At 42.5% G+C, this 71,533-nt stretch overlaps 4 protein-coding genes across 5 annotated transcripts; 2 read left to right on the top strand and 2 right to left on the bottom strand.

Moving 5' to 3' along the window:
* LOC8070790 (60S ribosomal protein L37a-1) lies at positions 6,547-8,594 on the bottom strand. 2 transcript variants are annotated; one of them, XM_002446226.2, is made up of 5 exons: positions 8,452-8,594; positions 7,460-7,499; positions 7,291-7,379; positions 6,928-7,010; positions 6,547-6,845 (listed from the first exon to the last, which is right to left on the bottom strand). In XM_002446226.2, the coding sequence occupies exons 1-5, from the start codon at positions 8,452-8,454 to the stop codon at positions 6,782-6,784; spliced, it is 279 nt and encodes a 92-aa protein (XP_002446271.1). In that variant the 5' UTR covers positions 8,455-8,594; the 3' UTR covers positions 6,547-6,781. The 2 variants fall into 2 exon arrangements, with proteins under 2 accessions (XP_002446271.1, XP_021318013.1); XM_021462338.1 differs by lacking the exon at positions 8,452-8,594 and having other exon boundaries at positions 7,460-7,526.
* LOC8070789 (small ribosomal subunit biogenesis GTPase RsgA 1, mitochondrial) lies at positions 40,336-46,193 on the top strand. Its single transcript, XM_002447623.2, has 5 exons — positions 40,336-40,983; positions 43,689-43,910; positions 44,389-44,577; positions 44,722-44,915; positions 45,723-46,193. Exons 1-5 carry the CDS (start codon positions 40,405-40,407, stop codon positions 45,898-45,900), a joined length of 1,362 nt encoding a protein of 453 aa, XP_002447668.1. The 5' UTR covers positions 40,336-40,404; the 3' UTR covers positions 45,901-46,193.
* On the bottom strand, positions 55,034-58,004 carry LOC110436441. Its single transcript, XM_021463539.1, has 3 exons — positions 56,367-58,004; positions 55,261-55,362; positions 55,034-55,147 (listed from the first exon to the last, which is right to left on the bottom strand). The coding sequence occupies exons 1-3, from the start codon at positions 58,002-58,004 to the stop codon at positions 55,034-55,036; spliced, it is 1,854 nt and encodes a 617-aa protein (XP_021319214.1).
* On the top strand, positions 65,759-67,570 carry LOC8070788 (transcription factor FER-LIKE IRON DEFICIENCY-INDUCED TRANSCRIPTION FACTOR). The gene is made up of 3 exons (XM_002447622.2): positions 65,759-66,410; positions 66,533-66,940; positions 67,098-67,570. Exons 1-3 carry the CDS (start codon positions 65,838-65,840, stop codon positions 67,215-67,217), a joined length of 1,101 nt encoding a protein of 366 aa, XP_002447667.2. The 5' UTR covers positions 65,759-65,837; the 3' UTR covers positions 67,218-67,570.

The following is a 71,533-nucleotide window of genomic DNA, read 5'->3' as shown; positions in this document are numbered from 1 at the left end:
AATCTTGTGATTTTTGTGGCTCAAAATAAGTATCCAAAAATTATGAAAAATTTACAGTAGACTTTATGATTAACTAGTAGTCTCCTGTAATTTTTCTGGAATTTATTGATGAACAGAATTGCATGTGATTTTTAATGGGCTTAGAAATGAATAAAGAAAATTATGAATGGTTGTATATATAGGTTGAATGGAATAAGTTGGGTTTGGTGTATCTTTGAAGCATCATGGAGGTTGCTGGTTGCATTTGAAAAATAATTGTAGAAGAGAATGCAATAGATGCTTAATCCAAGTGCCTGTTCTTGGATGATGTTGCATACATTGTAATGAACATGACCAAGTGTATCATCCATGCATCATGTCATGGTCCTTTGGTACTTTCTCGTACAAGCATCCACTCGGGCATCTAGCACTCCACTCATGAGCATATATGCATCATACAGGCTCGCAGGAGAACGAAGTGGGACCCGAGGAACCCGAGGAGATACAGGAGCAGGAACCTCCGGAAGCACAGGAAACCGGAGAGGAATTGCAAGAGTGTCCGGATCACCGACCCAGCACCTTTAAGAAAGGCAAGCCCCGGAGCATTCGAAGTCTCCCTATTCTCGCTAACTTATATAAAGTGTTATACCTGTTCTACTGTATTGCATATTAAGTGATAGGAGTTGCCTGATACCGTTGCTGCATATGTACTCCTTGTTATCCCTACTCGTTTATCTACCTTGTCCTATGTAGATAGGCGCGGAGTCTATGCTTAGCTTGCTTAGTCCGGTAGAAGTCGGGTGATGTCCTGTCACCTGCGAGATATAGGTGGATACCTGCTTGTTTAAGCAGTGGTTGCTTGGGGAAAGAAATAACCAAGTGTGAACTGTAATTGGAGACCGGGCAGGGTCTTATGGTGGGTTGCCCATAGAGCCCCTGCCTGTGTCGATTAAGGACCGATCGTTGACGGCCCTCTTGTCATGTTGAACGCATGCCCCACATTTAGCTGGAAGGATAAGTCGTTCCGACCGCGAAGCCTGAGCACTATCCGGGCCGGGAATCGGCCCGATGTACGCGCTGTATTGGTGATGGTTGAGGAGAACGACGAGGGCGCGGCGCGCAACCTTGGTATACCTTGGATACCTCGGTCGCCGGAACGGTCCTCGGGTACGGGCGGTGCCTGTCGAACCCGCGAATTGGTCCTAGATAGTGCAACACGGTGACCTGTAGCTCACTTGATCAGTGAGTGTGGTTTGTGTGGGGAATAAATTCGCCAGCTGGTTAGAAATCGATTCGAATCGCCATCGCTCCTGGATAGTGAGCACTTGACATGAGCCCTGTCCTCGTAGTAAGGACTATGGAACACTTGGGTTAAAATGAAACGGGTTTATGACTGCTGTGATGAGGTACTATCATAGTCTCATACTTGCTTGTAATAGCACAGGAGCAAACCTAGATAATAGACAATGATACTTTCAACTTGAGCAGATTAAAAGAAGAAAAGATTTATGTAGGTTCGGGTAATAAAACCTTGCGGTCTTTGCAAAATGGTTGTCAGCTACCCCACTAAATAGCCTTCATGATCCTTGATGAGTCTTTATTTTAAGTTTATGACGGGTAAGTCTAGCTGAGTACCTTCTCGTACTCAGGGTTCTATTCCCATGTTGTTTTGCAGATGGTCAAATGTACTATGGTTATTGCATCCTCTGTCTGTACCCAGCTATGGGTGATGACTAGACCAAGGGCGATGGTCACTCCGTCTCCTCTTTTGCTTTTGTGGGAATGACCGAACTATGGCACTGTATCAGACTTATCGTGTGTGTTGTAATTTCAAACTATGAAGCTTCCGCTACTTGAAGAACTTGGTTTGTAATAACTTTAAGCACTCCGATGTATTTTATGAATGTTGAAATCTGGATGTACTTGTGGATGGCGGCCGCTAAACTTATTACGATCTTGGCTGTTATGCGATGTGTGGTTTGAAATCCTTCGAGATTTCACGGACTACCGGGATTATATGGGCTTAAGCGTGATGGTTCGACTATGCAAATGGTCACTATTAGGCTTAATCTCTTATAATTTGGTCGGTTCTGTTACAGTTTATTTCTTGTCACACACACACTCTTTTAGGCACCCCATGGATTGCAAAATTTAGGGGGAGCTTGATCTTAATGTATGTCATCTTGATATTAATCAAGATTTGAAATTCCAAATTCAATGCATACATTAAGGGGGAGCCCAACCTGAGTTTTGGAATTCAAAAGCTCTACTTCTTTCAATCTTTTATAAGCCTAAGTTGGTTGTCATCAATTACCAAAAAGGGGGAGTTTGTAAGTGCATTCGCCCCCGATGTGGGTTTTGATAATTAATGACAATCAAATTAGGAACTAACCTGTCTATCAAGTGTAATCTACAGGTGCTAGTTCATTGATGGAATTAAACAAACACATTTGGTGAATCACAGCACCCCCAAAATTTCTTCATTTGAGCGACGTTTCAACTCAAGAAGCTACCTAGTTTTATTTCTTGTTTGAGTTATAGGAAACGCCGCACTATCAAGAGGGATGCAAATTAAGTTGGTAAGATGAGGATAAAGGTGCTCAGGTCAACTTAGGTTTTGCGCTTGAGAGACACACTTGAACGCACGAACTTCTGGGAAGTTTCTTCTCTGCCAGGGTGAGCCGGTAGTACCGGCCCTCAGGACCGGTGGTACCAGCAGTACCAGTTCTTCTCCTGAGTTTTGCGAGAAAATGAACTACCGGTAGTACCGGGCTTTGACCCGTGGTACCGGCTACTGCCGGTGGTACCGGTGAAATGCCGGTAGTACCGGCAGGCTAAAATCTCGCAGAACTGGTGTTTGCGGGAATTTGCACTGCCGGTGGTACCGGCGCTAGCCGGTGGTACCGGCTCAAGGCCGGTAGTACCGGTAGGCCTTTTTCTCGCATCTTCCACAGCCTTCTCACGTTTAGATCTGAGGACACCGGTGGTACCGGTGGTTGCACCGGTAGTACCGGCAGGTGTTCTGTACTCTAGTATAAATAGCTCTCTCCTCTTTTCTAACTGTTGGCTTGCTTATTCCAGCTACTCCACATCTGAGAAAATAGTCTTCAAGCTTTGTCTCACCCACTCTCTCTCCCTCTTGCTCCTAGACTTCATTTCTTGAGAGATTCGAGCTAGAGAAGTGAGATTAGAGAGTTGGGAGCTTTGATCTGTGACTTGAGCACTCCGTTCCTCGTCTTGCCGGTTTGGTTTGTATTTGTTACTCTTGGGTTCTTGGAACCCTAGCCGGCTAGGCGTTCTTCGTGGTTGCCCGTGTTGATTCATTTGTGAGGGCACCCCGAAGTGTTTGTTTTACCCCTTGATTCTTAGTGGAAACATCAAGCTAACCTTTATGGTTGCTTGAGAAGGAGGCCTAAGTGGAGATTGCCGAACCTCGGGAAAAACACCTTGTCTTGCTGTGGAGGTAGCTTCGACTACCCTTGTTTGTGTTCTTTGTGTTCCTCTCTCTCTTCCACTTTTCAACAGGTAAACAAAGGTCGATCTACGTTGTAGAGAAGGACTAAGCTAAGGAGACTCCAACAACATCCTCTCCTACACTTAGGAAAGTAGGGTAAAACTCAGATCTGAAATCTAAGCCCTTTACACTCTGGTTTCGTAGCTGTCTTAGGGAGTCGGTAGTACCAGCAGTTTGCGTCGGTAGTACTGGCTGTGTGACACCAGTAGTACCGGCCCAAACTGTCGGTGGTACCGACAGGCATTTGACTTCCGCAACTTGAGTTTTGAGTTTCAGGTTTTTAGATACGCCTATTCACCCCCCTCTAGGCCAATTAGATCGTTTCACTATTCCGCCGATAAAAAAACAAAATTGTGCACCAAATAAAACAGCCTTTACACAATATCATTGGATGATGTGATAGCCTTGAACAAATGCTGCGATGTCACTAGGAAATGCTCTAATTGGTGTTTTTGACTTGAAGACTTCTAATTCATCTGTTTTGAGTCATTAATCAAATCATTGTCATTTCCAGGCCATCCTTGAGGTACCTTCTATCTAAGGTAATAAATAGTAGATAGCGGTTTTGAAGCAGATTAGTGTCTGCATATATAATGGATCGCGGACAGCGGATGCTAGTGGAATATTTAATGTTTGGAACATATGCCATGCCACTAGTAATATCATATTTACTTAAATAATTAGAAGTTTTTAGTTAATTATTACATTTAATAACATAAAATTGAATAAATGCATTTAAATGAATTAAGATATAAATAAGATATGTGGACACAAATATTAATTAAGTTTTCATATCGATTGAATGATATCATTAATCATCTCATCATTCATTATGATGGTCTCTATTTAAAAATTTTATTATCATTGCAACCTCATCATTTTTACCTTCAACCTATAGTGTATTGTGAGGCTAGTCTCAATGCATGTTTCATGAGAGTGTCATGCACATTAAATAGGGTGCCACATAATTAAAATTGCTAACTTGGCAGGGTCATTAAATGAAGGAGTTTCATCAGATGAGAGAGAAGTTTCATCCTCATGAAACTCATGCGGCTCGGTTACCTAGTTTATAGTTTTAGTACCTCTGTCATGAAACTATGCATTGAGACTGGCCTGAGAAAACAACAGCAATAGCGGTTTGCAATAATGTAATTCTAAGTGTTGTAGCGGTTGCTAGTTCCAACATACTATATTTGATCCGTAGTAGTAGCGGTAGAGGACCGCTATTGTGGACGCTACTAACGCTATTTAGTATGCTTGTATCAACTTTCACAAGTGTGCACCACTCTTAACTCTCTAAGATATGTCGAGGTCAAGCAACTCATCTTAGCTCCTCTTTATAGTAGACCTTGGGGGGCACCACCATGGACTTAAGGAAGATGTCTTGGAGATAGCCTCCTCCAACTTTGGCAAGGTTTAGGGTATGGAGAAGCTCATCAACATTTCTCCTCTTCTCTCCTCCTTATTCTTCTTTCCTTATGTTCTGCACACTGGTTGTGTGTATGTGCACACGCGTGCACATATGTGTAACGTGGGGAGGAAGAGGGAGATATGCTTGTGGGTTTTGGGTGAATGTGTCAATGCATTCTGATGCACTGTTTATGGGTGGGATGCGGATTGTTTGACATGTGCGAGTTGGTCGAAGAGAGGCCTAGCATGTGGGATCGGGAAGGGTGTGCAACAGATAGCTCACTTTATGTATTTGCTAGGTGTCACCTTGTCCTAGTGGACTATCCGAGGTGACCATTGGTAAAAAGCACAATTCTAACTGGTTAATACTGATTTGGCTCAACAATTGTCAGATGATCCGTCATGAGTGTCAAACTATCTAGCAAGTTTGGGTGGTTGAGATGGGTTTTTACTAGCATGTCAAACTATCTAGCAAGGACAATGAATTGTCTATACCACAGGAAGTTGTGTTCAAACCAAGATTGTCATGTGGTGCCTAGGACAAAACTATATTTGGAGACACCTATTAGAGTATCAGTATGAGGGAGGACGAGAGAAGAGAAATGTCATACTATCGCAGTGACAGGTCAGAGGCGTCATCTGCGGTGAGGTGCGGGCAGGAGCAGTGCAATTATAAGGAGGGCTCAAGCTAGAGGTATGAGAAACAAGTTTATATAACAAGTTTAAAAATAATAGTTTCGAATTAAAAAGAAAATAGCAATTCCAACTTTTTAAGATAAACTTTGAAGTGTACAACTTTCTACGACATAGGGGCCGATGCAAAGCTCTCCCATGTAGATTAAATGGCAACAATCATTGTCGCAAAAATATAGGGAACAATCACTACTGACCTAGTGCCACATGTCAAGGTTCTCAGAAGATTTGAATATGGCAGACTATCAATACTGCCGCATTTTAGGACAACTCAAAAATCAGCTAGCAGACTATCAATACTGCCACGTGTAGACAACTAAATATTCAGCTAACCGAGGTGCTACGCGTCGTGAGCTGAACTTGAAAGGTCCCACGGTAGCAGCACATCATTGAACTTTTGAAGTTCAACAATCATAACCACACAGTACGCGCAGTGGAAGAGCATTGAAGATGAAAATTTTTTGGGTGTCACATCGGATATGTCGCAAGGATGTCGGAAGGGTTTTTAGAAACTAATAAAAAAACAAATTATATAGCTCATCTGGAAACTGCAAGACAAATCTATTAAGCATAATTAATCTGTCATTAGCACATGTGAGTTACTGTAGCACTTAAGGCTAATCATGGACTAACTAAGCTTAAAAGATTCGTCTCGTGATTCTCAACCAAACTGTGTAATTAGTTTATTTTTTATTTACATTTAATGTTCCATACATGTGTCCAAAGATTCGATGGGATAGATAAAAATTTGTTTGTGGGAAACTAAACAGGGCCTAAACAGGATATCTGCCGATTCAGTGTCGATGAGCACATAGAACGTTGAATTGGTGCGATTGCACTGGCGCATTATGAGTTCGTGACGCCGCCTAGTAAAACAACCAGGCCAGTAAAGATCTCTTTGATTATGAGAACAGGCAGCACTATAAGTAGAATTTTCAATGAAAAAGGAATTGCAAACCAATGACGCAACCAAAGGGTAGACCACAACCAAATTTGACGTCATTGATACAGGGATACAATTAGATATCACTTTGTGAAATTCACAATGGTAACCAAGTACAAATCTTAGCACCCAACTTTTAGAGATCCTAGAGCATAAACCAAAAATGGTGGAGCATTATCTCAGCCAAACGGCCAATATAGTGTGATTCAACTAGAACCCCAATATGCCGAACAAGAGCTTTATCATGCTTCAGTCTGCTCCCTCAAACGACGGATCGTGCTCCTGACAGTGACCGCACTAGCAGTGCTGCAAATACACAACAGAATTATAATCATGCTTGACAAATTATGGTTTTGGAACACAAGATGCGAGTCAGCAAAGAATTTACTTCATGGTGTAAGCACCACCAGCCTTGACCTTCCCACAGTCCTTGCATCCCCAAATACCAACTGCTTTCCTCTTCACAGCAAACTGGAAAGACAACACAGCAAATGTGGGACACTAGAGCAACTAGTACTTCTTCACATCTATCTTAGAAACAAATTACTCAATACTCATCATGCCTAAACATCTTATAAACCATTCAAATGTGAGAATAAACAGACAAATATATTTAAGAACAATTGCTTTTGTGCTCGAAATCAATCTGCAGCCTACAGTTCATAACATCCTAGTACTGTGTACTGGTGACGATACATAAAGACAGCTTGCAGTACAACAGATCAAAAAACAGAAAACTCAGGTGACATACCTTCCCACAGAACTCACAGAAGTACTTGGAGTGCTGAGATACCTCCATCTTCTTGATTTGCTTACGCAAGCTAGCACCATACCTGGTTCCTGTAATATTGTAATTTGCAAGGTTAACTTCATACTCCAGACGCACAAACTGGGAAATGCCATATTTATTAAGCATGTACCATATTTGCCAACAATTCCGGCCTTCTTGGTGCGCTTCGTCTGCATAGGCATTATAATAAAAACATAATAAATTACACAACTGCTCATTAAAATTGTTCAAGACAATATTACTGGTAACTGACTAAAGTTAGTATCAATAATTCAGAATAAAAGATTGTACCAATCAGGTGGGTTAACAGTTAACACAAGAGCAAAAATACAATTTCTTAAACATTAGGTAAGTAAACCATTAAAAACATACAGTTCAGCTAGTCGCTATTGACTCTCCAATAGCAACAAGAGAAAAATTACCCTATATACATCTGAATAAAGGAATAATAACAACTAAAATCAACACAAGTGAACCACTGATTATACATGAGGTATTCAAAGACTAAACCTAGCATTTGATACTACTTTCATGTTTCATGCTGCCTGGTGCAGCGCAGGGGCTTCAGATTACATAGCAAAGGTGTCAGGTGACCAGGTTGGATTTATGAAAAATGAGGTAGCAACTGCTCCAAACTACACTGCACCACACCATGGCAAACCTGAGGTAGCAACTGCTCCAAACTACACTGCGCAAAAGGCATTATGCAACGCTAAATTGCACAATCCAGGCTACTGACAGGCTAGCAAAATCCAACTACTCGCACGACCCTACGAACAGGCTAGTTTCACATAGGTACCCTAAAGCTATTACAGAATTCTGGTGTCCCTGTCATGCTAACAATACCACCTCATTAGTTTCACATAGGCCAATTTGGGTACCCTAAGACCTTAAATTTCCATGGAAACACGACTGATCCAAAGCAAGATTGCAGGCACGCTCCTATCCTGAAAAATAAAGTGATGCAGTCTCCGAATTCATATCGAGCTGAAGCTGCTGGACTACCAAGTCAAACAATAGGATCTCGCGCGACACATAATAACAAACGCCCAGAACTAGGAATCCACCGTGCGAACATTCTTGGTCACGGAACGAATGGGAGGAAGAGGAGAAGCGGCGTACCATCTCGGCGACGGGAGAGGAGCGGGGTGCGGGGCGGTAGCGGCGGCGGCGGCTGCGGCGGCGTGCGTGAGGGGAAGCTCGAGAAAGTGGCACGAGAGAAACTATATAGGAGGTGCTAGGGTTTCGTGGAAGTATATGGATCGGGCCTCTGTACTGATATGGATATGGGCCGGGCTAAAATGGAGTATGAGTACCTAAGAAAAAGTTCAAAAATTCCTCTGGAAAAAAAGAAAAAGTTCATAAACTACCATTCAAATTATTGATTTTGAGGACAGTTTTGTCCCGTTTTAGTTAAAAATTGTCTTTAAGCATTAAAAATTTCAAAATGATCACGAGATAGATTAGGATAGAAAAATGTAAACAAAATATTTCAATATCCTGGAAACATATTTAGAAAAATAAAAAAATAATTTTAGCTCAAGCGTAATGGAAAAAGTATTCATACAAATCTAGATTCCAAAACCATTCTAATCAATGTATAAACATTTATTACCAGAAAAAAAATTAGCTCAAGCTGATGCATTCATGCTATGCATTCTGCTGGTTGCGTGCTATATTTTTGTTGCAAAAGGTTTTCAATACATGTTTAGATATCAATTAGAATGTTTTGGAATTTTCTAGAATTTTTTTATATCTTTTGCATTTTCATGGAGCTAAATATATTTTTAAAGCAACTAGACAAATTTTCATGATCTCTAAATATTTATTTGAATTTGTCATATCCCAATCTATCCATTTTGGGATTTTTTAGAAACTTGGGGATATTTTTCTGTGGTTTACAACCATTATCAAGCATTGACTAGGTTTCTTTAAAAAAAAAGGACAAAATCGGCTTCAAAACCATTTCAAACTAGCGCAGGGAGGTACTTTATATGGTTTGAGAGTTTAGAGGATAAGATATACGGTTCTGAAGTTTGATGAGGATAATTAGACTACAACGACAGTTCAAGGAGTTAGAGTGTACTTTTTCCTAATTCAATGGCCAAAGCCTTTGTGACCTTCATAACTGTTGAATACCACCTGCTTCTCTATCTCGAAGTAACAAGCTCAAATCATATACTCACTCTTATAAAGCTAAATACCACTAGATGAATTTTCTCTTCATGCAAGGTGTCCATATCATTTCCCACTAAGTGACTCACTAAATGTTCTATCTCTTCATGCAAGGTGTCCACATCATTCTCCACTAAGCCCATGCCATCCTATATTAATTACAAAAATGACCATATCATTTATATCATGTGAAATATTTTAAATCTTTAATCTATTAACATACAAGTCATGTACATATACTATTTGTTTCATCACAAATCCTATAATGTAACCAAATATTATTTTTTCTTCTATTAGCTTAGCATTTTTTTACTAGATCAATAAAATACATGCAGGTCAAATTCGTGTATATATATATATATATATATACATATATATACATATATATATATATATACTAAACTAGGTGAATTCTCCGCGCGTTGCTGCGGAATTTTCTTAAAAATAAATCATTATATACATAGCACTACTATGTAGTATTCAATATATTATGTATATATATATATATATATATGAATTTGACTGACATGTATTTTATTGTATTAGATCTAGTAAAAATTGCTAAGCTAATAGAAGAAAAACAAATATTTGATTATATTATAGAGGAATTGGTGATGAAATAAATAGTGTATGCACATGGTTAATAGATTAAAGATTTAAAGTATTTCACATGATATAGATGACATGGTCATTTTTTGTAATTAATATGGGATGACATGGACTTAGTGGGGAATAATGTGGATACCTTGCATGAAGAGATAGAACATTTAGTGGGTCACTTAGTGGGGAATGATGTATATTATGTATACATATATATGAATTTGACTGATATGTATTTTATTGTATTAGATATAGTAAAAAATTGCTAAGCTAATAGAAGAAAAACTAATATTTGATTATATTATAGAGGAATTGGTGATGAAATAAATGGTGTATGCACATGACTTGTATATTAATAGATTAAAGATTTAAAGTATTTCACATGATATAGATGACATGGTCATTTTTTGTAATTAATATGGGATGACATAGACTTAGTGGGGAATGATGTGGACACCTTGCATGAAGAGATAGAACATTTAGTGGGTCACTTAGTGGGGAATGATGTGGACACCTTGCATGAAAAGAGAATTCATCTAGTAGGGTTTAACTTTATAAGAGTATATGATACCATATAGTAATGCTCGGTATATAATGATTTATTTTTAAGAAAATCCTACAGCAACGTGCGGGGAGTTTACCTAGTATCCTACATCTCAATGTCTAATAGCACACAAACGATACCTCTAGCTAGTTGTGATGATTATTTTAGCCTACGTAATGCAATGCCAATCAATTGGATTGTATTGATAGTTTAAGAGGTCAAATAGTCTTAAAAAATTTCTATGATATTTTTTACAAAAAGTCATCCTTTTTTTAAAAAAATTATGTAACTAAAAAACATAAACCCAATTATACTTAGAATATTTTAAAGTTTAGAGAATTTTTGTGATGCTTGGAAATAATGATAGTTCTTCGTTTCGTTTGATCTGATGGTTTAAAAATAGGAAGCACCATCTAAGAGGAACTTATAGGCCAAAAACTAGCTTTGTGATTAAATTGAAAGGGTACAATAGTACTTACATATGGATTTAGGGTTAGTTCTACGGATGTGGCAAAACGACATGGCTGGATCATGTGTCGACTTGATTTTTCTCGTGTCAATCCCTCATACCGGCCAGTGACATGTGCCTGTGTTTCTATGTGCCAGTGAATGTGCGGCAGTCGCGGGCCCAATAGGTAGTCTAGGTAGGCCTAGGACTACCCTGGATTTTGGCCCAAAAATTTTTTAGTACTCCTTTCAGCCCATAGAAACTTGGCCTTGGCCCAATACTCCTCTTTCTCCCTTCCCTTCTCCTCTATGCGTCGCGACCTGCTGGTGGGAGTTCGGAGTCGCGAACTCGCGACTCGCGAGTTGGGGCGTGGGGCCGTCCACTCCAGTCGCCCAGTGCCCAGTCGCCCACCACGGCACCACGCCGCGGCGCCGCGCGTCCACGCTCCGGCCGTCCGGCGGGATTCCGGCCGCCTCCGGCCTCCCTCAGACCCTCACCCTCCCTCACGGCCTCGCCCAGTCGCCGGCGCTCGGAGCCTGGTGCCTTCGCGTCTGCGCCTCCGCCCGACGGCCGCCAGTGCCCAGTGGGGCAGTGGGCAGTCCGCAATCCGCATCGGCGCCGACCGCGGGCCGCCGGCCAAGTCTTCCGGTGCCAGTGGCAGTGGTGAGTTGTGGCTTCCTCTTCCTGGTTTATTGATTTAGTGGTTTAGGGATTTGATTTTCTCCCAAATCTACTGTCTGTAAAGCTGTGACTATGTGAGATTGTGAGCCAATAATTGATTGAATTTGTTGATATGTTTTTAGGAAGTTGAAGCATGAAGAAATCAAATATAACAGTTCTTTTCAAGAAACATGAGGAGAAAAGAATTGCAACTCAGATTGCTCCCCCAATTCCAGTTATTGATGAAGAGTTGTCTATTCCTATTGTAGAAGATCCTCTAATTGCAAGTGTAGAAAGTGCTATTGTACCTGTGAATGAAGGGACAGAAACACCTACAGCTACAAGTACCACAACTCTACCCACAACAGATGAAGTTGAAGAAGAGATAGAAGCAGAAGTAGAACCACCTTATGTTGCAGCTGCTGATGTTGATTCTCTTGAGCATGACCCAGGCCTAAGGAGGTCTATTTCAATCTTTGATGTGAATGAACAAGATTCTATCATAAGAAGGTACATTTTAAAAGGCCCCTGTCATCTTTATGCCTATATTTATCCATTCAGAAAAATCTATGGGAAAGATCGTCGCTTTAGTTTTCTTTGGTTTCAAAAGTACCCATGGATTGAATATAGTGTAGAGAAGGATGCAGCATATTGCTTCCATTGTTATTTATTTGGTAAAGGAAGTGGAAAATTTATTACAGAAGGTTGGAATAATTGGAATGTGGGAGCTATTGCACTTGACAAACATCAGAATTCAACTTTACACAAGTTTGCTCAAGAGAAATATAGCTTATTTGTGCAAAATGGTACAAAAATTGATACTGTCATTGTGAAGGTGTCAGAAAAGGACATAGCTGATTACAAGGCTAGGTTGACTTATTCACTTAGATGTTTGAGGTTCCTTTTGAATCAGGGATTGGCTTTTCGTGGGCATGATGAAACTGAACAAAGTGTGAACAGAGGGAACTTTCTTGAACTCTTGAATTGGCTTGCAGGAAATAATGAAGAGGTGAACAAAGTGGTTCTGAAAAATGCCCCAGATAATTGCACATTGACTTCCCCTCGCATACAAAAGCAAATTATTAGATGTTGCTCTGAGGAAACCACTAGATCCATACTTGAAGAACTTGGGGATGATTACTATGCCATTCTAGCTGATGAATGTAGTGATATATCACATAAAGAACAACTAGCAGTTTGCTTGCATTATGTTGATAAACGTGGAACTGTTTGTGAAAGGTTTCTTGGAATAGTTCATGTTCCTGGCACCACTTCTTTGGAACTTAAAGCAGCTATTCAATCTTTACTCACTAGTCATCACTTGACTCTTAGTTCTTGTCGTGGGCAAGGATATGATGGGGCTAGTAACATGAAAGGAGAGGTTAAGGGGCTGAAAACACTGATAATGAAAGAGTCTCCTTCTGCTTATTATGTGCATTGTTTTGCACATCAACTTTAATTAGTGCTTGTTGCTGTTGCAAAGGGAGATGTTGGGGCTAGTACTTTTTTTGCTAATGTTTCACACTTGCTGAATATTGTTGGAGTTTCTTGCAAACGCCATGATATGCTTCGAGATGTTAGAGCATGAAAACTGAAGAAAGCACTTGAATTGGGTGAAATAGAAAGTGGAAGTGGGTTAAATCAAGAGATGGGATTGGCTAGGCTTGGTGACACTAGGTGGGGTTCTCATTATAGAACTGTTTTGCGTATCATTGACATGTATTCAACCATTCGGGAAGTACTAATAACCCTTGGAAATGATCCCACACAAAGAGATGATTGGCCAAACATACATGCTATGGTTCTGATTTTTGAGTCATTTGAGTTTGTTTTCAATGCCCACTTGATGCTTGTGATTCTTGGGTACACAAATGAGTTGTCTCAATCTTTGCAAAAGAGAGACCAAGATATTGTTAATGCAATGACACTTGTTGGTGTGGTAAAGACAAGGTTCCAACAATTGAGGTCTAATGGGTGGGAAGATTTCTTAGAAAAGGTTAAATCATTTTGCATCAAATTCTCTATTGATATTCCTGCAATGGATAGCAAATATGAGCCTCATGGAAGATCCCATCGTTTTTATCCTGTACAAACAATTGATGATCATTATAGAAGAGAAGTGTATATTGGTATTATTGATAGAATTCATCAAGAGCTTGAGAATCGGTTTGATGAAGTTAGTAGAGTTGCTTATTTGTATGGCAGCATTGAATCCTTCCAATTCATTTGCCTCATTTGATGCTAAGAAAATCCTCAAGCTTGCAACTTATTATCCCAATGATTTTTCAAGTTCGGATTTGAGGACACTTGAAATTCAACTTGGCACTTATATTGAAGATGTGAAGATGGATAACAGATTTCAAGGACTGGCCACCCTCGGTGAGCTCTCTAACAAGCTAGTTGGCACTAATAAACATGAATATTATGGTTTGGTGTACTTAGTCCTTAAATTGGTATTGATATTACCGGTGGCGACAGCAAGTGTTGAAAGAGTTTTCTCTGCCTTGTGTTTAGTGAAGAATAAGGTGAGAAATAGTATGAGTGATAGGCTATTGAACGATTGTTTGGTTACCTTTATTGAACGTGATATATTCTCTTCTGTAAGCGAGGATGACATAATTCATGCTTTCATGGCAATGAGAAAGCGCAAACTAAAGTAGACTTTTATATTTATGTAAGACCTTATATTATATGTAATCTATTTGTGTAAGTTTCAGACCAATTTATGTAAACTTTGAACATTAAATTGTATTGTCGCAATTTGCTTATTTTATAGTTATTTTACCGATTTTTTTCTTTGAATTTTGTCGTGTTGCGCATGAAAAAAAAATTTAGGACTACCTTGGTTTCAATTCCTGGGTCCGCCACTGCATAATGTGCGTGTGGTGAGGATGGCAGCAAGATGACGGTGATGTGAAGGTGCAACCTGACGGTGATAGGGGGTGGGAGTCCAGAGCGGCCTGCTCCTGCAACAGCCTGATGGTAATATGTGCAGATGTGTGCGGTGAGGGCGGCTAAGACCTTAGAGCAACTTAGCAGTAGCTCTAAAAATAGAGTTCCTATTTTTTATTTGGGTGTTTCCTCTATTTTTGGGTGTTCAAAACTTTTACTTCTACTCTAATAGCACCACCAAAATAAAGATCCCAAATCCAAATTCACAGACAATAACATATGAGACCCATTCGTCATTGGGTTAAACCTTTCTTCCTCACATCCTCCACATAGAAGCTAGGACGTAAAAGAGATGAGAGCTCTCGACGCATTGGGGCAACACCCGCGTGTGCGGGGAAAGAACTGTGCCAGAGTTGCGCACCGACGGATCCGCCCATATTCATCGGAGCAAAAGGCTGGCGTGAGGAAGGGAGGAGCAGTGTCGCTACCGTGCGGACCTCATGAAGAGGAGGCTCGACGCTCGTGACGACCATGGCTGGGGCTGCTCCCACACATCGAGGAGGGGGCGCTCTCACCGGAGGAGATGAGGATGAGGCCTAGTGGTGAAGGTCGGGGGTGGAGGGAGAGAGCGCGGTAGCAGAGATCAGCGCTAGAGGGAGGTGAGCGAGGCTGCGTCTGTGCGGTTTGAGAAGAAAAATGATCACACCATATAGGATGGGCTGGGGTATTAAGCTAATAAGAATGGGATTTGCATAGGAGATTTGGATACCCAACCTAAATTTAGAAACTTGTTCAAGTGTTATTTTTAGTCTGTATATCCATATTTAATTACAGAGATTAAATAAAGGTCATATGCTCTTAGGGCATTCACAATGCAGACTCTATCATAGAGTCTAATATTGTTTATTACCTCGAACAATGTGGACTTAGAGTCTAAATAAGACTTGGAGTCTTATTTTTCTACCTCTTTCTTCAATAAATATGCTGTCATATCAGCAAAATACCATAAATAATCTGCATTGTGAGTGCCCTTAGGGAGACGAGTGGTGGCACACCAAGGCCTTGTTTAGTTCCGAAAAAATTTCAGATTTCGGCACTGTAACATTTTTGTTTTTACTTGACAAATATTATTCAATCAGGGACTAACTAGGCTCAAAAGATTCATCTCGTGATTTACAGGCAAACTGTGCAACTAATTTTTATTTTTGTCTATGTCTAATGCTTCATGCATGTACTTCAAGATTTGATGTGACGGGAAATCTTAAAAAGTTTGAAAGGATCAAGATGCCCAAGAGGGGGGGGTGAATTGGGCTTCTCTAAAAATTTAAGCAACCTATAAGTTCCAATTCAACCCCTTGTGCCTAGTGTGACCTAGAGAGCTACCGGATAAAAGTTTTGCAACCTAGTTCCAATCCTATTCTAGCAAGGCAATTCTAAGAATGTAAAAACACAAAGTAAATGCTAGAATGTAAAAGGAGTAGTGGAAGAAAGTGCTCGGCGATGTTTTGCCGAGGTATCGGAGAGTCGCCACTCTCCACTAGTCCTTGTTGGAGCACCCGTGCAAGGGTCTTGCTCCCCCTTGGTCCGCGCAAGGACCAAGTGCTCTCTACAGGCTGATTCTTCGACACTATGTCGAGGTGAATCGCCCAAAACCGCTCACAAGCTTGACACGAGCCACCCACAAGAACTCCGGGCGGTCTTCATGCCTCCAATCACCACCGAACCGTCTAGGTGATGGCGATCACCAAGAGTAACAAGCAAAGAACTCTCACTTGACCCAAACAAGGCTCTAGAGAGTGGTGGATGCACACTTGACTCTTGGAATTCACTAGAGAAGGATTCTCTCAAGAAATCACTCAAATCTCAATCCTCTCTAGGCTCTTGCTACTCTCTTGCTCCATAACAAGTTTATCAGATGTTCAAATGGGCAAGAGACCTCTCATGGACGAGGTGGAGGAGTATAAATACTACCCATGAAGTCCAAAGTTTAGCCAACCGTTTTCCACTGAAAACGGGGTCACCGGACGCTCTTTATGTTGCACCGGACGCTCTGCACCGAGCGTCCGGTGCTCCATAACGGCTAACTGTACTTGCATCTGACAGGTCACCGGACGCTAACTCTCAGTGTCCGGTGGAACCGTCCGGTGCTCCGAGGAGTTTTACATACTCCCTGAGTATGGGACCGGACGCTACCCGGTGCGTCCGGTGCTCAGGGGAAGTTTACAACCTCCCTGGGTGTGGGACCGGACGCTGCCCGGTGAGTCCGGTGCCAGCGTCCGGTGCTTAACCCTAAGCACCACACTGTTCCAAAGGCTAAGGACCTCACCGGACGCACTCACATAGCGTCCGGTGTAGCGTCCGGTGCCCCCTTGGGCACCCTAACTTCGTCGAAACGCGATCGCTCCAAAACAAAGTTGGTTCCTCTCGATCTAAGGACTATCTCTGAGCTGCCTAGTGCTAGGTTTACCAAGTGTGCACCACACCTAAACCTAAAGCCTTGCCTCAGTCAAGCTACTAGATCAAAGCCCTTCTTAATAGTACGGTCAAAGGAAAACAAAGTCCTAAACTACTCTAAGTGCCCTTCTTCACCTTATGGCACTTAGACCTAGTCTAGTCTTGACGATGTCCATCCATCCTTTGAAAACCGAAATGATTTCCACTATTGAGTAGGCATGTACGTCCTTGTCCATCGAGTACCTATTACCATGACCTTACTTATGACTTTGCCTCTGCAAAACACACGTTAGTCATAGTAATCAACATTGTCATTATTCACCGAAATCACTAGGGGCCTAGATGTTCTTTCAATCTCCCCCTTTTTGGTGATTGATGACAATAACCTCGAGTATGAAAGAGTTGAGGTTTTCAAATGACTTGGTTTCAATAAGCATGATACAATAATAACAAAGGGATTAGACATGCTTATATCAACCAAGTCCAACATCCTGCATCCAAATATGTGAGTGGTATACAACAGGATATAAACAAATGGCTCATAAGTTCATCGGAGTAAAAACACGAAAGCAAAGGTAATATGAGCCAAACACATGACATAAAGATATCACAATTAAGCATACGTCATGTCTCACAACCATAATGTATCTCACACAAATGCAATGCATAAAGATAAACGTGATGCATGATGGAGTAGCACACAAAAGAGTATCTCACAAGAATAAAAACCCTCTCTAGCTCCCTAGCTCCCCCTAACTCTCATACTCTCAACTCTCTCCCCCTTTGGCATCAAGCGCCAAAAACCTAAGAAGACGGAGGCGGAGGTGAAGTAGTGAAGTCCCTCGGCACGGCCTCAAAACGAGCTGCATCATCTGAACCATCGGCCGTCGAGGCGGAGGAGGTGGAGTGACCCTCTAAAGCTGCACGTGCTGGCGAAGCAGTCTGGGTCTGCTCTGGAGGCGCTGAAGCTGTCACTGGCTATGCGGGCTGCTCGAGTCCAGCTGACGAAGCTGGCATGGACTCGGTCGCTGTAGCTGAAGTCTCTGGCATAGTAGAAGAAGGTGCTAGCTGCTCAGACGACGCTACTGATGACGACAGACGCTCTGTAGTGGTGACTGGCGCCGTAAAGGCTGCAGGAGCCTGCAGAGGTGGGGGCGTAGGGTCACCAGTGAAGGGTCGAGATGGCGGACTAGAGGGGGGGTGAATAGTCCTTTATAAAATTTACTACGCCGGCTAACCGAAACAAATGCGGAATTAAAACTATCGGTCTAGCCAAGACTACACCCCTCTATCTAAGTTCTCTAGCACCTTGAAAAGATCCTAAACAAGCAAGCAAGGTGCCACCTTAGCAAGAGCTCACCTAAACAATTCTAGGAGCAAGGTCACACAAACCTATGCAACTAGTACTTTACAAACCGAGGGAGCTCCTACACAAACTAGTGAGGCAAAGCGCACAAAGCCTAAGCTCACTAGCAAGCTCAATAACAAGGCAACTAATGCCAAATTAGAGAGCGCAACTTACTTAGCTACACAAACTAAGCAATGTGACTAACAAGGTTACACAAACCAAATTAGTCACGCAAGGGGAACTACTTCTAGCCACCCAAGCAAGAAGGTAACTAGCAAGCTACACAAGCTAACTAATTACAAGAGCAACTACACAAGCACAAATATATGAATGTAAATACAAGCTTGTGTTAGGGACTTGCAAACCAACGGGAAGAACAAAGTTGACACGATGATTTTCTCCCGAGGTTCACTTGGTTGCCACCAAGCTACGTCCCCGTTGAGACAAGCTCCAAGGTTGCCGCCGGTCCTCTTGCTAGTGGTGACCCGCAAGTCACACTCTCCCACGTGGAGTGCTTACCACAAGCTCTAGCACTTGACCCGGCCAGACCACTTGTCGCTCTTCACGTCTCGCTCAACTAGAGTTGCTCTTCGCGATCCCCGCGGGGTGAGCACCGTACCCCTCACAATCTCTTCTCCGGAGCACCGCACAATCTCCTTGCGTGCTTCAATGGAGTCACAAGCCACCAAGCCGTCTAGGAGGTGGCAACCTCCAAGAGTAACAAGCACCACCGGCTTGCAACACGAACACCTAGTGCCACTCGATGCAATCTCTCAATGCAACGCACTAGAATCACTCACTCGCTATTGATTCGCACTCTTGCAAGCACAAGTGAGTTAGAGGCTTTCCTAGCACTCCCCAAGCATGGACACTAAGTCCCAAGGGTGCTCAGCACCAGCCAAGGCCGGCCACCACTTCTATTTATAGCCCTAAAGGCTAAACTAGCTGTTGCCCCTTCACTGGGCAAAAGTCGTGAGCACCGGACGCTCACAGGGAGCCACCGGACGCTGGAACAGTGCGTCCTGTGCTCCAAAAACAGCCACGTGTCACTAGCCGTTTGAAATTGACCGTTGCCGCCAACGGCTAGCACACGCACGCGCGTCTGGAACAGTAGCACCGGACGCTCGCTGCTTCACATGCACCAACCAATCACCAAATGATATGATCCACTTCATATCATCACGCGACCGTATTGGTTCATCGATCTTGACCTCACTTGCTCTTCACCGTTGCCTCGGTCCATCGGCGCCAAGTCTTGCTCAAGCTTCACCGTCACACGCGGTCCCTCGCTTCAAAGCCTCCGACTTGCCCTTCACTCTTGCAACCGGTCCATCGAGCCAAGCCTCATCTTGATCTTCTCCACCTTGGTCACATGACTCCATGTCATGTCTCATATGCAATGAGCTCCTCCATCATCACATCATCACCTGTGGACTAATCTCCTGTGTATCTCACATAAACACTATTAGTCCACCTAAGTTGTCACTCAATTACCAAAACCAAACAAGGACCTTTCAATCTCCCCCTTTTTGGTAATTGATGACAACTCTACAAAGATATGGAAATTAAAGCTTTTTCAAGCTAGCACTTCACACAAGTGTAAATTGCTTAACTTGTTTTGGATTTTATGCTACTTATCCAACATTTAAGCTCTATGTCAAGATTTGGATAAGCACCATAAAACCCTACTAAGTGCTAAGGTGTATAGAATAAACCTTTGTAGCTCGATACCAAATTCGATATCATTTGAAGCATTCAATGTACACCATCCTTAGCACCATGTGTAGCTAGACAACAAAAACACTAGAAACCCCGTGAGATCAACATTAAAAGCAAGGGTCTAGTCTTTACTTGAAGAACATACGTCTAGCTACCAACCTATGCATGCTAGTTATCATATCATCAGTCAAGTTCTATAACTAGCACACACCACACAAGCATGCGTATTGTATTTAGAAACTTATGCAATGCAAGCAAGCACATGAATATGCACATATCAAATTCAAACAACCAATGTTCATGAGCTTGCTCCCCCTACTTGTGTGCTTCTCTTGTCCAAGAATTTTGATCCTTCTTGATCCATCATTTTGATCCTTCTTGATCCATCTTAATGTTGCTCCCTTGTCCATGTCCATCTTTGATCTCTCCCCCATGAAACATATCTTTGGTTGTCCATGTTGTCCAACTTACTTATCCCATGATCATATCTTTGTTCCAACTTCTCCCCCTTTGTCATCAATTTCCATAAAAGGTATGTGATACCAATTAAATCACTTGATACCAATTGTAAAAATGTGAATCTCATTGTGACAAAGGATTGCATTGGGATAGATGGTTGAGGCTTGAATCTTGCATTTTTTATGGACATCACCATGTGTTGGAAAGACATTACTTGAATTGCTCTTGAGATACCACATAGGATCTTTGACCTTGATACCATTTGGTGGGGCACTCCCCCTATGTCATAGCATGGGTCATTCACTTGTCAATCTTGTTGGTGAGGGAACTTCTCTTTGCTTGATGATCTCTTAACGTTGAGGATCACTTGTGGAACCACCTTCTTGTATGATAGATACCATATGTATAAATGTGATATTTGGAATATCTTGTCCGATATCATATGGGATTCTTCTATCAATTAAGGTCTTCTAGTATGGAACCACTTGTTTGTTTTTCTTGAACATTTGCTATCATAAGTACCAATTGTAGGATACCAATTGAGGAAACATTTGAGTTTAGATATCCATTTGCATTGTTGTCTGTTGTCTTGTTCTTGTACTCTAATCATCATGAGCTTCTAATTGTAGACTTGAACTATGTTGATTTGACTAAGCTTCCAAGTCCGGTTTGAACCAATGACAAGCTTTTTCACACCTCACATTAAGGGTTATCTTGCCAATGTTGTACTTGTCACTTGTTAACAATCCAAAATAGATCAAGTACTTGGGTTCACTAGCTCATGAACAAACTCATATACATACCACTAGATCAATTAATCATTCAAGCAATAGTGGTAGGTTATGAATTGAAAACTTTTCATTTGTTATGCATGATCCTATTAAGCATGTACTATATGCACTAACCGCATACTAGTAAGGGATGAAATGATCATGCACATTACAATGATACCTTTGCTATGTTGGAGTAGAGGATAGTCAATAAGATTCCAATTTAGCTCCAAATAGCAATGTGAAGTCCAACTATAAGCTTGGTGAAGACCAATTATAAATGCCAATTGATAGATCAAATCTTCACCCATATGAATTTAGAACCACTTTATGATCAAGTGCACTATCTTGTTGTGGTTGGCTTGCTTCTTCTTTTGACCATTGCTTGCATGAGAGATCTAATAAGAATACCACTTGAACATCATGACTAGCTCTCTTTTGGGTGTTGCTTGCTCTCTTGATCAATCCTTTTGATTGCTTCAACTAAGCATCTCAAATGTCCTTTAGATCACCACTTCCATGTTAGCCTTCCAAGCACCACACTTGGTTTACCCACTCCTCGGGCGGCACGCCCCTCACATAGGGAGAAGTGACCTCTCTCCAAAGAACCATTCTTGACACTTACTTGAATTGCATTGATTGATTGATTCAAGTGATGGACTTAATATGATGAGTAACCATGAATCCCCCTTTTTAAGTCCTTTTCTTTCTACTTGTTTAAGTCCTTTTCTTTCTACCAAATGATTTCCAATAGTCACTAGAACTTAAACTTCATCTTCATCTTGAGTTTGATCTTGATCTTCAATTTGAGTACTAAATGTGTACACCAAGTACATTCCACAATCAAATGACCTTGTACTCATTATTTGTCATGCTTCAAGATCAATTCAAAACCAAACTTAGGTGCCTCAAACACTTGTAAACATGTTTCCAACTTGAGGACCTTTCAATTGAAGTGACTCTAGATCAAACCAATAATTGTCACTTTTCTGGCAGATTCTGTACCCTTTAAAGAAATATCTATATCTCACAATTTACAGATCCAAATACCACGAAATTTGGTGGAGATGTGATTCACTAAGGCATCTAGCAGCTGTAAAAATTTGAGCTTCATTTGACTTCTAGATTGCTACCAGATTTCAATTCTTCCACCACTGCTACATGCTGAAAACTGCTGCACTATAGCTGATAAGATCTACTCCAAAACCGAAGTGTCCCTTATCCAATTCTCATGAAATTTCTACAGAATCTTCTATGATAAGTGTATAGCATGCGTACCAAATTTCAAGCCATTTCAATAAGATTTGATCACTCAAAAGCAGACTTGATCTCAGCTAGCTCAGATTTTTAATGTTGGACAGATTTCAAGCAATTGAGCTATACTTGTTCAATTTGAATCAAACTTGAAATCAACTTGATTGAATACTTTCACAAGACATATATCCATTCAATCCACTTAGTAAATGTTATCTTATGAACTTATCCAACTCAAAACAATCCAAACTTGATTACTAAGCATTTAATCCATTCAAACATCTTATAGCAAGCAATATTGCATACATATCCAATTCAATCAACTCATATGCACCCAAATAAATGTGATCAACAAATATATACCTTGGTTATCTCATGATCATCTAATTTGCAAGCTTCAACTCATGTATTTGCAAGCCATCAAATGATCCAATAAATCACCACAACTTGAATATTTGTACTTGTATGTTGTAGCACTTGGACTTCACTTATTTGACTGGGCATTGGGATGAGATAAGCACTAAGCTTCAATACTTGACTCAATCATATGATGAATAATATAAGATCAATTGAATCAAGCCTCCAATGCCGATGGTACCTACAAACAATCATCCACTTTTTGATGGTACCCAAACTAGTTTGGGTCCTCTCAAGTTAGGTGCAACATACTTAGGCATAGCCTTAGTATGAGTAGCGGGATGTTTTGCAATAGCAACCATAGAGGTACCATTACCATCCTTTCTAAGCATAGAATTATCATCAATTGAAATAGGCTTAGAACTATTACCTAGGGGACATGAATGAGCCATGTGTCCCCTTTCCCGGCATAAGTAGCAACTTCTTTTGGATTGAGCCTTTTCTTTCTTTCTCATATGTTGCTTCTCATTGCCTTGCCTCTTGAGAGTTGCTTGAGCCTTCTTCTCAAGCTTGGTAGGACACCTCGAGGCAAAGTGTCCATCATCCTTGCTCATCATCTTGGCATCTTGGATTTGCATTGGATGCCTTGCTCTTCCACCCCTTCTTGTTTTCTTCTTCTTCATCATCAAGTCACCGTGATGGTTGAACTTGACTTGAGTTTGGGGCTTCTTTTCTTGCTCAACTTGTGGCTTAGGTTGAGGCTCTTCTTGTTGCTTCACCAATTGCTTGGTTGGGCACATTGAGGTGAGATGACCCCAAGTGCGGCACTTGAAGCACTTGACATGCTTTAGCCTCTCTTCTTCTTTTATCTTCTTGAGCTTCTCTTTGTTTGGGCAACCATTAGCAAGATGACCCATTTCATGGCACCGATAGCACATGAAATGAGAGAGCTTTTCTCTCTCTTGCTTTCTTTTGCCCTTTGTCATCTTCTTCTTGAAGCCAAGGCCACACTTGTCACCATAGATTCTTTGAGTCTTCAATATATGCTCAAAGGTGACTTTTGAGTAGTAGCACCTCTCTAACTTGTTGCTCAAATTCTTCACTTCATTTTTGAGCTCATTGTTCTCCTTCAAAATGTTAGTCTCACAAGACATAGAAGTAGAACAAGCATCTAAATGTGAAGAACATGGCATAGATAATAAATCATCACAAGAGGTGGATACATGCTTCTTTCCTACATCACAAGGGTTAGTAATATCATATGATTGATCATTTGACCCAAATGATGAGCTCTCACTCGTTTTAGTTTCTTCATTAGAAAGCTTCTTAGTGAGAAAAGCATGATCTTTTATTAAGTTATCATGAGTAACACAAAGTTCCTCATGAATCAATTTTAGCTCCTCATGTGAACAAGTAGTAACATAAAGTAGATGCTTTTGTTGTTCACATGTGGTCTTTAGAAATGAGTTTTCATTTTTGAATTTACTTGTTTTAGCCATCTCATTTCTTAAAGCCTTTGTGAGTCTACATACAAGCTCAAAATTTGGATCATCACAATCAACAATCACACCTCCAATAGATACCTTGCCGTCACCGTGAGACATGGAGGTATGTGATGAAGTGGATGAGCTTGTAGAAGCATCACTCTCATAGCCATCATCTTCATCTTCACTTGACCATGAGGTGGAGCAATCCTCCACAACCACCTTGTTGTGGTCATGCTCAACATCCTCATGTATCTCCACCTTTGGTTCCTCCTTTTTGAACTTGCCATCATCCCATGTGGAGGAATCACCGAAGGTGTGTTTGATAGACTCCCACATTTCATATGCGGTTCCTTTGGAGTTTATCCTATCAAACAACTCAAAGCTCAAAGATTTCATTAGATAACAATAAGCTTCACAATCAAGTTCAAAGAGAACCTTTTGAGCTTTGGTGAGATTCTTATGGTCCAAGTTGTGTGTGAGACCATTAGTGACAATCCACCAAAATTTAGGTCCCTTTGCACGAAAATGATCAAGCATGTGATTTTTCCAAAGTGCAAAGTTTGTACCATCAAAAATGTGTGTCTCACAATCATCTATCCCACTAGACGCCATCCTCTCGGGTCGGTGAAGACCACAAATGAGAGACCTAGCTCTGATACCACTTGAAGGGTCGAGATGGCGGACTAGAGGGGGGGTGAATAGTCCTTTATAAAATTTACTACGCCGGCTAACCGAAACAAATGCGGAATTAAAACTATCGGTCTAGCCAAGACTACACCCCTCTATCTAAGTTCTCTAGCACCTTGAAAAGATCCTAAACAAGCAAGCAAGGTGCCACCTTAGCAAGAGCTCACCTAAACAATTCTAGGAGCAAGGTCACACAAACCTATGCAACTAGTACTTTACAAACCGAGGGAGCTCCTACACAAACTAGTGAGGCAAAGCGCACAAAGCCTAAGCTCACTAGCAAGCTCAATAACAAGGCAACTAATGCCAAATTAGAGAGCGCAACTTACTTAGCTACACAAACTAAGCAATGTGACTAACAAGGTTACACAAACCAAATTAGTCACGCAAGGGGAACTACTTCTAGCCACCCAAGCAAGAAGGTAACTAGCAAGCTACACAAGCTAACTAATTACAAGAGCAACTACACAAGCACAAATATATGAATGTAAATACAAGCTTGTGTTAGGGACTTGCAAACCAACGGGAAGAACAAAGTTGACACGATGATTTTCTCCCGAGGTTCACTTGGTTGCCACCAAGCTACGTCCCCGTTGAGACAAGCTCCAAGGTTGCCGTCGGTCCTCTTGCTAGTGGTGACCCGCAAGTCACACTCTCCCACGTGGAGTGCTTACCACAAGCTCTAGCACTTGACCCGGCCGGACCACTTGTCGCTCTTCACGTCTCGCTCAACTAGAGTTGCTCTTCGCGATCCCCGCGGGGTGAGCACCGTACCCCTCACAATCTCTTCTCCGGAGCACCGCACAATCTCCTTGCGTGCTTCAACGGAGTCACAAGCCACCAAGCCGTCTAGGAGGTGGCAACCTCCAAGAGTAACAAGCACCACCGGCTTGCAACACGAACACCTAGTGCCACTCGATGCAATCTCTCAATGCAACGCACTAGAATCACTCACTCGCTATTGATTCGCACTCTTGCAAGCACAAGTGAGTTAGAGGCTTTCCTAGCACTCCCCAAGCATGGACACTAAGTCCCAAGGGTGCTCAGCACCAGCCAAGGCCGGCCACCACTTCTATTTATAGCCCTAAAGGCTAAACTAGCCGTTGCCCCTTCACTGGGCAAAAGTCGTGAGCACCGGACGCTCACAGGGAGCCACCGGACGCTGGAACAGTGCGTCCTGTGCTCCAAAAACAGCCACGTGTCACTAGCCGTTTGAAATTGACCGTTGCCGCCAACGGCTAGCACACGCACGCGCGTCTGGATCAGTAGCACCGGACGCTCGCTGCTTCACACCGGACGGTCCGGTGCTCACCGGACTCACACGCAGAGAGCAACGCAAACTTGCAGCAGCACCGGACTCTCAGCGTCCTGTGCCACCGGACGCTGGAACAGTGCGTCCTGTGCCACCGGACGCTCAGCGTCCTGTGCCACCGGACGCTGGAACAGTGCGTCCTGTGCCTGCAGTTCAACTTGTTAGGTTGCTAACTTTTAGCTCCGAACTCCGAATTCGATGATCTTGGACATTTTGGAAAGCTTACTTAGAGTACTATCCAATAAAAATGAATACTCAATCCAAATCAAAATGGATCAAAGCAGTATTCAATCTAAATGCCATCCTAATGTCCGGAGAACACCGAAAGACTTCTCTCTCTTCTCCAAGTTGAACAAAATCAACTTCAACACCTTCTCCTTTGCAAATGTGCCAACACCACCAAGTGTACACCATCATGTGCAAGTGTGTTAGCATTTTCACAAACATTTTCCCAAAGGAGTTAGCCTCTCAACTTGCCACGCCACTCGATCCTAACACGTATGCAAAGTTAGATCGCTCAAGTGGCACTAGATAACCGATATGCAAACAAGTTTGCCCCTCTTGATAGTACGGCCATCTATCCTAAACCCGGTCATAAACTTCTCTACACACCTATGACCGGTGAAATGGAAAAGCCCTAGGTTATACCTTTGCCTTGCGCTTTCCATTCCATCTCCTCCAATGTTGATGCAACACATGCACCAACCAATCACCAAATGATATGATCCACTTCATATCATCACGCGACCGTATTGGTTCATCGATCTTGACCTCACTTGCTCTTCACCGTTGCCTCGGTCCATCGGCGCCAAGTCTTGCTCAAGCTTCACCGTCACACGCGGTCCCTCGCTTCAAAGCCTCCGACTTGCCCTTCACTCTTGCAACCGGTCCATCGAGCCAAGCCTCATCTTGATCTTCTCCACCTTGGTCACATGACTCCATGTCATGTCTCATATGCAATGAGCTCCTCCATCATCACATCATCACCTGTGGACTAATCTCCTGTGTATCTCACATAAACACTATTAGTCCACCTAAGTTGTCACTCAATTACCAAAACCAAACAAGGACCTTTCAACCAGTCAGAGCACTATAAGTGAAACTGAGGTGCTGGTCTGTCGACGAGTCCAACACAAGCTGTGACACTGTCGCTGACTGTGGAGTGAAACCAGAGCGGAGAGGCATGAACTGCGGTACCTGCTCAAAGCCAGAGGAGATAGCACAATGGGAGACCTGGTGCTGAGGCGTCGAAAACGGCTGACTCTGAGCGGGGAGCTGTAGAGGCTGTTGAGACTAACTCTGGGGAGCTGGAGTAGATGGCCTGACAGACGATGTGCCTGGAAGCTGAATCTGTGGAAGTTGAATCCCTAAGGCGGCCATAAGAGCGGCCATCATCGCTGTCTGCTGAGCCTGGAAAGCTAAGAACTGCCACTGAAGCTCATCCTGACGAGCCTGAATTGCTGCATTGATCACAGCCTGATCCCTGTCCCTCCTGGCCTGCTCCTCAGCTGCTCTGCGCTGGTCAGCTCTCATCCCCTCTAGTATGGCTAGCAGTGCAGGGTCCGTAGCACTCGAGGAACCTCCTGCCTCGTGGTCGTGCGCCCTAGGGGGGAGGTCTGACACTGGAGGACGATAATCATCATCCCAGCTGTCTGAAGCAAAGTCAAACTCCCCCTCAGCCTCTGCATCTGCAACAGCCCCAACGGCTATGTCCTGCTGCTCCTCGGTCTCTGGTACTGCTCCTGAACTGCGAGTGCCCCTAGGAGAAGGTGGGGGCACCGGGCCACGTGGTGCACGAGGAGGTGGTGTAGCCTGGAGGTCGTGGTGTGCTCTCAACATCTGCCTGGGGTCGTAGTGAGGGAAGACTGTGTCGGAGTCAGTCAGCTCTCTCTGTAGGTGAGCTGAAAGGGGTACTGGCCTGGCATGAAGAATAAGCAGGGTGATCCAATGTGCATATGGCAACTGACGCCGTCCCCTGAAGCTCTCTGAGATAGTGTCCTCGATCTCTGAGACTATCAGATCCCACAAGTCAAACGGTGTCTGAGAGATGAGGTGAGCTACAAGCCATTGCCGAATGCGAGTGAAGCCATCTCTATAGCCTGTCCTGGGGAGGAGTGTCTTCCTCAACACAAAGTCGAGGATCCTGGCTGGGCGAGTCATGTCTCTCACTGTCTGGCTGGAGCCCTCTCCAAAAGGCGGATGGAAACAAGGAGCCACAAAGTCAACCGGTGGTATCTCACCACCATGAGGACGTCGAGGGGGCTCGAAGTTCCCGTAGCACAGCTGGTGAATCCTGGAGGAGTAAGCTCTCAAGCCAAGTACCTCTCTGGCCCTCTGTGCTGTGACCCTGTAGTCTGAGCCTGCCAGTGCGTAGTGGATATAGCTGTGATCTGGGGAGACCCACACTGACGCGTAGAACTCTCGAACCCACTGCTCACAGTAAGTACCAGGGAGAGCTAGTAACTCTAGGAGGCCGTGGAGGTAAGTGAAGTACTGTCGGATGTCTGCCCCAACCACGTTCCCTAGAATCTCAAGGTCAATCACTCTGTGCTCCCTGAACTGAGACTCTGAACGAACCAGTGCCTCATAGATGTCCTCCTGGACCACTGTGTAGAACCTGGCACCGGCTCATGGATCCCTGGCAGCTGGAAACCAAGTGGGAAACGGAATGAACCACAGCTGCTGGATCTCCCTAGCTGACACAAGAGTGAGGTCCCTGTGTATCCTGACTGGTCCCTGACGAGGAGCTGGTGTGCCTCTAGCTGGTGTAGCACGAGCAGCGGAGGTAGACTGGCCCTGCGTACCAGTCCGAGGAGTGGCCTGAGTACGAGTGCGGGTCGACCTCCTGAGGGGCTGCTCCTGCTGCTGTCCCTCTGTAGAGCCCTCTGCCTGGGCCTCAGCCTCTGTCTCTATGTCCGGGTCCTCCTGAGCTGGATCTCTGACATTGATCCGGACCCGCTGTCCTCCTATCATAATAGTGCCTAGAGGTGATCCATGACGAGCCTCGGCCTCAAGAACTGCACGCCTCTGACGTGGCGTGAGATCGACCCCTATCCTCAGGGCACCTGACCGTCCACCTCTCTCGGCTGCCTCTGCTGCTGCTGCGACTGCCTCGGCTACCTCTGCCTCTCTGTCGCTGGCCTTGCGCTTCTTGGTGGCTTTGCCCTTGCCCTTCTCTGCCGCTGACAGGCGACGGGGAGGATCACCTCCACCATCACCTCCTGGGGAACCTCCAGAGCTGGCTGCCGGACCACTGACGTTCTCACAACGAGCCATAGCAAGAACGACTGACTGAAGGAACTGCCGACAACTAACCAACTGTCACAGGAGATCAACGCGCTGCAAGAGATAGAATAGATAGGGCATACATAAGCAAACATAATAGCTAGAGGAGAGGAAAACCTATAGAACGCAAGAAAAGATAAGGAATGAGCGCGAACGGCTTACGATCGGGTGACGAGATGCGTTCTGGATGAAGTATTACGATCGAGATCCGCTAGAGAACGCAAATCCTCTCAACAAGGTGCTGTAAGGATAGAACGAATCGAATCATCGTCAAAAACAACAATTAGATTCATTCACACATAAAAGCAAACACCTTGTGGGCAGGGATCAAGCAACTCGCCCAAAAACCCTAACTTCCTGCAGGAAGGGGATCACGAGCGAGTGGAGGGAAGAAGGGAAGCCGGGGGAAGAGATTTGGTGCGGAGAGGAGGGCCGAGGTCGCCAGAGATTTTGAAGAAGTCTCGGGCGGCGGCGGATCCTCCTGGGCGACCTAGGGCACAGGCGCAGGTGGTCTGGAGTCGCGGGGACGAAGGAAGAAACTACCCGAGCCGACCCTGGGGGCTCGGGTTATATGCGCGGTCTGCGGGGTCACCGGACGCACTTAAAGTGGCACCGGACGCGTCCGGTGACCACCGGACTCATGCGCAGAGAGGTATGCAATTCGGCACTGCACCGGACGATGGGCACCGGCGCTGGCTTTAGCGTCTGGTGCTTCAGGTCACGCCAGGTGAGCACCGGACGCACCTCACCGGACACTGCAGGGGCACTGTTCCTGCGTCCGGTGCGTGCAGTCTGGCACACTCACCGCACCGGACGCACGGAGACAGCGTCCGGTGCATCGTCCGGTGCTCCTCTGAGTCCTTTTTCAACTTAGCACTACGTCCGACTTTGACCCAACCAAGTTCCATCTTCAAAGACACACAAATATACACCAAATGGGACTGGTATGAGTGACCTCTCTCAAACCCTCAAATTTTCACAAATATTTCACCATAGGCTTAGTAGTTTTTATGAAAATAGTTCGAGAAATCACCAAGGAGCATCATATGGCCATAAAGCTAGGGGTTTGAATCACAAATGAGCTTTGAATGCTCCCCCTATCTATGGACGAACACAGCGGATGCTCAAAGAATAACCGAAAAGAAATGGTCAACTAACAAGCATGCATATGATATGAGGTGAAATGCAATACTTGAAATTAAACTAATGCTTGTCAAGTTTGATCCAAGGTTAAGCTTTTCCACACACACAAGGGGGTTATCTTAACCATGTTAGACAAGCCCTACACACAAAACTTGTTTATTTTTAGTTTTAGTATGCATGATATGCAAAGCAAAAGCTATTTACAAGTTTCAACACACAACTTTATCTTTTAGTGAAGTTAGAGAGATCAAGCACATTTAGTTCATTTCTCAACATACAAAACCTAGCTTCATCTAGGGGTTTTGTGAAGATATCCGCCAATTGATTTTCCGTTCCCACATTCTCTAGAGATATGTCTCCTTTAGCAACATGATCCCTAAGGAAGTGGTGGCGGATGTCAATATGTTTTGTGCGGGTGTGTTGAACCGGGTTGTTTGCAAGTTTTACGGCACTTTCGTTGTCACACAACAAAGGTACTTTGTCTAGTACTACTTCATAGTCTAGCAAAATTTGTTTCATGTAGAGTATTTGTGCACAACAAGCACCGGCAGCAATGTATTCCGCCTCGGCCGTTGACAAAGCAACATTATTTTGTTTCTTTAACATCCAAGAGACAAGTGATCTACCTAGGAAGTGGCACCCTCCGGATGTGCTTTTTCTATCAATCCGGCACCCGGCATAATCCGAATTAGAATAGCCTACAAGTTGGAATCTTGCACCTTTGGGATACCACAAACCTAGGCAAGGTGTGTATTTTAGATACCTAAGAATTCTCTTGACGGCAATCGAGTGAGATTTCATAGGCATTGCTTGATATCTAGCACACATACACACACTAAACATGATATCGGGCCTAGATGCAGTGAGGTAGAGTAGACTTCCTATCATGGAGCGATAGAGAGTCTTGTCAATTGGGTTACCTCCCTCATCCAAGTCGAGATGCCAATTTGATGCCATGGGAGTCTTGATTGGCTTGCAATCCATCATCTTGAATCTTTTGAGAAGATCTTGTGTGTACTTCTCTTGAGAGATAAAAACTCCTTCCTTCATTTGCTTGACTTGAAATCCTAGGAAGAAGGAAAGCTCGCCAATCATGGACATCTCAAACTCCTTGGACATCAAATCACCAAATTCCTTGCAAAAATCTTCATTAGTAGAACCAAAAATAATATCATCAACATAAACTTGGCAAATGAAGATTTCCCCATTCATTTTCTTGGTGAAGAGTGTTGTGTCAACTTTCCCAATCTTGAAGCCCTTCTCAATGAGGAAGTCCCGAAGCCTCTCATACCAAGCTCTAGGAGCTTGCTTGAGACCATAGAGAGCCTTCGACAACCGGTAGACATGCTTGGGGTACCTAGGGTCTTCAAAATCGGGGGGTTGCTCAACATAGACAAGCTCATTAATATAGCCATTCAAAAAACCACTTTTCACATCCATTTGAAATAACTTGATATCATGACTAGATGCATATGCAAGTAGGATACGGATTGCTTCAAGTCTTGCCACCGGTGCAAAAGTTTCACCGAAGTCAAGACCTTCCACTTGTGAAAAGCCTTTTGCCACAAGTCTTGCCTTGTTGCGCACCACTTTGCCTTGATCATCCTTCTTGTTCCGGAAGACCCACTTTGTTCCAATCACTCTTGCATCTTTGGGTCGCTCTTCAAGTGTCCATACTTGGTTGCGAGAGAAGTTGTTCAACTCCTCTTGCATAGCCATGATCCAATCCGCATCACGAAGAGCTTCCTCTATAGTCTTTGGTTCATCTTTAAGAGACACAAAAGCGTGATGTTCAATAAATAAAGCATGTCTAGAACGAGTAGTTACACCACGTGATGGACTCCCGATGATGAGATCTTGAGAGTGATCTTGGAGGAGATGTGATGTTCTTCTTGGCGCCACTTGAGGGGTTGGTTGGGGAGCATCAACATCTTGTGCTTGTGCCACCGCTTGCTCATGAGTGACTTTAGTGTCCTCATGAGCATCTCTCACATCCTTGTCTTCATCTTGTGGTACATGTGAGGTGGACGGTGGCTCAATAACTTGCACATCATCATCATCTTCTTTTGGCTTGATGTCTCCCATAGGCATGTTCTTCATGGCATCCCTCAATGGTTCACCACCTACATCATCAAGATTATCACTTGCTCCTTGGGAGCCATTAGTTTCATCAAATTCAAGATCAAATGTTTCTTCAACCATGTTTGTGGCATGGTTAAAGACCCTATATGCCTTGGACTTTAATGAATAGCCAACCAAGTAGCCAATGTCACATCTTCTTTGGAACTTGCCCAAGTGTTGGCGCTTCTTGTAGATGTAGCATTTGCATCCAAACACTCTAAAGAATGAGACATCGGGCTTCTTCCCATTGAGCAACTCATATGGTGTCTTCTCTAGGAACTTGTGAGGAAAGAGCCGGTTTGAAGCATAGCATGCGGTGTTGATTGCCTCGGCCCACATCTTCTCCGAAGTGTTGTACTCATCTAACATTGTTCTTGATAAGGTGATCAATGTCCGGTTCTTTCTTTCTACAACCCCATTTGGTTGTGGTGTGTATGTTGAGGAGAACTCATGTTTGATTCCCACTTCATCACAATACTCTTCAATGTTGGTGTTGTCAAACTCTTTGCCATTGTCACTTCTAATTTTCTTGATCTTGACATCAAATTGATTTTGGGCATTCTTTGCAAACTTCTTGAATATAGATGCAACTTCGGCCTTGTCTTGCAAGAAGAATGTCCAAGTGTACCGGGAGAAGTCATCAACTATGACCAAGCAATATTTGTTGCCCCCAAGACTAGCATATGTGGTTGGTCCAAATAAATCCATGTGAAGTAGCTCAAGCACTCTTGAAGTAGAGAGATAGGCCTTGGTTGGATGAGTGTTTGCAACTTGCTTGCCGGCTTGACATGCACTACAAAGCTTGTCCTTTTCAAATGTCACATCCTTCAAGCTCTAATCAATTCTTTCTTCATCAACTTCTTGAGTGTGCCCATTCCAACATGTGCTAACCTTCTATGCCACAACCACCCAAGTGAAGTCTTGGTGAATAAGCAAGTCTTGACATCAACTTCATCGGATGAGAAGTCAACTACATATAAGTTGTTGTGTCGGAAGCCTTTGAATATCACTTCATGGTCATTTTCCTTGGTCACAATCACTTCCTTCTTCTTGAATAGGCATTCAAATCCAAGATCACAAAGTTGTCCAACCGAGAGCAAGTTGAAACTCAATGATTGCACATAGAGCACATTGGTGATGGAGTTGTCATTTGATATAGCAACCTTTCCTAGTCCCTTGACCTTGCCTTTTGAATTGTCACCAAATGTGATCTTCTCTTGGTTGTCAACATCTTCATCTAGAGAGGTGAACATCCGGGGATCTCCGGTCATATGTTGAGTGCAACCACTATCAATTACCCAATGTGATCCACCGGTCTTGTAGTTCACCTACACACAAGAGATCAAGCTTGAGATTTAGGGACCCACATTTGCTTAGGGCCCTTGACCTTCTCTACTAGTTGCTTTGGCACCCAAATCTTCTTTGGCCTTTGCTTGTTGGGCGTCCCCATGAAGCTAACCTTGACCTTGCCACTCTTGTCTTTCCTTACAATGTAGTGAGCATTGAAGGCAAATGGTCTTGCATGCTTGGGCAAGGGTGGTGGTAGTGGTGCCTTACACTCATGAGCAAAGTGTCCTTCTTGACCACACTCAAAGCATCTCTTTGGCTTTGGCTTGCTTGGTTGATCATGAGTGGCTAGTGACTTGATGAGCTTTGTTTGATGAGCCTTGTAGCCAATCCCACTCTTATCCATCTTCATGACGGTGTTCATGAAAAGCTCACTTTGAAGGTCCTTCCCTTTTGTGAACTTTGCTAACCCCATGGTTAGGTGTTCCTTCTCTTTCTTGAGCTTGCTATTCTCTTGAGTTAGCTTCTTGATGATTGGGTCATTGTTGCTAGCTAACTCATCCAAGATGAATGTCTCATCTTCTTCTTGCTTGTCATAGATCAAACCAAGCTTGAGATATTGATTTTCTTCCTTGAGTAATTTGTTCTCATATGCAAGCTTCTTGTCTTGATCAAGTGACTCAATCACAATGGTCTTGTGCTTGGCTTGCTCTTGCAACTCTTTCTTGAGCATGACAATTTCATCCTTGAGTTTGATAGTGTCCTCATAGCTCTCGGCCACTACCACTTTCTTGCCCTTGCAATCAACACATTTGCTTGTGCTCTCCATAAGTAAGTCATCACAAGATGTAGCTACATCAAGCTTACCAACATGGTTAGTAGAAACATGTGTTTCATCAATTGCAAGTTCATAAGCAATCTCAAGGTTGTCATAGTTTGCTTTTAGAGTTGTTAGCTCTTCTTTCATTGCTCTATATCTAGTGATAAGCTCATCATGAACACTCTCAAGTTTATCATGTTTTTCTTTGAGCACTTTTAAAGAGAGTTTGAGCTCCTTGAGCTTAGTGGTCATGATCTCATTTTGGTCTCTAAGCTCATCACTAGACTTAAGCTTTGCTAGAAGTGTTTCATTTTTAAGTTCAAGCTTTTCATTTTCACTTCTAGATTTTCTTATGACTTTTGCGTACTTGTTAAGCAATTTCACAAGTTCATCATAAGATGGTGGTTCAAATTCACTATCACTTTCACTACTCTCATCCTCACTTTGTACCTTCCGGTCACCCTTAGCCATGAGGCATAGGTGTGAAGAGGATGTAGATGGTGGTGAAGATGATGGTGATGAAGCATCAATGGCAATGGCGGCAACCTTCTCATCATCACTCTCATTGCCGGAGGAGTCACCACTTGAGCTCTCAATGTCGGTGAGCCAATCACCAACAAGTAAGCCTTGCCATTCTTCTTCTTGTAGTGCTCCTTCTTCTTGCCACCTTTCTTCTTGTATTGCTTCTTTTCATTCTTCTCATCATCACTTGAATCATCTTGCTCTTTGTTCTTCTTCTTGTATTTGTCCTTCTTGGGCTTTGGACATTGATGAGCAAGATGGCCAAGCTCACCACAATTGTAGCAATCCATCTCGGAGATGGGCTTTCTCTTGCTACTTGTGAAGAACTTCTTCTTCTTGGAGTCAAAGTTGACTCCATTCTTGTTGAGCTTCTTCAACATCTTTGTGGTTCTTCTCACCATGAGGGTAATAGATGCATCATCATCACTTGAAGTTGATGACTCAACTTCGATCTTCTTGGTCTTGCCCTTGTGAGAAGCTTTGAGGGCCAAATCCTTCTTCTCCTTCTTGGCCGATGAGGAGCCGTCTTGGGGGTTCATGTGCATGTACATCTCATGAGCATTGATCTTCCCCAATATGGCGGTTGGTGTAGCGATGGAGAGATCGCCTTGATGAAGCACCGTTACTATGTGCCCATATTTCTCAGTGGGAAGCACACATAGTATCTTCCTTGCTACATTCACCGCACTTATTTGAGTGAGCCCAAGTCCATTAAGCTCCTCTACAATAACATTCAAGCGAGAATACATTTCATTAGCGTTTTCTTTGGGAAGCATCTCAAATGTATTAAGCTTGTTCATTACTAAGTGATAGCGTTCCTCGCGTTCACTCTTTGATCCCTCATGGAGCGCACAAAGTTCCTTCCAAAGGGCATTGGCGGTTTTGTGGCTCCGAACGCGGTTGAACACCTCTTTGCAAAGGCCTCTAAAGATGTGGTTTTTGGCCTTCGCATTCCACTTCTCGTTTTCTTGCTCTTGTGGAGTAAGAGCGGTGTCTTTTGCCGGAGGGGTAAAACCTTCGGTCGCGGCTTTTAGGCACTTTACATCGTATGCCTCAAGGTATGACTCCATCCGTATTTTTCAATACGGGAAGTCATCCCCATCGAACATGGGTGACGGTCCATCCCCGTTAGACATCTTTCTCTAGGCGGTGAAGCCTAAATAATGAGCACTAGGCTCCGATACCAATTGAAAGGATCAAGATGCCCAAGAGGGGGGGGTGAATTGGGCTTCTCTAAAAATTTAAGCAACCTATAAGCTCCAATTCAACCCCTTGTGCCTAGTGTGACCTAGAGAGCTACCGGATAAAAGTTTTGCAACCTAGTTCCAATCCTATTCTAGCAAGGCAATTCTAAGAATGTAAAAACACAAAGTAAATGCTAGAATGTAAAAGGAGTAGTGGAAGAAAGTGCTCGGCGATGTTTTGCCGAGGTATCGGAGAGTCGCCACTCTCCACTAGTCCTTGTTGGAGCACCTGCGCAAGGGTCTTGCTCCCCCTTGGTCCGTGCAAGGACCAAGTGCTCTCTATGGGCTGATTCTTCGACACTCCGTCGCGGTGAATCGCCCAAAACCGCTCACAAGCTTGACACGAGCCACCCACAAGAACTCCGGGCGGTCTTCGTGCCTCTAATCACCACCGAACCGTCTAGGTGATGGCGATCACCAAGACTAACAAGCAAAGAACTCTCACTTGACCCAAACAAGGCTCTAGAGAGTGGTGGATGCACACTTGACTCTTGGAATTCACTAGAGAAGGATTCTCTCAAGAAATCACTCAAATCTCAATCCTCTCTAGGCTCTTGCTACTCTCTTGCTCCATAACAAGTTTCTCAGATGTTCAAATGGGCAAGAGACCTCTCATGGACGAGGTGGAGGAGTATAAATACTACCCGCGAAGTCCAAAGATCAGCCAACCGTTTTCCACTAAAAAACGGGGTCACCGGATGCTCTTTATGTTGCACCGGACGCTCTGCACCGAGCGTCCGGTGCTCCATAACGGCTAACTGTACTTGCGTCTGACAGGTCACCGGACGCTAACTCTCAGCGTCCGGTGGCACCGTCCGGTGCTCCGGGGAGTTTTACATATTCCCTAAGTATGGGACCGGACGCTACCCGGTGCGTCCGGTGCTCAGGGGAAGTTTACAACCTCCCTGGGTGTGGGACCGGACGCTGCCCGGTGAGTCCGGTGCCAGCGTCCGGTGCTTAACCCTAAGCACCACACTGTTCCAATGACTAAGGACCTCACCGGACGCACTCACATAGCGTCCGGTGTAGCGTCCGGTGCCCCCTTGGGCACCCTAACTTCGTCGAAACGCGATCGCTCCAAAACGAAGTTGGTTCCTCTCGATCTAAGGACTATCTCTGAGCTGCCTAGTGCTAGGTTTACCAAGTGTGCACCACACCTAAACCTAAAGCCTTGCCTAAGTCAAGCTACTAGATCAAAGCCACTCTTAATAGTACGGTCAAAGGAAAACAAAGTCCTAAACTACTCTAACCTTATGGCACTTAGACCTAGTCTAGTCTTGACGATGTCCATCCATCCTTTGAAAACTGAAACGATTTCCACTATTAAGTAGGCATATACGTCCTTGTCCATCGAGTATCTATTACCATGACCTTACTTATGACTTTGCCTCTGCAAAACACACGTTAGTCATAGTAATCAATATTGTCATTAATCACAGAAATCACTAGAGTCCTAGATGCTCTTTAAAAGTTTTTGGTTTTCGGGGTGAAAACAAGGCCAAGTGTAGGCCGGCCGCCGGCGAAGCGGGGTGGAGACCGGCTGGCAGCAACGAGATCTCGTGACTCGAGATCGGCTTCCCGTTCCTGACGTGAGTTAGTGATTGTGTAGAATAAAAAAGAAAATACTAAACTATCCTTAAAGATAATTAATTAATTTTTTAATCATCAATTGACTGTAAATAATTTTTCAAGGAGGAACCTCCAAACACAGTAACAAATATCTTATTCTTAAATTACGGAATCCGTATTAAGATATTTACGGTAGAGCATTCCAACTGTTTGACAAATAGATTTTATATTTATATATTTATAAAAAATATAAAAAACATCTATTCAACGGTTTGACAATTAAGTTTTACAATTTTGTTAACTTAGTAAATAAAGGGTAAGGACTCGTATATATGCCAAGTCCCTCCGCGCTTGTCATTGCGTCCCTCGCGCGAAATCCGTCGTATCCGCGTGGTCGTGGGACTACTCCCTTCTCCCACCATCAGATTTTCTTTTTTGTCAAGTGATTAATGTCAAACCATTAGAGATTGTCTTTTTCACCTTTGACATATTTATTTAGAACTTGACAAACTTCCTTATTTGTCAAATGAACTCTGCGAAACGGTTGGATACTCTTAAAACAACTCCAACAGTTTAGTAAATGAGTTTGACATTCTTGTTTTTTTTTATCAAAACTTTTAAAATCTCCTATCCAATATTTTGACAATTGAGTTTCGCATTTATAGTAAGTTGATAAATACTCCTTTGTAAGCGCATATTTGCGCCCGTAGAATCGGGTTGCCATCATCCGCTCGCACGGTTTGGCCCTGACGCGCGCTACTCTTGACAGGTTTATGTTGGACTGTAGGTTGTCTGGTTCATCGTTGGGACAGAGCAGCTGGCAGACATCGAGTTTTGTCAGGGTGCCTGAACGCTGCTGTGTTTCTGACTGCTGTGTCTGATGGTGGCCGATAACTGCTGCTGTGCGTCGCCGATGGGTCCATGATAGAGAGCAGGAACTCGGCGTTAGGCCTTGTTTAGTTCTAAAAAATTTTAGAAAATCGACATTGTAGTATTTTTGTTTGTATTTGACAAATATTGTCTAATCATGAATTAACTAGGCTTAAAAGATTCGTCTCGTCAAGTCCGACCAAATTGTGCAATTAGTTTTTACTTTTATCTATATTTAATACTTTATGCATGCATCTAAAGATTTGATGTGACGGAAAATCTGAAAAATTTTGTAAATTTTTTTAGGTAAACAAGGCCTTAGCAGCAGGAAGCATGAAGTCGGCGCAGGGTCCAGGACGTCGCCGCGCGAAGAAATCCTAGCGACGCGTCAAGAAAGTCGCACTACAGGAGGCAGCACACGCGAAGTGGAAAAGTGCATGATAGATCCACAAATTTTATTTTTACCAAATCAATTTTGTCAAACACTCAAAGATTAACTTTTTTTTCTTCCTATATTATTTTGGAAGTTGACAAACAACAATATTTGACAAAGATAATTTGTGAACTGTTGCAGTTGCTCTTGGACACTCCACGTCTTTGCGGCTCCACGTAGGGATGAAAACGAATCGGATACGGACGGATATCACTTATATCATATTTGTTTTCACATTTCTGGTCGGATTCGGATTCGAATACGGATAATATCAATCATGTCGGATAAGATACAATTGGACGTCGACATCATAAATATACGATTTAAGTATTCGGATACGGATACGGTATCAGATGTTACGGACAGATATGAACCCCTCTAAACGAATTCGGTCTCAAATACGGTCGGAAAATATCCGTACCGTTTTCATTCCTAGCTCCACGGCTATAAAAAAAAAATCCTTGTATAGCCGCACGTGAAATTTCTACCCGTGCTCACATTCATCGGCTACGAAACCGACGGTTAGATTGCCATTCCTAGCCCCGTGTGCACACCGCGCAGTGCCGCGGGGGCACCAGTCTATCCACTGCGCTCCAGGCCCTCCGCCGTGGCGAAATGCCGCTCCTCCCATCCACCGCCGTGGCGCTGCCCCGCCTCCGCTTCCCACTCCCACTCCTCCACCGCCGCCCCATCCCCCTTCCCCTCCCGCTCCGCCACCACCACTCCTCGCCCCACCCGCGCCTCCTCCCCCTGGCGGCGTCCCTCCCGCCCCCACCTCCCGAGGAGCTGCTCCACACGCAGGCCACGGGTCTCGTCGCTGCCTCGCAGGCCAACTTCATGCGCGTCATCGTGGACGCCGCGGCCCCGGGGCTGGACCACCACCGCGGCTCCGACCTGCTCTGCGTCGTCCGCGCGCTGCTCAAGAAGATCCGCCGCCGCGTGCTCGTCGGTGACCGCGTCCTCGTCGGGGCGGTCGACTGGACCGACCGCCGCGGGATGATCGAGGATGTCTTCGAGCGGAGGTCCGAGGTGGCCGACCCGCCCGTCGCCAACGTCGACCGCCTCGTCGTGCTCTTCTCGCTCGACCAGCCCAAGCCCGAGCCGGCCACGCTCACCCGGTTCCTCGTCGAGGCCGAGTCCACAGGGATCCCGTTTGTGCTCGTTTTCAACAAGGTCGAGCTCGTCGGCGAACAGGTAATGTGAACACCGCCCACTCCAATAGGTTGCTCGATTGCTATTCATTTCTGTATGAGCTGTAAATCAGATTGGCTGGATTGTAGTGCATTGTAGCTGAGATAAGACTATAAGAACTGTGGTTTGTTGATAAGGATTCTCTAATTTATTCGACAATTTGCTGTGAGCTACTCATTTAAGTGGGAACTGGGAACCAGAAAAAAAAAAGGTTTTGTAGAAAACAAATATGGCAAGCCATTTTTTTCATGGAACAGGAAGGGCCAGTGCCATGGCAAACCAATTTTAGTCCCAATAATTGGGGGCATCTAAGGTATAGTTGTTTTGGTTGCTCAGGAAAAATGGTTTGCCATCAGGATTTACCTTTTATTCACACCAATATTACTATCAGTATCAATAGCCAGAATTCAGCATTCCTTTTTATATCTTAAGGAAAATATGTCTACCAACCAAGATTAATTCCTGCTCGAAGGTGCTAGTATTGGCACCTTTGTCAATCAAATAGTCAATAATGATACTAATGGTGCAAATATTGGGCTCCATATAACTCATCCTGTTGTTCTACCTATACCTGTAAATATGTTTGGGGACATGCTCCTTTAGATGCACAAAAGGTCACCTTGATTGAATGTATTAGAATATAAAAATCCTAGAATTTGTAGAGTCTAGAATGAAGAGTCTTAATAGATCAAGAGATCATTCCTCTCATTTGGTATCAAAGCAATATGGAAGTATAGGAACATGTGTCAACGGACCTCTCCTCACACCATTTGGACCAAGGCGGCCAACCTCTTCCACTCTTCCTCGACAACAAGGTGTCTCGCGCCATGACTCTTGAGGCCAAGTTTCACACCTTGTCCCAGGGTGACTTACTGGTGCTCGATTTCGCTCAGCGGCTTAAGGACCTCGCTGATGGGCTCGCTGATTTGGAGCAGCCCGTCAACGACTTCATGTTGCTGCTCGCTCTTCTCTGCGGTGCCAACGAACCACTCCACGGCATGGCCTCCATTCTGAAGACGAAGACCCCGCTGCCCTCATTCCACGAGGCCCAGTCACTGCTCGCCTTGGAGGAGTCTGAGCTCCCAGCTTCCACCTCGGCTGCCGTCTTAACGGCGCCCAGAGGCACCCCTGCGCCCCCTCGTGCTCTTGCGCTGACGGCTGCGGCTTTCGCTGCACCTCCAGCATCGCCGGCCCCTCGTCCTCCATCTCGTCCTTGGGGGTGTGGCAAGGGCAAGGGACGGGGAAACAACACATGGCGTGCTCCCCGTCTGTGGTCCAACTCGTGGAGCGGCCAATTTCAGATGTGGCCAAATATTATCTAGTGTGTTTGGATGATTCACCCATTATTTGTGGACGTTTCCGCTCAAACTGAAATCTGAAACATTCAACACCCTACGCAATTTTCATAGCTATGTGCTCACTCATTTCAGTTGCCATATATATTTTATTCAAAGCTACAATGGTCGCGAATTCAACAATAATGCAGCTCGCTTCTTTTTCCTTCAACAAGGTATTCATACTCGCCTTTCTTGCCCTCTTACATCCCAACAAAACGGCAAGGCTGAACGTGTCATTCGATCCATCAATAATATCATGTGCACCCTATTATTCCAAGCATCCATGCCACCTGCATATTGGGCTGAATTCCTTCGCACTGCCACTCATCTTTTTAATCTTCACCCCACCAAAACCCTTCAAAACTGTACCTCCCACCAAGCCCTTTTTGGCACACCACCCACATATGATCATCTCCGAGTTTTTGGCTGTCGTTGTTATCCTAACCTTTCCACCACAATGCCACATAAATTTGCCCCCTGTTCTGCTGAATGTGTCCTCCTTGGTTTCCCTGAAAACCATAAAGGCTATCGTTGCCTTCACCTCTTCACAAACCGCGTCATCATCTCCCGTCATGTGCTCTTTGACGAACAACAATTCCCATTTATGCGCAACTCACAGGCACCTTTGTGTGCCTATGAGTTTTTGAATATGAAAAGCCTAGAATTTGTAGAGTCTAGAATGAAGAGTCTTAGTAGTTCAAGAGATCATTCCTCTCACAGAATGCAGTAGTCATTCTAAATGCTGCAACTATGCATTAACTTCGATGCTGATGGGTAAAAACTTAAAAATGTAAGCACACCATCCTTTTACTTAAGTGTCAACTGTCAGAGACTTAGTACATAAGGGCACTCACAATGCAGACTCTATCATAGAGTCTAAAGTTATTTATTACCTCGAACAATGTGGACTTAGAGTCTAAATAAGACTTGGGAGTCTTATTTTTTTCTACCTCTTTCTTCAATAAATATGCTGCCACATCAGCAAAATACCATAAATAATATGTAATTAATTGTCTTGGACTCTGTGACAGAGTCTTGCATTGTGAGTGCCCTAATACATACACAGATATATGTGTATCATTTTAAAACCCAATTGCCGAGGATGGTGTCCTGTATTTGGAGCTCACCTGGGGCTGGTAAAGCAAAACAAGGGTCACCTTATTCATAAATTCATGTTTTTTGTTCTCCTTGTCCGTCTGCCCAATATTCTAATGTGTACACGTAGCATGTCTGTTTGCAATTGCTCACTCCTGCTGTTCTTCAAATTTGAATGTAAGAAGATATGTAATTATTGCATTTGTAGTATGCACTCTTTGGTGTTCTGTTTATGTTATATGGTTAAGTGATATTCTTTGCTTTTTACCACTGCAGACAATAGCATACTGGAGAGATAGATTGAAGAGTTGGGGCTATGATCCACTGTTTCTAAGTGTTGATAAGAAATCAGGGTTTACTGCTCTTGAAGAGATGTTGGAAGGACAAACAACTGTAGTTGTTGGTCCAAGCGGTGTTGGGAAATCCAGCCTGATCAATGCACTGAGGGGTAATCAGGACATATCAGAAGAAGATCCAATACATAAACTGGTTGAACAGGTGATAGTCATTTCATCATTTATTCCATTTTCCTAATTAATTTTTTTTTATCATTTCTGAAACTTCAATTTGCATTTATAATTCACTGAGAATTTATTTGTTTTGTTTTGTTAGCATTTCTATAAAAAATGCCCAGTTCATCACATAACTTAATAGTTTAGTACGTGCTTATTAGCTTAATAGTGCATGAATTAGTTCATCTGATTTGGAACCAAGGACTAACTTTAACTTGGGAATTGATTGGTACTGTACTGTATCTGCAAGTTGATCTGGTTAGTTGGACAAGACTCACCAAAGACATGCACTGTAGTCTGTTACATGTTCTTTGCTTTCTCAGGGCACCTTACAAATTGGATATCGCTTGTTTGATATCTTCTACTTCATTTTTGCAAAGCTTCACAACTTTAGTAGTAGTAAAATCTAGAATCTGTCTTGATGTAGATACTGATTTATTTTTCTTGTGCTTATGATTCACCAGAATAGTAAATGGTTTGGTGAACAACGTGTTGGAACTGTGTCCAAGAAAAGTGGTAAAGGAAAGCACACAACGCGGCATGTCTCATTGCTTCCTATAGCTGGCGGAGGCTTCCTTGCTGATACTCCTGGATTTAACCAGCCTAGTTTGATGAAAGTGACAAAAAAGAGTCTTGCAGAAACATTTCCTGAGGTTCGTTTTGACTATTTTTTTTATCGTGTCCTGTTTATTAAATTCTTACTTGTAGTGTCTGACTGCTCTCTGCGTGGTGCTGTTAAGGCTCTATTTCAGTTTATTATATCATTTTCTTACTAGTAATATTATTTGATACTCCAGATAAGAAAAGCGCTGAAAGAGAACGAGCCCACCAAATGCTTATTTAATGATTGTGTGCACCTGGGTGAGCATGGATGTGTTGTGAAAGGGGAGTGGGAAAGGTATCCATACTATCTCCAGATGCTTGATGAGATCAAAATTAGAGAGGAAATCCAGCTACGGACATTTGGAACAAAAAGAGAAGGTGATGTCAGGTATGCTACGAAGGCATAGCATATGAGCATTATCTTGTATGGTAGAGTCTAGATGGTATAATATTTTCTCCTGTAGTCGCAGTCACATAGTTAACTTTGTAGATGTTGAAATTTAGTATCCTAGAAATTTTACTTGCATAAGTAAATGTTCTGGTAACTTTGTAACAGATGTAACTTTCTTTTAATTAACAAACTGGTATAACAGTACTAGTGCACTTAATTATGGTAAACAAATAACCAGCTCTGGCACAACATATCAAGTGAATAAAACCTAGCATTAGGAAGTATTAATTTGTTCCTTCCGTGATTGATAAAGCGAACCCAGGAAAACTGGAATGTTGGTGTATGAAATCTGCCAAAGTTTTTAGGTGAGCTACTGTTTGGTAATTATAATGTGTTTACCATATGATGATGATTCTGCGCATGTGATGCCTGTCGCAACGGTGACTATTAAAATGGTTGAATTTTATGGAGGGATGTTATTTTCCCAGCATATCAGCACGATACTCTTGTTAACCAGTTGTAGAAGAGATCCTGACAAAAAGTTTGGCCCTAGTCTTTTTTTTTTTTGGCATATATATGCACATACATTCCAGAAAATGTCTTGGTCTTTAGTACTATATAATAATGCAGAGTCATAGTGACAATTCACTAACACCACATATATGAATGGTATTAGACTAAAAAAATGAAGTTTGCCATCGTTTTCTTGAGATTAGTTTCTTAAACTTAGAGCTTCTACCCTTATGGATGCTAAATCTCAGGAGTCATATGTTCCGGATAATAAAGTGCATCCATCTTATTCAGGTACAAAACAGGTGTCATGGGGCTGAAGCAAGCAGAGCCTCGTCTTGAGCTCAAGAAGCATAGGAGGGTGTCTAGAAAGAAGATTAACCAATCTATTATTGACGAAATTGAAGATGACATTGATGACCTCGATGATGACTACCAGTTCGACGTGAAGCAACGTACTAGGAAACGATAGTTGTTTCTTGTCTGATGATCTAACGACTACACGAGTCTAATCATTGGCAGGAAGGAACCTTTGGGTGCTGTACATAGTTGGTTTTGTAGTGCGACCATGCCCTTAAGCAGTTATGCTGATCGCTGATTCGCTGTAACTGTAAGGAGTGCACTGGCCGGGACCCGGGAGGCCGTGGACGCTTGCACCTAACATTTGACGTTTAACTTGCGGCAGAACAGTAAGAAGTAAGATGGAAGTTTTTAGTTAGACAAAAACAGTCTCTATCTCTCCACAATATTATTACTATCGTGCTCGTTGGAAAATTTGATTCTCAAAGTATAATAACTTTAAATGAATATTTGACACTTTAAATGATTTTAAATAAAAACCTGCCAACTAGAAAGATGTAGATCTCATCAAGCACAAGTTTGATATTGATTATGTCAACATTCAAGGTTCTTTGAAATTTTGAATTTTAAGAGCTAAGAACTTTAAACATATAATTGGGGCTCTAAAAGATTCAAATAAAAAACATTGTGTAGTACAAAGTTCTATATCATACTGAGAGCTAAAATATTGGTCTAAACTATGTCAATATTTTAAATCAATAAAAGATTTTTAAATTAAAATTTAAAACCTGATAAACTAAAGTGTATTTTTGTTACTCTAAATAGTTCTAAATTATTTTTTTTGTTAACTATAAAGTTTTAGACTGCTTTGATCTCTATGATTTTAGTGTAAAATTTATTTTCATTTGACTTAATATGAATCAATTTTGCTGCAACTATTTTAGAGCCTCTCAAGACTGACTTTGTTAATCGGTCTTTAGAGAAGACATATTTAGAATGCCTGAATCTATTACTAGCTATTTTCGAAAGCAGTAATCTTATAATGCTTCCCTCTATTAACTGATTAATAGAGGTGGGTGTCCTAATGCTAAATAGATGAGATGCGGTCTTTGCGAAAAATATTTCAGAATCTCACTGGGATCGTTGCCAAACACACAAGAAAGAGAATTGTTTCAGGGAGAATCACTTAGAACTAATTCTCGTTTTTTACTAGTCAAGGAACACTAAAATTCTGATCTCTCTTTATTTTAGTTCTAGTTTAATTTGAAAATCCAGCGGGCTGGCGAGTCTATCTCTGTTAATTAAGAACCTGTCTCCTAAAATCTTTTTTTAAGCAGTAAAAGAGTCTTGAACCCACCACGTGTAACTAATAACTCACCTCTTAGCGGCGACATTTTGATACACACACTGAGCTATGGCGCTACCACCACAGGGACGGTGATTGTCCTCAACATCATAACAACGCAGTTGCATCTTGCGGTCAGAGGTCCCTGAGGGCGTTTCCCACCATAAATTATGTAACTATTAGTTGTTCATATGGTTTTACTAGTGAAGATATTTACGGGATGAGGTAACATAATTCTAACATATAGTTAGTGTTTTGTCGTTTCACTGCATTCTTAAGCAGTTAGGCTTTGTCCAGTGTAAATAATTTCCGCGTGGAAGAACAGGCAATCTCAGAGTCTGTACCTGCCCATAGCCTATGGTGGCTGTCCATCAGTTTACCCAGGTTAAAAACGAATTGGATATGGACGGATATCACCGATATCATATTTGTTTCTATATTTCTATTTGGATTCGGATTTGAATATGAATAATGTTAACCCTGTCGGATAAGATACGATTAGATGTCAACATAAAAAATATACGATTTAAGTATACAGATACGGATATGATATCTAATATTGAATATCTAGACTTGGATACAAACAGATCTAAATTCAGTCTCGAATATAGTTAATATCTGTACCATTTTCATCGAATTTAGTCTCAAATACAGTTAATATCCATACCATTTTCATCCCTGGGTTTACTGCTCGTAGTCTTCAGAAATGTTGGCTGACTTTTTCTTTTTTACAAAATGTTGGCCGAGAGTTTTATTTTTTTGAAAAAGATGTTGGCTGACAATTGTGTTATCTGTATCGTTATGCCAGGAGCATCCGAGCATGTTATATATTGCAGAGTTTAGTTTGAACCTGCCAATTATCCTCTTAAGATTCAGGTGTACCTCCTGCTGCAAAAATTCATTGTTACCTGGGTTGTCAGTCGAATATCTTGTAAATTCATAACAATGCATGCACCTCACTTTTTTTTATTTCGCATCGTGGTGCAGCTAGGGACCAGCAGAGAGCGCATGAGGATTGGGTGCAGGCGTGGGGCCATGCGAGGATCGAGGCGCTGCGATTAATCTCTTGGTCAGGGACCACGCGAGAGCATGCAAGGACTGCCAACATGGCAAGGGGTAAACAAGTCTAAAACCACCTCTAGTTAGGCCTTGTTTCGTTCCAAATTTTTTTGGAAAATAACACTGTAGCACTTATTTGACAAATATTATTCAATCATGGACTAACTAAGCTTAAAAGATTCGTCTTATCAATTCTGACTAAACTGTGCAATTAGTTTTTATTTTCGTCTATATTTAATACTCCATGCATGTGTCTAATGATTCGATATGATAGAGAATCTAAAAAATTTTGTAATTTTTTTTGAACTAAACAAGGCCTTAGTAGAACATCAAGTTTTGTAAGAACTGTATAGGAGTCCAAAACATCAGGGTTTTTTTTTTTGTATAGAGGGAGTACCAACTAAGCCTGTCTGATCTACTACCATTTTTGAAATACAATAGGAAGGCGGCTGCCTGCCAAGTGGCTCCTCCCCTGACCGTCCATTTCAAAGAAGCAAGCCCCCGCCTGCCGCGGCTGCTCGGCGCCTGGCAGCCACCGCTGCAGACGCGCCCGGTGCGTGGTGTGCCCGTGCCCCGGGCGCCCCTCCACGAGCCTCGCTTGTGCTGGGTCAGAGACTCAGAGCACTTCATTTCATGCACCCCTTCTCCCTTACTCAGTGTAGTTTATTATGCAAAGGCCCTGTTGTTTAGAAGGTCGTAGCATCAGGTTATTTAATTAATTAATGGAGCCGCTGAGCAGAAGATAAGCAATGGGCTCCGATTTTCTTTATTGCTTTTGTTTGTAGCCTATACGTTCTTCTCCTCTCTTCTTGCATTCGTTTTTTAATACCAGCGTTTAGTTCTATACTTGTATTATATAATGTGGCTCTCATTGTCCTTGCTATTTGAAATTTGAAATGTTGGTTCGTTTCTGGTAGGTCGCCATTCAGGCAGGCTCAAGCTTCTGAGAAACATATATTATTCTTAGTCTGGTGAGGTCATGCACCAGTACACCACGTCGTGACTCGTGACTATTTTCTAACTGTTCGTTTCCCTTTTGGGTAGGAAGCTTCCTTCGACTGCAATTGCCACTTCACAACTTATTGTATATTGTGTGTGCTTCGTTCCAGAACCTTTCTTATCAAAATTTTGATGCTCGCGTCACGCATACCATCATTGTTAGCTTTGTTTCTTTGGAGCATTTGTAGTGGGTTTAGGCCCTGTTTAGTTCCCCATCTAAAAATTTTTCATCCATCCCATCGAATCTTTGGACACATGCATGGAACATTAAATGTTGATAAAAAAATAAACTAATTACACAGTTTAGTTGAGAATCACGAGATGAATCTTTTAAGCCTAGTTACTCCATGATTAGCTTTAAGTGCTACAGTAACCCACATATGCTAATGACAGATTAATTATGCTTAATAAATTTGTCTTGCAGTTTCCTGACGAGCTATGTAATTTATTTTTTTATTAGTTTCTAAAAACCTCTCCCGATATCCTTCCGGCACATCTGATGTGACAGCCAAAAAATTTCCATCCCAAATCTAAACAGGCCCTTAAGAGAAGTGTAAGGATTTGATAGGATGCTGGTCCCTAGTGCCCAGGGTTGGAGCCAGGTACATAAGAAGGGGCTGCTTATTTATGACTTGTGTTTTACTGTACGGGGTTAGGTGTTGATGCAGTTAAGATCGAATGAACTAAAAACAATGGTTGCTAAAAACCTGAGATTTTCAACCAGGCAAAGAGAGTTGCGAGCAAATGATTTGACATCAACATGTGGGCAGAATTTATCATGCGTGTCTTGGTAGGCAGAATTGTCAAGTGAAAATTGAGTATTTAACGGCGCATCTTGGTAGGGAGAAGGCAACATAACACATATCTAGTACATGGGAAACAAGTTTTAGATATTTGTTTAACTTTAAGGCAGAGGTTGAGTTCAGAATACCAGGAAGTATTATAGAGATAGATGTCTTAAATCAGGAAGATGGTGTATATTTCCATAGATTCGTTTGTTGTTTGAAGTAACCAAGCATTGATCGTTTCATGAATGGTTGTAGGGGATTTCTGAGTATAAGCTCCACAACTCTCAATGGTAGATGGAGTGGCAACTTATCTTTAGCTGCAACACTAGATGGGCACAACTGAATGTTTTCAGTTGCATTCAGATTTTTTAGAGTTTTTGACGGTGATAATTGGACTCCTATGCAGCAGCTACAAAAGGCAATTGAGAATACACCTCAAGCATTACTATAGAAATAGTCATCGCAGCAACCTTATCACCATTAGGTTTTAAACAACCGGCGGCACAATCGATAATTAAATCGGCAGTGAAAAGTGTCTTCACCGCTAGCTGGGCGTTTGATACGGTGGAGATAACCGGGGTCCGTTTCACCACCGGACCATATGTAGAGCCAACAGTGAAAATAGGGCACACCGCTGGCCTAGAATGGCTTGCACACTAGTTCGTATTGGACCGGCTGCGAAAGAAATGTTAGTGCCGGAGGAAAATTCATTGTTCTACTGGCGATGAACATTGTTTGTCCTGTCAAACCATAAAATGGATCGGCAGTGTAAATAGGGCAGACCTATGGGCACCGGTTGTGGCCATTGTTAGGGTCTTTTGGGCTGGCCTGGGAAAGAGTTTTTTCTTTGACTACTCCTCACTTGCAGGCGTTAGGCAACACGACTATTTGCTCCCACGTGGCCATAAGTTTGTGCCCATCTCGTGTGTTGCGACCATTCATTTGCATTAAGGCCGATAAACTGAAGAGACACTCACAAGTCTGTACAAATAGAAGCGATCTATACACACGGAACCACCACAACAAACCATGATAGGCTTCAAACTGCCCCACAACCATGATTAGGGTTTTTATGATGATTTCTTATAACGCCACCTTTGATTCATCATGTATCACTACATTTGTTGTAGTGTTGCGACCTCACTTAGTAAAGCCACTGCAAAACATACATTAGTCATAATGATTGTGTTGTCATTAATCGGCTTTCTTTTTTTAGGCTAAACATGTTCTCCATTTTTTAGGCAATCGCAATTAACAATGGTGGAACTTGAAGGGACAAATCAGATCACTACAATCCCTAGATCTGTATCAAGAAGGTAAAATAATTCACTCAATTCAGCATGTATATACTTACCTTTGTTTATCAACCCAACCATTCTATTTTTCCTATGGTATTCAGTCAAACTAGAGAAGGGGCAGACCACTTCTAGGGGGTGTTTGGTTCACCTAGCAGCTTCTAAATTTAATCCCATTTAGTCCTAAATGGCCTTTAGTCCTCTCTAGTCACTTTGGAGTGACTAAAAAGGACTAAACCATTCAGGAGCAACTAAAGTTTAGAAGGACAAACCAAACAAGGCCTAGTCTCCGGGCAAAGCGGCTACCTGTAAAGAAAAATCTCACTCCAAGGAAGGCGAAAAATTAAAGTGTTGTTTGAATAACCCAGAACAATGTTATGGTTTTTGTAGTGTTCTAAATTTGGAGGAAAACATGTCCAGGATGGTACTTTTGGCTACGTGAATTTGTACTCTTAAATTCTCGGGAAAACATGTGAGCATACATGGTTGCACCAATTATGTTGACTTGCTGAAATTTGCTTATAATGAGTACTTTGTTTACCTCTTAGTTGCATATGTTATGGGTGTGCAGTTCATAGTTCTGCGTTTTTTTTTCTTCCAATGTGTGTACAGTTTAGTTCAGTCTGTGTATAGTAATTTTGCTCCAATATCTTACGTGTTTGCTCCAATCTGTGTACTACAATTTGTGTCCAGCAATTTCGAGTTTTGGAGAGCAGCAAGGTTGCTCTTTGCCTGATGTGAGCAGCAACATGTGTGTTCTGAGGAGCAGGTTCGTTCTGATCGAGTGTCCTTGTCTGTTCTTCTAGGCAAAAGGGCAGTTCACTCATTTCCGGTGGCATGGGAAAAGAGAAGAGAATAGTGAAAATAGAAAAAGGAGAGACAAGAAGAGAAATTCCCGAATCAAAAGAGTTCGTAGTCACAAGGTTAAATAAATAACAGCATGCAAATTGAGTGCTAAAAGATATGAGGCACGCGTATTTGATATCAAATTTCAAAATTTCTCCTACTTCAGTATATACTACTCCCTCCATCCTAAATTATAAAAGTTTGACTTTTTTAATTCAAGTTTAACCACTCGTCTTATTCAAAAAATTTATACAAACATAGTCAAATTTAAGTTATTTTTGAAGAATTTTTATTAATAAACTAATTCACCACAAAAAAAAAGATATTTTACATAAATCTTTGAATAAGACGAGTGATCAAATTTGATGTAAAAAATCTCAAATGTCTTATAATTAGTGATAGATTGAGTACTTTTATTTTGAGGCGGTGCATGCTTATGATTAGGTGCTGTGATCAGAGTCGAGTGTGCGGTGATCACCTGCCCTATACAAAAATAATGTGCCACCGCTGATGCGGCATGAATGATAGCGTCCTAGCATCTTAATCCAACAATTTATACAAGTCTCAAAAATGCAGAGCCACTTGATTGAACAGTGTGACTCAGCAACGCTTGATGTCCGAAATCTCATCTTTTTGTATTAGAGCACTACGCAGAGTGGCTTGATGAACAGTGATCAGCATTATCATTTGCTAGTATAATCCATAACCTTTTCTTAGACCTATAATCCATAACCTTTGTCTTAAGGATAATATAGTGTGCTGATGGTAACGCTCTAACGAACATGATTGCCAGGAAGCAAAATTCAGACTTTTAGAAGCTATTTCCAGCTGCAACCGTCGACATAGAAATAAGCACTACTCAACCTCTATTGGTTCTCTAGTTTTTTCTTTTCTGATGTACACAACTTGTTCAAATTTGGCTTCTATTTGCTATAAGTCGCTTTTTGTTTTTGACAAAGTATAAGTCGCTTTTGGTTCACTTGAGAGCAGACCCCAAAACCCATCTAGTCGATAGGCTTTTTGTCTTGATGTCCCCTGAATGCAGCCTTATCAGAATCTCCAAAGCCCTGTCATGCAGTTCATTGCGACAGAAAAACCATATTATATTAATTTAAAAGTCACTTATCTTCTGTAAAGAAAGGACTTCATTAATTCAAAACTACTATATCAAATTAATACTATACAATAATTTCGAACCTACTTCCGGCCTCTACAAAAGCACATAGCCTAAAAAAGAACCTGGCATCTTAATGAAAAAAAAAACTGGAGCATCTCACCAAATGTTGCAATGCCACTACAATCAAATCATATGGGATAAGCTTGTAGCGAATAGTCCATGTGTGGAGCCGTTGTATAACTATTGTATAACCATATGTAAAACCTGCAAATAAGACAAAATATATATACCATTTGTTTAAACACTCACCAGCTAAACACAGTTGCCACCCTTAGGGCCTCCAGCCCGTCGCCACTAGGTCCCTCTCCTCTCTCACTTTTGCAACCTTGTTCGCACTAGAGGAGTGGGGACCCACTCCTCCATACTTTTAATTTCACGTTCTTATTTTCATCTAAAATTAGGTTTTTTTTTGGTACGATCAGCGAAATAGTGGTGACGATGGCGTACTAGAATAAGATCTCTTATGCCTCTCTGTACCTCGACGATATTCATCTGGCGTCGCCATAGGCAAGTGAGAGTTTGTTTTGTGTTATGTATTTGGTTCTCTTTAGGTGTTGATACTTGGTAGTTAGCATGTTTATCAAGGGAAATAGTTGGTTGACATTCAATATGACAATTTGACCTCTTCTTCAAGTTTATTATGTGGCAGGGTTTAGTTTCTTTGACACTCTGTTTTTTATAGTGAAACTGTGAAAGGTTGTAAGCCTTTCTTTCTTGGGGCTTCCTCTAACCCATAATATTTCACTGGGTTTTAGATCTTGTTGCCAATGGTGAATGGTTTTTGCAGCCGTCAAAGCCTTATATGGCAAGGATGTTTGCAAGTGTCTTTTTCTTGCTGTCATTTCAGTGTAATTTTAAGCTTAGCGAGTGGCAAACGATCGAAGGAAGAAGATAAATAGTTTGATCTTCGCTAATCTTATTTTTATGGTGGTTGTTTTGTGTCAAGTCGTCCTTCTATACTTGCTCTTGTTTTCTTTTATAATTATCGAATATGAGGCACCCTCAGTCTAGTAAATAAAAAGAAAAAAGACAATATTTTTTTAATAAAAGGTGACCCTGCATTTCATTACTTTTGCAACCAAATTATAGAAATGGAGATGGCCATCGGTTTGAGTTTATAACACCAATCTTATACTTCTATAAAGTTAAACCTTACTACCTATTTCTCTCAACATGCAAGTTGTTTAACTAAACCTCTGCAATTGTAGTGTCCACGTCAGCAAGTCACTATATTTCTCTCAACATGCATACTGTCCAACTAAGCAATACACTATTACACACAACTAAAATCCACTAGCTATACAATTGTAATGTCCACATCAGCAAGACAAATAAGTATTTTGTTTGTCTATGTTATCATACCACAAAATCCACTAATCTGCATTCCCACAGCAACGAATGGCGTATTCTTCTAGTGCTACTTAGTTTTAGAACCGAAGGATGAACACAATAACAGACTCACCATCCGACAAAACACAACAACATTAACATCGCGCCTTAAGGGCTTGTTTAGTTAGAGAGGTGAAGAGTTTTTGGGTACTTAGCACTTTTCGTTTTTATTTGATAAATATTATCCAATACAGAAAAACTGTGCAATTAGTTATTTTTTATTTATATTTAATGTTCTATACATGTGCCACAAGATTCGATGTGACGAAAAATCTTAAAAAGTACTAAACAAGGCCTTACAACCAAGCTCTGAAAACAAGCTATAAACAGTAGCCTTGCTACTCGACGTGCTAACGTTGAGCCAGCGCGAGCCTTCCCTGCTCATGCCGCAGCCCCTTCTTGAATTTCTACCCTTCTCCCATCGTGAGTTGAGCAATGAAAATAAAGTGCTGCCGTTTCCGATCCAGAGTCTCCGCTTCCTGCTCCAGCTGTTCCTGATTCTTCTTGCTCTGTAAACCTGCCTAGTAAGAAATAAACGAACAAACAAGCACACAATCTCAATAGGTATATTTACTCGTTTTGTTTTCAAACGAACAAACAAGCACAAGCACACAATCGCAGTAGGTATATTTACTTGTTTTGTTTTCAAAGCATATGTTGTTTCTGGCTCTCCACAGAGCACAACAAACTGCTGCCACTCCAACTGTGTGGAACAGTTTACCTTAGAGATGAATCTCTGTTAACATATCCACAAATGCTCAAGAGTCAATTCCAAACACGCAAGGAATTATACTCCAAACATATGCTGCTGCTGCAAGTCTTTGGGAGTTGGGGCCGGAAGCAACAGAAGAGTTTACAGAACTAGGGATCTTTGTTATCTTTTCTGTTGAATGTCCTGGGTGTGAGACGTATTCCTGGTTTCTGTTGTGTTGTGAGTTTGTGTGTGCCACCTAGCCCTGTATGGTCGTTTGGACCGGGGTGTCAGTTCTGTTCGGCTATACTCATTTACTTGTAAACTTGGGAGGCTGGAACACTTTGTTCCTTAATCTAATAAAAATTTAGCCAAATTGCATTCAAGAAATAAATCATTGATCGATTCTGTCTCTTTATTGAAAGCAGAACTTTCATGACCATGGCAATTTCTTTTTACGAGATTATCTATAGTAAGGATGGTATCTTGTACCAGGTACAGGGAATTTTGATCTTTTCTTTCTGCACCATTTTTGTTGGAGATTTGGCCACGCCTTCACCCCCAGTTGCGTCGAAAAGAGAGTTTGGCACCATCGCAGGAGCTAGAGCCTCTGTGCCGCGGACCTTCGGACCAAAAGGGACAAAGGTCCCAAGCAAACTTGACAATAATATAGATTGTGCAGCGAGTCGTGCATGCAAGGACCGGCCTGGCGCGGAGGATCACAGAAGAAGAAAGGCGCATCCTTCGTCTTTTACACGACGAAGGATATGCCGAGTACGATCAGAGGCGAGCTGAGGAACCAGCAGGGAGCAGACAAAGGACCTTTTTTTTTGAACAAAGGCCAAGATTTATTATTAGCAGCAGTAGGCTGCAATAGTTGGGACCGAGTCCCAATGTATGTTACATAGCGCCTCTTTTAGAGGACAAATGTTTACATGAGCTGCATTGTTACATGAGTGCATAAGACTCAGGCTTGTGGTTGTACTAGTAGCAGCTGCTTTCGCCAACGAATGGGCAATTGTGTTCCTGGAGCTTGGTATTTTGAGTACTTGGGATCTTCTGTTAGTTGTGCAGTTGATGAACATCTGAGTGAATGGTTTAGAATCCCATGATGGCAGCCAGGAAGTGGTATGGCCGTTGAGGTAGTTGACAAGCGACTGATTGTCGGTGTAGAAGATGATTTTGTCGTAGCCCAAATTGGAAGCAATGTTAGCAGCAAAAGCTATTGCTGCCGCCTCAGCCATAACTACCGAGGTAGCCTGGCTGATTCGAATCTTGAAGTGATAGGTTACTTTTGTTTTGACTTCCTGTATGTGGATTCCTAAACCTGCCTCCTTTGGCGAATCAATTGATACTCCTGGATCAATGGAGGCATCAGTGTAGCACCTGACTTCCTCTGGGCCGTCTGTAAACCTGCATTGACAAGAGTTGTGAGAGGAGCCATTAGGCTCCCGGATTTCATTAGTTCCGTTGTCATTTTTGTTTTGTCTGTGGAGGTGCTGCGATTGCTCCTTCAAAAGGGCAGCATTGTACGTCTGTATGTGGGCTTTCACTGCCAAGTGTACCTGCAAAACAGACCAGTTCCTCTGCCTGAAACGGCGATCGTTTCTGGCCTTCCAGAACCAAAGGTACGTTACAACCTGCGTCAGGATATCTTCAGGAGTTTTTGAATTAATTATTTTTTGCAAACATTCCTGGACCCCATCTTCCTCATTAGGCAGGGAGGAGGATAATAAAGGGGTAGTGGAAGAGAACCAGACTGATCTAGCAAAGTCACAGTGAAAAAACAGATGCACGTCATTCTCAATTGCTCCACATAAAGCACAAGATTTATCAATTTTTTCAGTGAGGCTGTTTGCACGAGCTCCAGTGGCTATGGCTCGTCTTATAAGTCTCCAAATAAAAGTCTTGATTACTGGAGGAATAGTTTTGCATTTCCAAACTCGATTGAGGATGTTCAAGTTGTCCTGGTTAATACTTCTAGGGCCCTGTTGTGGGAGCTGCAACCTTGACAGACTGTTAAGATAGAAGAATGCATTATGTGCAGTGCAGTCCCCATTTTTGGATGGCTTCCAAACAATTTTGTCATCATCTGTGGAAGGAACAGTTTTCACTTTCTTAATTGAGTTTGTGGCATGGTTGTCAAAAATTGATTCTATAGCCTCATCATTCCATGTTAGGTTGTTAGAATCCCATAGATCAGCTATACGACTGGGAAGATTATTCACCGTGACAGGAAGTTTTATGTGATCATAAATCTCCTTCCAAATATCACACCAAGGCGTTGACCAAATGCTAGAGTTGCCTCTATGAACTTGAACAATACAGTTATTGAGAAGGACGTTCTTGACACTAGTGACAGAAGCCCAAAAGGCCGATTTGGTTGAGTGATTTCCAGATTTCCAGAAGCTAGTGTTAGGATAATATTTTGCTTTAAGGACTTCAGAAAGGAATTGGTTCTTACCAGTTGCAATTTTCCACGCCGCATTTAAGATAAGGCTTTTGTTTACTGTGAAGAGGTCTCTGATACCTAGGCCGCCTTCGACCTTGGGCCTGCAGATGTCCTTCCAGGATCTAAAATGGAAGCTTGTTGAAGCATTTTCATCCTGCACCCCAGCCCACCAGAACTTTCTAACAATAGCAGTGATTTTGTCAATGAAATTCTTGGTGAAAAGAATAGTGGACATATAGTATATTGGGATGGAAGCCAGAACCGAATTGATATAGGTTAGACGGCCTGCATGATTGAGTTTGTTTGATTTTAGCTTGTTAAGTTTCGCCCTGAACTTATTGATGATAAAATCATAAGCTTTACATCGGTCTGAATGATTAAAGATGAGCGGATGACCCAAATATATCATATTAGGAAGAAGGTCATTGACAGGAAAGAAATTTTTTACCTCTTTCTTGCTCTGGCTGTCCACATTCCTGCTGAAGATGATCGAAGACTTACTCAGATTAGGGGTTTGCCCTGAGATAGCACAAAAGTTCTGGAGAATTGGCATGAATTTTGCTAGCCTCAGCTGCATTAGCTTGACCACAGATTATCAAGTCATCAGCAAAAAGAAGCGCATGAATGCGGGGGAAATTTGGACCAAGAGTAATACCTTGAATGTTGTTCGTATCCGAGTTATGTTGAAGACATAAAGCAAGTTCATTTATAGCAATAATGAAAAGATATGGAGAAAGGGGGCAACCTTGTCTTATTCCTCGCCCGGGATTGAATTCCGGCCCCGGTTCTCCATTAATAATTATCGCCATTGTAGTAGAGGAAATGCAAGTGTAGACCAATTGAATGAACCTATCTGTGAAGCCTAGATTTTTCATAGCAGTGACAATGAAGTGCCATTCGATTCTGTCAAAAGCTTTAGCAAGATCTACTTTAAGCATAAAAGCTTTCTGTTTCCAACTTTTTAGATTGAAGCTGTGAATAATTTCTTGAGCTAAAATAATATTAGAAGCAATATGTCTTCCTTGCATGAAAGCCGCTTGAGAAGGATGAATAATATGTGGAAGGTGGATTTTTATTCTTTCTGCCAAAGTCTTTGCAATAATTTTATAGATCACATTACATAAACTGATGGGTCTGTAATCCTTGGGAGTATCCGGAGAAGGGACTTTTGGAATTAAAGCAATGTGGGTTCTATTGATTTCCTTGTGGAAGACATTTTTCTCATAGAATTCAGTTACCAGAGTTGTGACATCCTTACCTACCCACTTCCAGGCAGCTTTGTAGAAACCTGCATTGAAACCATCAGGGCCTGGCGCAGCATTGCTCCTCATGTTGCTTACAATCCTTTGAATTTCCTCTGTAGTTGGAGTTGAATTTGTGAATGAATTTTCATCAATTTGCTCCGTATGGTCATAATGAGAGGCCCAGCTATTTCCTTGCAACCTGCAATTGTTGTCTGATGCAAACAGATTGACAAAATAATTGTTAGCTACATTTGCTAGCTGGCTTTGGGTGGTGGCATAGGAACCATCTGGGTTAAGAAAATGGGTGATGGTGTTTCTTCTAGCTCTTTTGATGATAGCTTGATGGAAGAATTTTGTGTTCCTATCCCCGAAAGCACACCAATTTTGCTTATATCTTTGTCTGTGGAAAGCTTCCTCCTTAGCTAGGATATTTTCATGCTGGGCAATGAGAAGATTTTGGGTGAAAGGGTTTTGTTGGCTTGGAGGTTTGGACTGAAGATGCAAAAGTTGATCTTCAATAGCTTTGAGAATATCGGAGTTTTTGGGTTTGTTTCTTTGCCATTTAATAAGATCTTTGGCTAGGTAGAAAGTCTTTAAATGGAAAGGTCTGTTATGGGATTTTTGCCAGCTAGCAGAGGCAATATCTTGGAAATCATCATTCAGAAGCCACCAATTTTCAAATTTGAAGGTTCTAGAAATCATACCTCTGTTGGAGCTTACCATTGCAAGGATGGGTGAGTGGTCACTCTTTAGCATCGGTAAATGAAAAATATTTGTCCCAGGAAAGTTGACACACCATTCAGCATTACACAAGAATCTATCTAGGCGCTCATAAGTGGGAAAAGAGTCAAACCTTTTGTTGGTCCACGTGTAGGCAGGACCCTTGAACCCCAGATCAAAGAAACCACAATCTTTTACAAGACAACAGAACTCAGATATTGAACGGAGATTGACAGGTCTAGGCCCAGTTTTTTCAGATACATGCATAATATTGTTCATATCACCCATACAAATAAAGGGGAGATCCTGATTAGCTACTACAAAGGATCTAACTTGCCTCCAAATCCATTTAGTCTGCTCATGATATGGATCGCCATAAATACAAACTAGACCAAACTTTTTCCTGGCAGATTTGTGGAAGCAACTAGCAAATACATAAAAACGACATGAATCTACTACTTCTACTTGCACTTCACTTCTAGACATGACCCAGAGACCTCCAGAAAGTCCATCAGCTGAAACAATGTGTGCATTGTCAAGGTTGAATCTGTTTATTAGGTCGGAGGTGGTTATGGAAGAGTTTTTCGTTTTAGAGATAAAAATTACCTGAGCATTGGTCGACACAATGAGGCGGGATAGGTGCTTCATCTTGGCGCTGTCAAGGCTCCCGCCTGAGCCCTGACAGTTCCATGCCAGAAGACTCATGGCACCCTTGGCGCCTTGAGGGCTGGCGCCAGAGCCCTTTCATCGTGACATAAATCCTGCGAAGTCGAGTGTAGAGGTACGGAAAGAGTTGCATTACCACTGTGTAGATGATGGACGGCAGCGGGATCTTGAAGTTCCAGTAGAGCGCCTCCCCTTCTTCCTTCTCCATGAGCGCAAGTGCCAAGATGGCCACCCACTTGCCCGTCGCCCAAAATCTGATGAATGCTCGAAGCATTACACAGATCCAGAGCCCTGTCTTCAACCTCCATGTCTTGGTTGTCAGCCCCGTCATCTTCAGTTGGCAGTTGTACTAGGTCTTGGAGAGCATTGCATAGGGGCCTGTTAGGAGGAAGAGCCAAATCATCTCCCACAAGCCCCCTATGATGAGTGCTGTTACTGCGAAGAGGGGAGAGCTGAGGGGGTTCTTTTTCAGTTTCTTCATTGACGGGGAGACGAAGTAGTAGTAGATCCCCTTCTTGTCCGGAATTGTTGCAAATTCCCAGTTGCCGTTCGTCCCAGCGCGAACGGCGAGGCCTAGACCTAGCCCTTCCTTTGCCTTCTGGTTCATCTCCTCGAGCATAGGAGGTGGCATCAGAGGCGGACTCGTCGGGTGACGGTGAACGATGGCGCCGTAGGCCAAGATTTTTCTGCTGGCTTTGACCCAGAGAGAGTGACCCTTCTCTTGGTTCTCTGTAGGCTCTCTCTCCTCTTGCTCCTCTCCCTCTTCCTCGTCTTGCACGGAGAAATCTTCCACCTTCATTTCCTCTTCCTCTTCCTGTGGGGCTTGAATGTTGCTGGATTGCTGAACTTCCTCCGGGAGGGAATCCGTCAGCTCTGTCAGGCTTAGGCAGCCTTCTTGCATTTCCTGTACTCCCGTCTCCAAATCTTCCAGAGAAGGGATGAAGTCCCCCATTATCGGATTGCTGCACAGCACTGGTTTGGCTCTGGAGTTGAGGATTAGGAGTAGTAATGGGATGACTATTTGGATTCTTCGAGCTGTTTGAATCGGTGGTATGAATGTGGTTGCTGGGGGTAGCTCTGGAGCTCTGAGCAGGTTGCAGAGTGATTTTACATGGCGAAGCAGATTCAAAAGCAGAGAGAGAAGGAGCATCAAGATGTTTGCAGGTAGAAGAAGGAGCTTCATGAGGTAGCGTGATAGCCTTGATGTACGGAGGGGTAGTACTGTTGGAGTTTTGATGCCCATCGAAAAGATCAGCTCCCTCAATTTCTCTCTTCTCTCTGGTATCAAGCTCTAGAGCATGAGCAGAAGAACCTGGAATCCCGCTAGAGGTAGCAACGGGAGCAGGGGAAATATTAGTATTGGTCTTGCCTATGGGAAAGAATAAGGGAGAGTGAGGGTGGCTAGGCATCGCATGAGGACGCATATCAGGCGAAAAGACCAGAGTACCCTTTGGAGTGGAGAGCGTTGGCCTGTCAAAAATCGTACTGTGTGAAGGAGGGATCAGCATGGGACGAGAGGTAACATCCAAGGCACAGTGTTCATGTGAGCTCGAGCACGTTTCAGGCCTGCCCTGGGCTGAAGGCGGATGGCCAGGGGCAGCGGTGTCATCAGGTTGACCAAGGCGGAGACCCACTGCTTCGTGTCCAGCACCTTGAGCTGGAGCAGTGTGAATGAGCGGAGAATGGGCCGGCTGATGGGAGCAATCGATAGCATTAGCACTGGGAGCAGCAACAGCATGTGACGGCCCAGCAAGATTCAAGGCGAGAGCAGCAAGCTGGTGTCTGGCTTGCTGCAACAGTGACGGGGTTTTGGGCCTCCCGCCAAAGTTGACAGCAATCTGATGTTTGACTTGGTCAAATGGGATTTCAGAGATTTGAGACATCCAGGAGCCAAAAATGACAAAAGGAATGTCAGCAGGTTTATCCTTGGAATTTGAAAGGAGTTTATGCTCTCGGATTTTGCAGTTAGAAGCATTATGGAAAAAACCTGCGCAATAGGTACAGATTTTGAGGATTTTTTCATAGTGGACAAAGATGGTGATAGAATAGCCAGGGGAAACAACAATCTTAATGCGATCAGTGGCTTTTTGAGTGATATCCACTTTGGCTCGCACAGGAACAAAGAGGGGATCTTTGTGAAGACTAGCATTAGAAATTTGATCATAGTCTGAAGGACCAGCAATCTTAGCAAGGATGGTAGAGACCAAGGGTATGCTTCGCAAGCTAGGAGGGATGCCAAAGAGCCTAATGGTGGTATGAAGGAACTGAAAGCGATATTGTGAATGCTGTTTGGAGGGGTCGAACCACTCAAAGAGAAGGGTGTCCCTTCTGCCAACAGTCCAAGGCTGGCGTTTTAGGACATTGAGCATTTTTTCATGACTATCAAAGCTAGCTAGAAATAGGTTGGGGCTGATTTCATTGATGGCGAGATAATTTTCACCCCAGGCTTTCCTCATATCAATTCTAATGGCTTGCAAGGGAACGATTCTCGGGGGAATGGACAAAGCAACTTTGACAATGAGAGAGAAATCAGAGCTGACCTCATCTTCATTGTTGCCACGGTTGGAGAGATCCAAGGCTTGCATGGCAGTGGCAAGGTCAATTTCAGGAGCTTCAGGATGGGAGCTCGGATCAGTTGGGGTGTTTGGACCGGGCGGACGGCCAGAGGAATTGGAAGGGATTAAGCTCATAGCTGAAAGGGTGGGAATGGGAAGGAATCTGAAGAGGGAAAGCAGTAAGAAGAGCATGACAATATAGAGGGGGGAAAGAAAGCAAGGGGAAGCAGAACTAGAAGAACAAAACCCAAAAAACACCCTGAGAAAAGAAAAAACAGAAGAAGGGAAAGCAAACCAGGCAAGGATTGAAAGGCAAAAACACAGGAAGAAGAAAGCAAGGGGAAGCAGAACTAGAAGAACAAAACCCAAAAAACACCCCGAGAAAAGGAAAAACAGAAGAAGGGAAAGCAAACCAGGCAAGGATTGAAAGGCAAAAACACAGGAAGAAGAGAAGAGACAAGGAGTAGAAAAAGAAAGATTCAAGGAAATTCAGGGAAAGGGAGGGGGAAACTGGGTTACTAAGGAACAGCTACAGGAGCCAAGTTTGCCGGCATACCGCCCAAGTCTTCAATAGTCGCAACGGTTGGGCGGTTGGCTCAGCCTCAGCCTCAAAGGCAAACATAAGCGCTCGCATGGCGGAGGATCCGCGAGCCTTGGCGCAGATCGGGCGAAGGTTCGGACTATGACAGAGACTCCGACATGGAGGCGTGTGAAGAGCTCGCGATACGAAATTACTCAAGTAGCCCTATGAACTGTAGACCACAGTGATAGAATATGCTGGAATATTCCGCCACCGTCATGGGACATTCTTGTAATGGACTCAGGTTGGGATCCGCACCCTATATAAAGGGATGTAAATGCTCCTGCATGAGTTAGTTGAAACCAATTTATTATTACACTGTCTGTTCTAGAGCATTGAGCCCGTGTGCTATCGAACTCGAGCCGCTCGCCGCAGCGAACGGGCGGGCCAAACCAACCGTTCCGTTTGGAGGTGCTTCGGCAAATCCAACAATTTTGTACTGCAACGGTGTAAACCCATGCACCTCATGTTGGCACAAATGATTGTATGTTTGTTTAGGCAAAAAGTTCCCACCTGCATTTAGCTTGATCCCTATGCTTGTTTAGACAAAATAAAAAAGTTCAATGTGACAATGATATGAGTGTAGTTTAGCTGCAGTGGTCTTGTCAGTGGCCTGTCTGCATAATGCCTGCCTGTGTAAGGAAAGGTCACATCATGGACAACTACTGAATACAATTACTACCAACTCCAAATTGGTGCAGGTAGTGCAGCTCGAGCAAGCGTCAGTGTTATGGTTTTACAGAGTCATCCTGGCATATGCATGGAATTGCTAGGTCAGGGGAGTGGTCAAACAAAGAGAACCAATTGATTACCTACCAAACCACTGGTCTTTAACATGAGAAATTGACGTTCATCTCTAAGATTTCTTCCCTTTGTCACGTCAGTATATGATTCCTTTTGAGGTAACCCTGTCGTTATATAGCTCACTGTGATAGTTTTGTTGAGACATGCCATTTTGAGTAAACTTTTCTCTATTCATGTAGGAGACGAAATTTATACTATTAGTACTAGGTAGGGAATTGCTACGGTTAACATCGTAGATGTCAAACGTGACAAGTGGGGAAACCAAGTCACCTAGAGACTTAACTGTGTGCTTGTATATAAATTAAAGGAGACAACAACTCCAGTGGATGAGTACAACTTAGCTTAAGGACAAGGGAATATTAATTGATTGGTGCCTAGCTTACCCTGTGTTCGGAATCATTGAAATCTGCAAGGATGCATATATAGACCTCAGTTCAGTTATCAAGCACAAGGATATCCAGTGATCAATTTGGGTTCCTAATATTTACTCCCTCCATTCCAATAGTTAATTTTAGCTTTATACTAAGTAAAATCTTCTCTAACTCTAACCGTATTTTAGGGGAAAAATTCTATTAACATCTACAAGTTGAAATAAATACATTATGAAAATATATTTCACCAAGAATTTAGCAGACTAATTTAAGATTATAGTTGTTGATGCCTTTTTCTATTCGGTTAAAATTAGAAAATGTTTGTAAAAAAAAGATAAAGTAAACTAGTTAAGTAGTATTTTACTAAAATTATAACCGGATGTCTTTTCCTGGAAAATTCAAGCAACCCATACCCAAAAGCTCTTAAGTGCAGAAATGGATCGCTTGAAGAAATTTGAAGGTTCTATTTGACAGCTGTTTATTATTATTTTATTTACTCAGGACAGCTGCTTTGTTTGCAGTGTTTTACTCACGAAGCTCCAAGGAATGGATAATTAGCGTTCAGCAACTTTTGATTGTTAAATAACTTGATGAGCTCACAACTATATATACTTCACTGAGGAGTCAGTTTCTAGTTAATTTGAATATTCCAGCTACTTATTATGTAATTCGCCAAGGATTTCTTTTTGGATATATAAAAGGGTCTGTTGGGTTGTTCTGGAACGGAGCAATAAATTATTCTAACTTATCAATATAATAATCATTACTGAAGCATTTCAACCGGAAATTCTTCCAGGCACTCATTCCTGAATAACTGAACAGGGCTAGGCTGACGGCATGTTTCTGGCAACCTGTTTGAGTTGCAGAAGTTAGAAGCCTCAATAACTTATTGGCAAGTACTTCTTTCTTGATAATTTATTAATCTCGTGTCTTTGTTGAGTAGGAGTGGTTGCTAAACGACGGCACAAATGGAATCCTATCATCCAAGCCCGTTTCAGACTAGAGCTGTATATATAACGAGCTCACCACTTGCGGTCGTGGCCTCCAATCAATCAAGGTCACCAGCAAGCATTTCCGATCCCTTTCCAACAAGATCAGCACGACGACCACCACTTGAAGTCTTGAAGCATGGACATGGAGCACCAGCTGCAGCAGCTGCTGCACTTGGAGCACTTCATGCCCAGCAGCCCGGGCTTCTTTGCCGTCGACAGCGGCCAAGACCCCGCCCATTTCCCAAACGGCGGCTTGTTCGTCGAGCCGCACGTCGGCGCCACCGACGACGACGGCGGGTGGGTGGAGGACCTCATGCAGCTCGGCGAGGAGCTGTTCGGTGGCCAGGCCGATGGCGACGACGATGTCAATGGCACCGGCGCCGGCGGCATGCTGGGAGACGACGATCACTACCAGCAGCAGTGGCAGTGCGACGACGACGACGACGGCGGCGGCTCCCCAGACGGCCCTCCACCGAGCATATCCTTGGACGACGACGCAAGCCCCCCTTCTGGGGAGCAAGGCGCTGGGGAGGCCGGGGAGCTCGCCTCCGAGCCGCACCCGCTCCGCGAGGACGGCGACGACGTGTCCGCCGGTGCGACGCGGAAGAGGAGGGACCGGTCCAAGACCATCGTGTCCGAGCGCAAGCGGAGGGTCCGGATGAAGGAGAAGCTCTACGAGCTTAGGTCGCTCGTCCCCAACATCACAAAGGTTAGTTATTAGGCTCCGATCGTAACGATTTGGAGCTAGACCTTGTGATAGCTGGGTTTACACGATTTCCACGACGTACGCATTCGGATTCATCATTCATGTCGATCGTCGCACACATGCAGATGGACAAGGCGTCCATCATCGCCGACGCGGTGGTGTACGTGAAGAACCTGCAGGCGCACGCCAGGAATCTCAAGGAGGAGGTCGCGGCGCTGGAGGCCCGGCCGATGTCGCCAGCTAGCCGACAGGAGCAGCCGCAGCCGCAGCACGGCCGCCGCGCGGGGGCGGCGGGCCGACGCCAGCAGCAGCAGCACGCGGGGAGTTCGGTGGGCTCCGGCGCCCGGGTGATGCACGTGGGCGCGGCGCAGGTCGGCGAAGGCAGGTTCTTCGTGACGGTGGAGTGCGAGCGGCGAGACGGCGTGGCGGCGCCGCTCTGCGCGGCCGCCGAGTCGCTGGCGTGCTTCCGGGTGGAGAGCTCCAGCATCGGCCGGTCGGGCCCGGACCGCGTCGTGTCAACGCTCACGCTCAAGGTATTATTGCTTGCGTGCTGCTGTGCACCGTGCATGCATGTAGCTAGCGCGATTTTGGGTCTGATATATATATATATATATATATATATATATATATATATATATATATATATATATATATATATCTCATGGTCATGGATTGCAATTGTACGTGTAGGTGGTGAGCCAACGAGTAGGAGGAGATGCAGCCATCGGCGAGGCCTCCGTGAAACTTTGGATGATGGCGGCGCTTCTCAAGGAAGGCTTCCGGCCCGAAGCGACGGTCCAGATGTCATGATCCGATCAACGTGGCGGTCCACCAGCTGCTAATGCTCATACCCCGGGTTTCTGTTGTTCTGTTTATATATATATATATATATATATATATATATATATATATATATATACAATTAAGCTGCTGTAAATGTCTGGACTATAGAGTGTTTCTAAAGGGAATTAATCATCATCAAGATTCAAGCCAGGACTCGTCAACTCTCCGCTTCCAATGTCTCAACTGATTTTTCGTTTGTTCCTTTTGTACCTTTTTTCCCCCAGAATTATTAGTTTACTGTACTTGTACCTAGGTGATGTGTAACACGTTCTTGGCTCGGGCAATCCTAATGTGATATCGAGACCGTTCATCCGATGGCAGCTGGTGTGCAATGTGCCCTGTTGGATATAGTACAATGTCACAGACGTTGCTTTCTCTCTTTAATTTCTTGAATGACAGCAACATGCAGCGTTGATTGAAACATAATTAATTAAGTTGCTTGGTTAGCGCTTAAACTAGGACTGAGTACTGCTAATAGCTTGGTGGGTGATGATCGTACCTAACTAAAGTGTTCGTTGGCTAGGCGGCATGATCTAACCCAGACGCTCAGAATTCAACGTTGGGGAACATTGTCTACGTCAATGCGTCACGCACGGTTAAGTTTAAACTCCTTACAAATTATAAAACATTTTGATTTTTCTAGATATATTATATTTTCACATCTCTTATCCGCTTCAGATGCCTAAAATCTCCAAGAGTTTCAGGGGAGAGATAAGAATACTGGACAGCCTGTTGCTTTGTTTGTGATTTGCCTATGATCTACTATTCTTCTGATTTATTAATTATCTTTGTGTATACAATAACTATAAATAACTAAAGCTACAATTTTAATATATACTAGCAAATATGCCCGTGCGTTGCAACGGGAGAAAAACATCAAATTGGTCATAAAAAGTGATTACATAATGTCACATATCTATTTATATTTATCTTTTTTATAAAATTTAAAGTCTATAATTTATTTTATTGATAACCATGACATTTATGGTATGAGATAGTTAATATTTACAATATTATGTAGCTTGGAGACATATTTATTTAATAATAATAATAGTATTATATTAAAACGTGAGAAGTTTGTTGCTAGCTTTATTTTGTTATTTAGATTAGGATTCTTATAAAATATGATATATCAGTTAAATGTGTGTAGATTATAAACACATGGGCTTATGAAGTGTTCATATGATATAACAACAAATCATGCAAAGGTAGTGGAAGCATCTTTTTTATATTTTTACATACTTAAATTGATGCTAAACTATTTAGTAAGCATAAATTTAGGTAAATTAGTAAATCAGTGAGATATGCTAGAATGGTGCTAAAACTTTTACCACAAATCAAGCATCACATTAAATAGGCTACCATAAAATTTTTATAATAATTGGAGCAAGATAACTACAATTTTAATTTTACACTAAAAAACATAGGCAAGCATCTCCAGTAAAAAAATATACTAAAATTTATGATATTTTTGTTTACTACATGGATCTACATATGTGGAACTGAACAAATTTTGTTTTGTAATTTCTAATTTTTCTATGAATTTCTACGCATTTATTAATTTTTAGCCAATATAAAAAATAAAAGAAAAGTAAATTAATAGGATAAACACTTTGCACCTATTTTTTGTTTACTTCATGGATCTACATATGTGGAGCTGAACAAAATTTGTTTTGTAATTTTTAGATTTTCTATGAATTACTACGCATTTATTAATTTTAAGCCAAATTAAAGAATAAAAGAAAAGAAAATTAATAGGATATTTACGCATTTATTAATTTTAAGCCAAATTAAAAAATAAAAGAAAAGAAAATTAATAGGATATAGAAGATTTTGCATTAGGAACCTTAAAAAATTTTATTTTCTTTTTGCTCTTCTACAAGCGGACGGCACACGCGAGCGATTCAGAGAGCGGTTCCGTGAGCGGATAGAAAACTAAAAGGAGATTTTGTATTAGGAACCCTAAAAAACATTTTATTTTCTTTTTCTCTCCTACAAGCGCTAAACGGACCAACAGACGGATTCCGGTATAGACGGCATAAAAATTTTGGACAGACTGAAATTTTCACAATTTATTAGTAGGTCTATATATATATATATATATATACACACACACTAACCGTCGAATGGAAGCTAAAATCTATAACGGGGACAGAGTATAAGGCAAAGTAAGGCACGGTTAGGTAACATGATGAGTTTCTTCCATACAAACAAAATTCAAATCACTAGTGACAAATAAACCACTATTATCCATAAATGTGTATTGCTACAACTGTTCGCAGCATCTGTTCGCAAATTATGATTGGTATATTCAGTCAAACTATTTTATTTTTTTTAGTAAAGGAAATATATTAATATCTTAGCTTTTGCATCAATCAATGTATATGACTAATCCTTATTACAAGCAAGACAAAGAGTAAAACGGTCCAGGGAATCTAAAACCAAAGTTGTAAGACATAACTAGAATACAATGACTTTTCCAGAAAAAACACACTACTAAAAAACAAGTCTATTGCTGAATCTCTAGCCATATCTTGTAAACACCTCCATCGCGAGTGTTTCAATAGATCTACATCCCATCTTCATCGAATGGCGATCCTACTTCTTCTCTAGTAGGGACTAGGACCTGGTCTAGTAAGTCCCTTTGAAGATAACCTGCAAAGAAGATTGTGCTACAATCTTGTTAAGCACTACATCATTATGAGTTAACTAAATCACCAACAGATGGCACTTGCACCCATTAAAATTTGATATTTCAGTTTCCTATTTATTCCATCCAACCATCATGTAAAGATATTTTGTACACTAGTTGGAGATCTTAGGTTAAGGGAAATTTGAACAATTCTCCACACAAATTTAGCATAATGACAGTCGAAGAGTAAGTGTTATATGGACTCATTCGAAGAACAGAAACAACATCTCCTATCTCCCTACACTGTCGCCTCACTAAATAATCCTATGTTAAGATTACTCCCTTGTACAAGTACCACATAAAATTTTTGACTTTGAGAGGTAGTTTAAGTGTCTAGATAAAAGTGTTATAAGGTATGGCTTCTGCTCCTAACAAGGCTCTTTAGTTTGTACATGGACTTGACTGAGTACAGCCCATTATGGCGTAGTTCCCACACAAAGCGATCTCTCCGGTTCGTAAGTTGTACATGTACAACCATGGCCACTACTTGGTGTGATGCTTGCAAATTCACACCCATCAGAGATCTTCTAAAGGCTACATTTAATGGTGTCGTAGACAACACTATCCTTACATATGCACTTTTTCTCACAATGTTATAAAGTGCAGGGAAGAGCGATTTTAGAGGTCACGGTCTTATCCAAGAGTCCTCCCAAAACCGCACTTGAGATCCATCAGCTAAATCAAACTTACCCATGAAGAGGAACTCTCCTTTAACCTTCATAAGACTAGCCCAAAACAGAGAATCCCCGGGCAGATATTAAACCTGTGTCAAAGTTTTATCTCTTAAATATTTGTTTCTAAGTAATTGTTGCCACACCCCATCTCCTTTTATTACAAAAAGCCATTTACTTAAAAGACACTTATTATGAATATCTAAATTTAGGACTCCCAACCCTCCTTAGTCTTTGGGTGTACAACTACAAACTGTTGACATTTACTACCGTCATTACTAAAAATAGAGATAAACCCTACCCCTAGCAACAACACCAGAAATGCACGGTATATTATTAACTTGTCAAATAGCAACTAACCACTCTAACATTCCTAAGCATGAAGTAGGTTGTTATCCCTAATTATATTACTAGGAATTTAATATAGATTCACATGTTCTACTCCAACTAGATAGAGAATAAAAGATATGAATATAATTATAAACTAAATGGGTTCTACAAGCGGACAGATAATTGTACCGTTGTAGCATTTTACCTAGGGAAGTATCCAGGTTGTCGATTTATATTTATACCACTGGGAAGGCTAAGTGTTAAACTATAATCTATTATATTGATAAGAAACTATATAGAATGAATAAATGATATTACCCATGTCATATAATCTACTCATAATAGGCAAAGGTCATAAGATAAATATAGATAAATAATAGTGATAACATAATCATCAAGTATCATAATTAAAGATAATCATCAGAGCATCTACTAGTCATAATCATAGTTAGCCAATGGATAAACTAGGGAGATGGACCTAAGGTAATTCTATAACTACATCAATGAATAACTCTAATTAGTGCAATTACATCTAGAAATCATCGTTAAGTCAACCCTATATCATAATTATATGTAAAGAGGCATCAACT

This window comes from Sorghum bicolor, chromosome 6 (genome assembly GCF_000003195.3).
Source record: "Sorghum bicolor cultivar BTx623 chromosome 6, Sorghum_bicolor_NCBIv3, whole genome shotgun sequence".
NCBI lineage: Eukaryota > Viridiplantae > Streptophyta > Magnoliopsida > Poales > Poaceae > Sorghum > Sorghum bicolor.
This window is presented reverse-complemented; position numbering and strand designations above follow the sequence as displayed.

What these genes read in the sequence shown, in the direction of transcription:
- LOC8070789 (XM_002447623.2), top strand. Translation starts at nt 40,405, where the DNA reads ATGCCGCTCCTCCCATCCACCGCCGTGGCGCTGCCCCGCCTCCGCTTC. An exon ending in TCGAGCTCGTCGGCGAACAG is followed by an intron (nt 40,984 to 43,688) that starts GTAATGTGAACA and finishes TTACCACTGCAG; the next exon opens with ACAATAGCATACTGGAGAGA. An exon ending in AAAAGAGAAGGTGATGTCAG is followed by an intron (nt 44,916 to 45,722) that starts GTATGCTACGAA and finishes CATCTTATTCAG; the next exon opens with GTACAAAACAGGTGTCATGG.
- LOC8070790 (XM_021462338.1), bottom strand. Translation starts at nt 7,511, where the DNA reads ATGCCTATGCAGACGAAGCGCACCAAGAAGGCCGGAATTGTTGGCAAA. An exon ending in CGGAATTGTTGGCAAATATG is followed by an intron (nt 7,380 to 7,459) that starts GTACATGCTTAA and finishes ACAATATTACAG; the next exon opens with GAACCAGGTATGGTGCTAGC. An exon ending in GGTGGTGCTTACACCATGAA is followed by an intron (nt 6,846 to 6,927) that starts GTAAATTCTTTG and finishes GTGTATTTGCAG; the next exon opens with CACTGCTAGTGCGGTCACTG.
- LOC8070788 (XM_002447622.2), top strand. Translation starts at nt 65,838, where the DNA reads ATGGACATGGAGCACCAGCTGCAGCAGCTGCTGCACTTGGAGCACTTC. An exon ending in TCGTCCCCAACATCACAAAG is followed by an intron (nt 66,411 to 66,532) that starts GTTAGTTATTAG and finishes GCACACATGCAG; the next exon opens with ATGGACAAGGCGTCCATCAT. An exon ending in TGTCAACGCTCACGCTCAAG is followed by an intron (nt 66,941 to 67,097) that starts GTATTATTGCTT and finishes TTGTACGTGTAG; the next exon opens with GTGGTGAGCCAACGAGTAGG.
- LOC110436441 (XM_021463539.1), bottom strand. Translation starts at nt 58,004, where the DNA reads ATGTCCACTATTCTTTTCACCAAGAATTTCATTGACAAAATCACTGCT. An exon ending in CAACTAACAGAAGATCCCAA is followed by an intron (nt 55,363 to 56,366) that starts GTACTCAAAATA and finishes ATATGTTAACAG; the next exon opens with AGATTCATCTCTAAGGTAAA. An exon ending in ATGCTTTGAAAACAAAACAA is followed by an intron (nt 55,148 to 55,260) that starts GTAAATATACCT and finishes ATTTCTTACTAG; the next exon opens with GCAGGTTTACAGAGCAAGAA.